At 38.5% G+C, this 70,183-nt stretch overlaps 7 protein-coding genes across 10 annotated transcripts in view; 4 read left to right on the plus strand and 3 right to left on the minus strand.

Moving 5' to 3' along the window:
• Positions 1-981: 981 nt before the first annotated feature.
• Positions 982-5,979, plus strand: LOC121641937 (ubiquitin carboxyl-terminal hydrolase 2-like). The gene is made up of 8 exons (XM_041988340.1): positions 982-1,728; positions 2,101-2,258; positions 3,029-3,244; positions 3,327-3,522; positions 3,619-3,834; positions 3,944-4,086; positions 5,148-5,283; positions 5,652-5,979. The coding sequence occupies exons 1-8, from the start codon at positions 982-984 to the stop codon at positions 5,838-5,840; spliced, it is 2,001 nt and encodes a 666-aa protein (XP_041844274.1). The 3' UTR covers positions 5,841-5,979.
• A 25-nt stretch (positions 5,980-6,004) lies between these two features.
• usp8 (ubiquitin specific peptidase 8) lies at positions 6,005-17,572 on the minus strand. Of its 4 annotated transcripts, none has more exons than XM_041982166.1 (20): positions 17,497-17,572; positions 16,902-16,952; positions 16,546-16,721; positions 15,851-15,995; positions 15,642-15,727; positions 15,392-15,533; positions 15,041-15,083; positions 14,762-14,933; positions 14,495-14,657; positions 14,269-14,410; positions 12,193-12,470; positions 11,574-12,086; positions 10,971-11,045; positions 10,544-10,842; positions 9,967-10,188; positions 9,665-9,875; positions 8,353-8,589; positions 8,030-8,172; positions 7,751-7,883; positions 6,005-7,556 (listed from the first exon to the last, which is right to left on the minus strand). In XM_041982166.1, exons 3-20 carry the CDS (start codon positions 16,647-16,649, stop codon positions 7,398-7,400), a joined length of 3,267 nt encoding a protein of 1,088 aa, XP_041838100.1. In that variant the 5' UTR covers positions 16,650-16,721; positions 16,902-16,952; positions 17,497-17,572; the 3' UTR covers positions 6,005-7,397. The 4 variants fall into 4 exon arrangements, with proteins under 4 accessions (XP_041838100.1, XP_041838074.1, XP_041838083.1 ...); XM_041982140.1 differs by having other exon boundaries at positions 9,662-9,875; XM_041982149.1 differs by having other exon boundaries at positions 9,662-9,875; positions 16,902-16,903; positions 17,497-17,564.
• A 5,545-nt stretch (positions 17,573-23,117) lies between these two features.
• Positions 23,118-28,725, plus strand: hdc (histidine decarboxylase). The gene is made up of 12 exons (XM_041982986.1): positions 23,118-23,884; positions 24,017-24,189; positions 24,318-24,431; positions 24,522-24,644; positions 24,745-24,882; positions 24,966-25,109; positions 26,393-26,459; positions 26,570-26,732; positions 26,823-26,913; positions 27,006-27,104; positions 27,191-27,292; positions 27,565-28,725. The coding sequence occupies exons 1-12, from the start codon at positions 23,665-23,667 to the stop codon at positions 28,261-28,263; spliced, it is 2,133 nt and encodes a 710-aa protein (XP_041838920.1). The 5' UTR covers positions 23,118-23,664; the 3' UTR covers positions 28,264-28,725.
• LOC121638023 (very long-chain acyl-CoA synthetase-like) lies at positions 28,662-37,678 on the minus strand. The gene is made up of 10 exons (XM_041982446.1): positions 37,121-37,678; positions 35,583-35,792; positions 35,283-35,441; positions 31,265-31,389; positions 30,959-31,153; positions 30,696-30,786; positions 30,417-30,615; positions 29,400-29,497; positions 29,010-29,140; positions 28,662-28,899 (listed from the first exon to the last, which is right to left on the minus strand). Exons 1-10 carry the CDS (start codon positions 37,584-37,586, stop codon positions 28,726-28,728), a joined length of 1,848 nt encoding a protein of 615 aa, XP_041838380.1. The 5' UTR covers positions 37,587-37,678; the 3' UTR covers positions 28,662-28,725.
• A 3,281-nt stretch (positions 37,679-40,959) lies between these two features.
• On the minus strand, positions 40,960-49,071 carry LOC121637994 (very long-chain acyl-CoA synthetase-like). The gene is made up of 10 exons (XM_041982409.1): positions 48,532-49,071; positions 48,123-48,332; positions 47,845-48,003; positions 46,608-46,732; positions 45,240-45,434; positions 42,637-42,727; positions 42,330-42,528; positions 41,652-41,749; positions 41,412-41,542; positions 40,960-41,260 (listed from the first exon to the last, which is right to left on the minus strand). Exons 1-10 carry the CDS (start codon positions 49,028-49,030, stop codon positions 41,084-41,086), a joined length of 1,884 nt encoding a protein of 627 aa, XP_041838343.1. The 5' UTR covers positions 49,031-49,071; the 3' UTR covers positions 40,960-41,083.
• Positions 49,072-52,252: 3,181 nt separating this feature from the next.
• Positions 52,253-56,504, plus strand: gatm (glycine amidinotransferase (L-arginine:glycine amidinotransferase)). The gene is made up of 9 exons (XM_041982660.1): positions 52,253-52,372; positions 53,146-53,364; positions 53,455-53,650; positions 53,776-53,966; positions 54,183-54,320; positions 54,557-54,721; positions 54,841-54,904; positions 54,986-55,102; positions 55,223-56,504. The coding sequence occupies exons 1-9, from the start codon at positions 52,304-52,306 to the stop codon at positions 55,333-55,335; spliced, it is 1,272 nt and encodes a 423-aa protein (XP_041838594.1). The 5' UTR covers positions 52,253-52,303; the 3' UTR covers positions 55,336-56,504.
• A 12,732-nt stretch (positions 56,505-69,236) lies between these two features.
• The window catches only part of pde8a (phosphodiesterase 8A), a 54,444-nt gene continuing 53,497 nt past the window's right edge, over positions 69,237-70,183 (plus strand). Inside the window, exon 1 of the mRNA XM_041982191.1 lies at positions 69,237-70,183. This exon is cut by the window's right edge and continues 552 nt beyond it. The gene's annotated coding sequence lies outside the window, so the exon portion shown is untranslated.

The raw sequence follows: 70,183 nt of genomic DNA on the forward strand, positions 1-70,183 counted from the left end.
TGTGTGCAAAATAAGGGCATCACACCTTTAGGGGCAAAGACAAAAGATTCCTCACCCTCTATAGCAGAAAACCAAGTAGATTACTGATTAATACAGTGCTATGGGTCATGTAGATTTCATCTATAATCGTGCAGTTCTGATTGTCCATGTGATGACCTTTCTGCATTTCTGTGTTCTGTGCAGAGAGCAACATTTGTGTCCACTCAGAATCTTTTTCATTTCTTTCATGAAAACATTTTTTGTTCTTGTTGCTTTACTAGTAATGTTTTCTGGCTGTTCACCATCATGGAGCACTGGAGGCCATTAGCTATGCTGAGCAGGGGGTCCCAGCCACCCACATTTGATAAACTAATGACAGGATTTCAGGAGAAATGCATCTGCGATCCAGAGCAAATGAGGGTGTGAAATAAAAGCAAAGTAGAATATGGAAATGCATAACTTTATGTTCCAATGCAGAATCTTTGACAGATTATTTAAAGCTCAAACAAAGACTAACAGTTGCACTACAAAGCAATGTAGATCCCCGGTGCTTCTTTATAGTTTGTTCAATGCCAAGATAAAAACTGAATGGCACACAATCGGGAAAAGACATGATGCTTCATGAAAGCTGCTCTACATTAAAAGTGTCATGTTTGCATGTTGCCAAGTCTGTTGTCTGGCTACTGTGAATCCTGTGTGGTTTACCTTACCAGCAGAATCTCTTGAGTGTGTCGATGTTTCACCTGAGAGCATTAAGCAGTCATATACACACAAATAGAGCATAGACACTTGGGCACCCGAGAGGAAAACAGAAACTCCCAACTGTGTTGTTCTGTGTCTGGTTACCTTCAGCTTTTGCCATCAAACTGAAGAGACAACTGGGCAGGACTTGACTCAACTCAATAGCTTCTATTCTTGTTTTGGTATGCTATGATGATTTAAGACCAGAGGACATCACAGTGAAAGGAATTCTCATGTTCTTCAAGTTCTTTTTTTCTTGTGATGGGCACAGAGGATAAAATGAAAGCCCAAGCTTTGTCAGTGAGGGAGTGTAACTGGACGTCAGATGAGTGCCACCTAGTGGATGGGCTGCATGGAGACACACAGAGGGACAGCCTTTGTTTGCCGAATATCTTCAAGTCCAAGAAAGTGAGGCTAATCTCAAAGACTCAGACAAGCTTTACTTATCAAGTTTACCATACAGCCAGAGAGCTTTTGCTGAAAGTGTTGGACAGAGAAAGTGTCTGGGAGCTGATTAGAAGAGCTCATGTTTTAAAGGCTAGAACTCACCGTCCGTCACACAACCAGAGAAGAGAGCAGAGGGCTAATCTTTCTGAAGAGGAGTACAATGAGGCATTAAAGTGGTTTTCTATAGTCCTGCAAAGTGGTTTGTCTGTAGGAGAGAACTGTAACTTTGGATCTGAGCTAAGCTTCAAACTGGACAGATGGCATGGTGTCCTGAAGAGAAACAGCATCCAGACCAACCTTGTGTCTCTGACCAAACTGGAGGATGGAGACAAGTTGGAAGTACTGTCTGCTTTCTGCACCCACTTATCCAGGCGCTACCAGGCCCTACACACACCAGGTTCCAACCTGGCTGTGAAGAAATACAGACTTTTTCATCAGCACAGTCTTTGCTCTCTCCATCTAGCCCTGCTCTGCGACATGAGCTCTGGATTTATCTGCAACATGTACCTGTTCTGTCCAGAGCAGCTTCAGAAGCTGAGCAGGAAGCCTGTAGTTGAGCAGGTTATCAAACACCTGCTAGGACCATTCTGCAGCCAAACACATGTGGTTCAGCTGGATAGCTCAGCCTGGATGGGGGGCAGACTCACAAACGTCCTCTCTGGATTAGGAATTAAAATTAATTTTGTCCCAGCTGTTAAAAGACCAGTTATGAGCCCAAGGTTGTCTTCCTCTCCAGCAGTCACCCCACCTCAGCACCATTCAACATTTGAAGACCCAATGTCAAAACTTGAGGTCCACCTCCAGGGCTGGTCCGGACCTGCTCTGTTTTCACTATCAGACCAGAAAGGATCAGCGTTAGATGTGTTTCTACCAGGCCTCTGGGTGACACTACACATAATCTACATCAACACATATGTGCTCCACTCTTTGCAGAGTCAGGGCTCAGGCAGGCATCTGACAGAGTTCACCAGAGCACTGGCCTCTGAGCTGGCCGCAGAGACCACTTATTGTGGCAGGACCGTACCAGTCCTACCACGACTGAACAGCTGTTCATACCAAAAAACAGGCCTAACAAACCTTTCTGAGCACAGGTAAGTCTTATCTGTCACAGCTCTTCGATTCTTGTTTAAAATAGCCTTCAAAATAACTGATGTGTAAAAGAACAAAGAAAAAGTCATCTGAAAACTTTCCATTTTTGGATCATTTCATCTAAAAATATTTGTGTCAGGTTAACAGTGGAGAGCTTACTGCAGCTTTAGCTGAATCCAGCTCACAATCACTGCAAGGACATAATATATGACTACATCTTAACATGAAAATAAGCTCCGAAGGTGTTTACTTAGCTCGCAATATTAGAGATTTAATAGTACCCTTTTAAATGTATTTGACATCGTATAGAAGCCAGACCAGTGTAAATACATATGCTTTATAAAGCTGCAGGGACTAATAGGTATTTCCATTAGTAAGTTATGTGATGTTTTGTTTGTTTTTTGAAATGAATGTATTTAGTTTGTGTATTTCAGACAAGAATGACAAGGCCCATCACAATTCCTAAAATCCAAAGACAGCATCTACCAATGTCTTGGTTTTGCAAATCTGAAATATAAACAATTTAATTTAAGCTGAGAAATCCCCACATTTGAAAAGTTGCCAGCAAATGTCTGACCTGCTTAATCAATGTATATTTTCAAATCTATTGTCAATTCATGTTCAGTTGATGAGGTAACTATTCAATTATTTTCTAGTCGACCAAACAAAAAATTTTTCTACAAATGTTTTTCTTGATTAAGAGATTAAACTAAAGAACAAAATGCTCTGACGGCACTGCAATAAAAAAAATGTTTTGTGTTTGCTGTTGCAGGAAAAATACTAGCAGCTGTGGTCAGGTGATGGAAAATGACAAAAATAGCTGCAGCTCTGCAGTAAAGTTAGAGACCAGGTGGAACAGGCCGGGAGTGTGTGGGTTAGACAACTCTGGCAACTCCTGCTACCTAAATGCAGTGTTGCAGTGTCTCTGTTCCACTGTGCCCCTCGTGGAGCACCTCCTTAATCAGGACACACGGAAAGAGCTCTCAAAGTAACACCACTCACCATCTCATCTTCTGACTCATTTAAATGTAGGTTTATTCTCCCAGTGGTTTACTACCCTGTTTGTGCAGGTCTAAGTGCAGGTTTGCTGAGGTCTTTGCCCTCCTGCTGGAGAAGATGTGGCTGGGAAGCAGCTCAAGCTGTGCTGCTATGGAAGCCAGGTCTATGGTGTGCTCCACCCTCCCTCAGTTTAACAACTACGCCCAGCAAGATGCCCAGGAACTGCTGATTTTTCTCCTGAATGCACTCCATGATGACTTCAAAAAGGTGCACCATCACCTACATTATTCATACCAATACTGAGCTCCTTACTCTTTATGATAAACTACACCTAGACAAAGACTTTGTTTTTTTCTTTTTAAGGTTGCAAAACACCAGATGCGCTCCTTATTACAGCAGTCGAAACAAGAACAGAAAAGGGACTTCGCCACAGAGTCCAACATAGTCTCACATCTGTTTGAGGGCCACTTGAGCTACATGAGCCTTTGCATGCACTGCGATAACCAGGCACACAACACCCAAACCTTCACTGTGCTGTCACTTCCAATTCCAAAAGACACCAACAAGTGCTCCATTCAGGTACCTTTTAATCGTCCAGCACCATCAGTACCCCACATGGTGATGTTGGCAGTCTTAACGTTGCTGTTTTGTGCTTCCTTACTTACACCCTGCACCTGTGTTTGGCCAGGATTGCTTGTCACTGTTCTTCGAGCAGACCATCCTCACTGAAGGAGAGCAGATGCTGTGTTCAGTGTGTGAACTGAGGAGAGAAACAGTGATCTTCACATGCTTAGAAAAACATCCTGAGATCCTCATTTTGCACCTCAAACGGTGGGTTACAATGTCACCTGTAAAGGAGACGCTTATAGGAAGGGTGCATGTTTAACTGATGGTTCTTTAGCTATTAATGAATATGTGAAATTTCAGATTTAATTGGTGAATCAGACCCATCTACTGATCCATTTAGCAACGGAGCTGGTACAGGGGTTTTAATCATTTTTACACACTTCTTATATTTGAGAGCAACTTTGTATTTTTGAAGTATTTTAGCTTTAAAGTTTTGTTTCCATATTAAATCTTAACCTTTATAATCAGTCATTGTTGTATATCAGTGTTTCTCAGTCCTGGTCCTCGGGGACCACTGCCCTGCATGTTTTGGAGGCGTCCATCTTTAACACACTGACTCAAATGAATGGCTTGTTAGCAGGCTTGCAAAGAACTTGACAAGCAGTTCAATTAATCTGAATCAGGTGTACTGGAGTTGGAAAGAACTAAATCATGCAGGGCAGTGGTCCCTGAGGACCAGGATTGAGAAACGCTGTTGTACATAAACTTTAATAGTTGTATGGTAATCATTGTATCAGCTTATGGTTTTGACTCAACCTCCTTTGATTAGCCACATCAGACACAAAGTTGAATTATTCTCCTCCTGCCTAGACAGACTTGTTTTGATCAGGGATAAATATTTTATCCTAAAATAACTTGCTTTTGGTCTTCATTCACACATTCACAAATGATGTTACAATCTACAGAAAACCTGATATAACTCTCAGGACAATATGCTACAAGTGGAAAACTATCTATAAACAACATCTTGTTAGTATCTATTAAAAATAAACAAGAATTTAGCTTTTCTTTTAAAGAAAGAAAATTACTTCATGGACATCTCTGTGTTGAGTTCAAGTTAACCCTCTTTAGATGAAAGTATATAAGATTAACAGCCCTTTCACTATAAGTTTGTATTCGGCATCATGTATAAATCATGCACATTAACGTGAGTTACGAGTTTTGTGAAGCGCTCCTATGTCCAAACTCCCGGCAGACAGGAAAGCTAATGTGAGTACTGTTGGCAGAGCATTTTTAAATCGATTTGATCGTTATTTCTGCTACAGGTTCGGCTGCAAGGGCAAAAATCAGGTGAAACTGAGGACTAATGTTATCTTCTCCATGAAGCTTGATCTCACCCCATTTCTATCCAGCTCAGCACAGAACATAACTTCTTCTTCATACCACCTTTATGCTGTTGTGGTAGGTAATCACACAGAAAAATAGCAGAAAGGTTGCAGCACTGTAATACAGGAAGAAAAGTCTTAATTGTAAACATTTCATTTCACCCTGTATTGTGAATGTTTGTTTTTTTTATGGCTTAAGTTTGTGGGTTTTGTAGGTTATGTGGGGCTTCATATATTCCATATAAATTAGAATGGCATTATACCAAATTATAACACACTGCAGAAGTAAAGGAATACTTGTGGTTTTTCCAAGTGGTGTTCTTTAAAATTCTAAGACAAAGGGTGATTTAGCTATCTTTTTTCTAAACCAATGCAAAATTGGAAAAAATTTAAAGTTTTGACCTTGTCTGTAACTTTATGTAAATGCACCCTTTCCTCCTCTAGAATCACTCCGGTAATCTGAACACTGGTCACTACACAGCTGTTTGCTACAACGCCCTGACCCAGAGGTGGCACTGCTTTGACGATGAAGTTTTCAGAGAAGTACAGGACAGCTTAGTCCAGTCTCCAAATGCTTACATGCTCCTCTACAGCCGTAAGCCTTTCCAGAAGCCAAAGATCCACGGACTCTGAGCAGAAGCTGCCAAAATTTAATTTATGCAGATTTAAATAACTGAATTCCTGCTTGTCGTCCCATTGTCTCTACACCTACCAGAAATAAAGAGCTAGCATTGACTGAAAAGTTGTTTATCCACTAGCACTAAGACAAATCTGATTTCCAAACACACACAAAGCTTAATTTGAAGCAGTTTTAATAAATAGTCATAAGAGTTGTTTGAGGTTAATATAATTGTTATATCTTAAACAATCTGTATGTAGAGCATTAAGAAATAAAAATCAACACGTACGAGTGAAAAGAAAAACAGATCTCGATCCCATGCTAGGCAATAAAACTGTACTAAGGAAGTAGTCACATCCTGCGACGTCGGATCGCTGGTCCGTTCAGAAATAATATTTCTCTACTTTGTGCATTCTCTCATCAGTCGGTCTGTCAGTCAGGCAGCAAATGTTGACACTGTTAAAGAAGTGAATATGGTCAATTTCTCATGTCTTTGTGTTTTCTGGCTCAGTACTTAACACATAATTAAAATAGTAAAATCAAAGTCCATACTCCTGCAAACAAAACCAGCATCTCTGGCATAAACCAAGAAAAATATCAAATTACCTCAGTATTGTTGTTTTTTTCCATTGATAGTGTTTGAATAAATGTACAAAGTTAAGCGTGTTTAACAGAGAATAAACAGAAGCAGGTAGGGTTTTCTGTCCCTGGCTGAACAGAGATAGATGAACAAGCTCTCAGCATCAGTACTGATTAAAAGCGTTCTGATTGTTAAGGTCGGCTGTTAAACAATGTGTTTTACATAAACAATTTAAAGTGATTGCATATAGTATAGGTGCAAGGATGTGATTAATATGAACAAGCAACAATCTAAATTCCCTCCTCCCCTTCAGAAGAATGAAAAAGTCACTCAGTCTTTTCAATTGCTCTTATCTCAAACACCAGAAGGCTATACAGTTTAACCCATCATGAATATGTTGATATTATAAATGCTGCTACTTTCAAAAGAAAAAAAAGAAAAAGTAATTTGGTCACTTAACAGATAAACACCTTGCCCTCAAGTATTTACACCAAAAAAGTTTGAATGTGCAACATCAGCATTAGTAAGAATCTACATGCCATCTAACTGTTAATCCTGTGTACACAGTACAAGAAAGCTGAAAATCAGTTCTGCAATACTGCCGTTCACGCTGAGTACCACAGAAATTAGAGTAAAGAGCATTTGAATCAGCTGTAAGCCCTAAAACACAACTATGGTATCAAAGTCAGATTAACATGAGCATCTGTTGAGTCTCTAGATGATCGGTAATGTGAACAGACGGCGTGTTTTAACACCTGTGGAGTTCTCTAGTAGCTGAAGCGTTGCACAGTGTGCCTGCACCCATTCTCCAACCTGGATCCCATAGCCACTTGCTTGAGTGTGTCCTCTCGTGCACGTTCATCACCATTTGCTCTGCGACTGTGCACCAGGTCCTCTGAGCTGAGATTTTAAAAAGAAAAAGAACAACCTCTAAGGCTTGAGAACTGCTGCTCTGGTGTAGTTTTTCCTCTCGTCAGGTCATTCCGCCCCATCACAGTGTGGAGTAAAACAGGATGTAGGCTGCAGAGGACTTGACAGAGGAGGTGGAGATTTCGGACACCTCGTGGTCATCGAACTTGTACCAGCGCTGTTTGTCGGCGTTCTTACAGTAGGCTGTATAGTGGCCACCATCTAAGCCCCCATAGTGATTCTGGTGGTGGAGAAGAAGAAACTTAAGCTTGTCTAAAGTCCTGGATAGAAGTATTTGTGACTTAAAGAATTCTTGTAGCTGCAGTTTTTTTGCGTAGTGTTAAAAAAAAAATTTCACTTTGATTTTGCATTTATTGCCAATTTTGTCTTGAGTGATCAAAAACAGAAATCAAAAACTCACTCATTCCTACTTACCGAAACTCCATAAAGGCTATATCTTTTCATGCTCTGTTTGGGTCCAATAACATACTGGGCAAGGTCCAGATTATCTAAAGGGAAGTCTACGGAAGTCTGCAGCTTTTGCTTCCATCTACCTTCATAGGAGAACCTGGGGAAATAACCATTAAAAGGGAGGAGAGCCAAAGAAAATATGATTAAGTTTAATATGTTTAGAGTTATGATATTTCCTAAATAGCAATAAGGAGTATCTCAAAGATATCCAAAGTAGTTTTACTGCTTCAGCAGACTACAGACCGTTTTAAGTGCACCAGGAGAATGGGTGGAACCTTCCAGATTTCCAGTTTCTTGGTGGAATCTCTGTGGGCTTTGCAGTGTCTGCAGAACACTTTGTTGTTGTCAGTCAGCTTCTCCTCTTTGGAGAATAACCTCAGACAATCCTGCAAAGAAATGCCAAATATTTCAAATTCTGTTCTGAAATCAAACTATTAATCTGACTACTGCAAGGAAACAGAAAATATAGAAAGTCTTTCTGACTAGTTTAAATCCTGTGAGAACCCTTTAGCAACAGTAATACTGCTGGCACAGGCATTGGTGGACATGTTTTCTATGTGACCAACCTGCAGGGAGCACTTGCTGGTTGAAGCAAGAGGCAGTGACAGGTACATAAAGGTCTCAAATGTCCTTGACTTGCAATGGCAGGTCAGACACTGCACTGTGGACTTGAACTGCCCCTGGAAAAGCGTCACAATAATAGACTCGTTGAGCAGCTTGTGCTTCCTCCATGCCACCTCAGCTGCAGACTGATCATCCAAATGATCATTTTCCTCTTCTTTGTACCGCTTCCTGTTGTCCGCCTGACAGAGATGGAAAAACAACATGGTAGAACTCAGGAACAACTGCAACATTAGCTCAGCAATACCTGCTTTCATGAGCCCACTAAAAACTCAGTGATGACAAATTCAAAACATATCAGCCATGGCTATATTATCCCAATTAAAAAAGGTGAATTCTAAGTGATGATTAGTGTATTCAAGTCCTATATAATAAATTTCAGCTTCATCAGCATGCAGATAAGCCAGGTCACTTGGAGTATGATCGGCAGGAAGATATGAGTGGCAGGTTAGTGCTTGCTAATTAATATTTCAATAGGGAGTATGACTGAAAAATCAATTATCCTGGGGAGACAAAGTGGACTGGGACTGAGCCAGCCTGATGGCAGACAGGTCTAAACATCACACAAAAGGAATGTGATGAGATGGAGTGTGAGAAATGCACATCACCAGCTGCTAGATTCTAATCAGAAACTTATCCTTTCATTCTTAAACATTTAATCTGTTGATAAATAAAACTGCTTCAATTGAGTCCCAGGTTGATACATTTGCCAAAGCAGTTTGACAGCTAAACAATGGCTTTCATTAGGAATCAGCAGCTCTTTAAAAAAAAACTTTTTCTGACCTTTTACCAAATTATCTAAACCTTTTCCCTATTTAAATGCACATGAAGCCAGTAAAAGAAAAATCATACAGGCAATGAGCATGTTTTGGGTCTACATGCACAGAGGTTCTGACAGAGCATCAGACCAGACAGATGCAGACACAGCACATTCACACTGCTGCAGGAAGATCAAGAACACACAGCTATTTACTTACTCTCTAATTTGCCATCAAAATGAAACCCAGTGAAAAAAATAGAAAGAAGGAAAATGATAAAAGACTAAGTTTTTAATTGTTAACAGGCAAATGTGCAACAACATACAGGTGTAGAAGAAGGCAAACCTTACATAGCCATGGTTCAAATGAACAAATGATCCTTTTAACAGCTAAGAGGGAGCACATATTAAAGTAAATATTCTATTTTTAATTAAACCTTTGGAAGACTTCATTTATACCACCCGGTTGGTTCAGTCCTGCCTAAAAGTGTGAGCACTACCTTGTTGAGGTCTTCATGGAGCCCATCCATGAGGAACAGCAGCAGCTCCTGGGAGTCTTGCTGGTCATAACCAGCAAACTGCTCATTAATCTTCCCAATGGTGATCTTGAAGTCTCGTGGACTGATGCACTTGTAAAGACCAGCCCATAAGGCTTTCATGATCACACCAAACTCCTCTGCAACCTCCCCTTTATGGCCAAGAATATTGTACCTGTCCCAGGATAAACAGAAATATGAATGTTATACATTTCCTTTACAAGTGATTCTTTATAGGAGGTAATTTCACTTATCCTAAACCTGACCTGTTGATGTCCTCAAGGTAGCAATTGTTATTAAAGTAATTAGCCATGGCAGGAGTGTTGCAAAGACACTGTAGGATGGAGTTCATATAGCATGTGTTGCCCAGGTTACGAAGCCCAGTCAGTGATGCACCCAAACCTCCAAACGTTGGATTCAGGTTGCGAATTTTGGCTGCAGATGGGCGCGCAATCTCCACTTTAGAATAAACCTTTGCACTCGGAGGTCTGGAGGAAAGAGGAGCAAGTAAACACAGTGGTAAAATGCAGTGTATCCAAAAAAAAAAAGAAAAGAAAAACCAGTGGATTTCAGTCTGAAAAATGTCCACTTATCGCAGCTACTTTAGCTAAATGGCTGCTTAATACAGTAAACATTAGTTCAATGAACGACTAAAATATGGCATTTTTTTCCTACTAATGAATGATTCTGAACCTAAAGTAGATATTAGGGTTGCTGAAAAATGTTCCTTTTACCACATTTTTGGCATAGCAGTATCCAAAGACTTTCTTTGACTGTTCAAGTGGAACACTCCAAAAACATTCATATTCGTGTGGTGAACCATAAAACATCAGTATGCCTTACTTGGTTTCCCTGTTGATAGTGGGTATGACAGCAGCGGTGGTTGGGGCAGGGGCCTTTTTCTGGGCCTCATCTCTCAGGTCCTGGCTGATGTCTGGGGAGGAGTAGGAGCGTTTCAGTTTAGACTGCTCCCGCTCTTGGTCACGGTTGCTGTCTGGCTCAGCTGGTCGCGGTGGCTTCTGTTTGACTGTTGGTGGTGTGGTAGGCGGGGTCTGGGGAACCGTGACCTCAGGGGGGTATAGGTGGACGCGATTGGTCGGGGAGTGGTAGTATCTATAAGTTCCTGTTACTGTGTCAAGGAACTAATTAAAAAACAAAACAGAAATGTAAGAATGAAAGTTTCTCTGTTAAAACATACAACACTACAACTTTTACCATTATTAACTCCATGTGAGTCAACATGTCTGACATATAAATTAATATTTAGTACCTTCATCCAACCATCTGGAAGGCCAGGCACACTCCTACCCATCTCTTCACTCCTTGCTCTGGTTAGAGGCTCCCTCTGTAAAACACACACACACTGGCTTCAGTGAATGCAGTCAACTCTATTTCTGGGTTTACAAGAGACCTGAACAATATGAGCATGAGACAGGAAGCATGCATAAAGAATAAAAACTTAAATGATGCTGCCATAATTGAATTCAATGTGAGGTTTATTAAATCATTTTGATAAAATGAATAGAAACGGCGCTGCAATAATATTGGTGTCAAATTTGCCATTGGAAGACTCACACTATACAAACTCCAGCTGTAGAAAAACGGTTATGCATTATATAATTATCTGTATTTATTTTTGTCCTAGATAATTAGATAGGATTAATGCACAGTGTTCATATGGACAAGCTTAGTGCTTTAGAATGCATTATAATGGCGATGAGTTTCACAAGTTCCTTTAAACAACATGTAAGCCATGAGGGCCTTTGTGCGAGTGCCTTTCATTTTGTTAAAAGTAGCTTCTCACTCATACAATGATAAAACAATTTCCTCTAAACTACAGCTGTGCTCAGCACTGACAGTAAATGGGACTCACCTTAATTTCACTAACAATATGGTTGGGAGCAGGTGAATCCAGAGACATGCTCTTCGAGGGAGCGTCAGAGTTTTGCTCCTTTCCCCTCCTCTCCTTGTCATCCCACACCCTGTTCTCTTTGTCTTCCTCTTCCTCTGCCTTTTGCCTCTCAAGCCTCTTTTTCTCCTGATGTCTTTTTTCCTCCTCTTCCCTTTTCTTCTTCTCACTTTCTTCCTTCTCAAGCCTCTCTCTCAACTCTCTCTCTTTCTGTTCCTTCTCCCGTCTCTCCTCTTCTAAACGCCGCTCCTGCATACGTTTTTCCTGCTCTTGCCTTGCCTTTTCCATCACTGCCAGTGCTTCAGAGTGTATCTGGCTCTGCTCTTCTTTAGACAGAGCAGAGCTGAGAATGAGTGGTGGTTTGGCTGAGCGGTCAGGGATGACTGGGCCATTCTGGGTGGAATCTTTCGCAGACCCATTCTGGCCTGACTTGGGTTCATCCGACACACGTACAGAGGGTTTCTTGCTACGGTCAAACTGTGAGAGAAGAACAGGTAGATAAAAGAAAACATGAGCCACATTTAGACACAGCTAGAATCCTTTACCTTTAGGACTCTCCAAGTTTTCAGGGTAGGTACAATACCTGGGGGAATCTCTTAGTTGTTGAAGGTGACTGACTGGATGCAGGATCCTTCTTAATAAGGGCTTGCCCAGAATTTGTTGTGCCTATGACAGGGAAATCAACAGAGTCTGGCAGCTTATCAGCAACCATGGAGGTTTTGGATGTTGGTGGCTCTGCAGGTACAACACCATTAACCAGCACAGGAGCTGATGGCTCCTGAAGCTCAGGTGAAACCTCAGGCTCAGGCTGGGGTGGCACTGGAGGCTTTGGTTCCTCTAAGGATGGGTAGCTGAAATTTACTGTTAAACATGACAGAACATTAATACATTTAACAGAAAAATAAATGATGCAGGATTTAGCTTGTTCAAAATATAAGTTTTTTTTTTTTTTTTACATCCTGCTGATGTACAATATTTTTAACCCATAAAACTAATAAAAATGTACCTATTTTTGTTTTTTTGTTTGGTTTTTTTAATGTAAAATTGCATGTAGAAACCATAGACTGTATATAAAAGATGGACGGAGCCTCCGTGATGTCACCCGTAGGTTTCTGAGGAGCAAAAGTGAAGCTCGCTGGGCGTTCCCACCGTTCGTCCCAGGAAATCCAAAAATGGGCAAAGAGGTCAAGCTGAGAGGGGGACTGTGAAGGTGGGAAGTGGATGAATGACAACCATCAAACGCCGAGCTGCCTGTACCTAAATGCTAACCGAGCTAACCCGGAGCTAACAGTAGCTAACCAGCTAATGTAGATAGGTGGGCTAAAGCTAGGGCGCGCTGTTAGCCAGCTAAAAACCACGTTTGTGCTGCACTCTCCCTTCTTGCCGCAGATACTGGATACCTGTCATTAACATCCAAATGGATGAGTTAGAAAAAAATTCACCCCCCTCACAGTTGTCATGAAGGTAAACTTGACCTATTAATCCTAAAATGGATTTTTGTACCAGACTTTAAACATGTTTATTTCTGCTATGAAGTTGGTCTTTTTAACATGGGAGTTTTGGGGGATTTGCTCTGTTTTGGAGCCAGCCCCTAGCGGATGAGGGGTAAACTGCAATTTTTTGCACTTCAGCATAGGCTTCACATTTTACCGGCCGAGGTTGCCACTTGGTAGAAACTCAATCCTTTTAAGCACAATTAACATACAGATAACTTTTTTTCAAGGACAGCCCCAGATGTCATATTAGGAGTGCTAGAATTGTGTAAAATTAATGTATCAATAAATATAGCACCATAGAAGCTGCACAAAGATACAAACTAGAATTTATTACTAATGGTACTTTGTAGAATTAACATAGATCAACAGTGACCAACACTTTTCTCATATTATTCCCTCAAGTTTTGGCTTTCAAGAGAAAAACAAAATTGCCATTGAAACAAAAAAAACTAACTTTTTTACATATTTAACACTTTTTCTTCAAGGCAATTTGCCATTTACAGTTATTTACGCTACTATGTACCTACTATCCTCATAAAACCAACTCCTAACACAGCTTCTAAAATATCTTCTTGGCTTCATTCCAGCCATAGAGGACCATTAATTTTGCTTTTTCAGACAGATATATGACTTTCTTGTCATCTGTTGATATTTGGCTTCTCCTAATTGGACAAAAACATTACTTTCAGCTATCTAATTGGTGAAATGTTTGACAGAAAGTGGCTTCATCATAATTTCATCTTAAATTCCAGGTCAAAATAGTCTCTTTGTAACATAGATAATTGTGTTTTAATACATCACTTATTGTGGATTTACCAAATCCACAATAAGTGATAATATCAAGTAATTCCAGAATTCAATCTCCAAATAAACACTACTTTTTGCAGTTGGATTATTAACCTCCTGAACAGGATATAAATGGCTTGAGAACTTCTGTAGATCACCTAAATGGTAAGCTATTGATCACAATTTACCGTGCAAGGTACACACTACCACTCCTGAGGAATTGTGGATGATACACAATCGTGGATGTATCGTTTGTTTACTTTAATTCAAATCACAAATCTGCTTTTTATAATTTTTACAAAAAATGTATCAAAACTCAGAACCCAATAAACACAAAGAGCCAGAACTGAGTTTTATCCTGTGCAGGTGATACTCACACTGAGGGAGGGTGTTGAAAATAGTCTGTCTAGGAGGTCGAACTTTAGCGTTGGTTGTGTACATGGGGTAAAATAACAACCAGTTCTCGTAGCCCCCTTCCAGCACCAGTGGCTCACTACGCAGAATGGTGAGACTGTCCCACTGTGGAGTGTGTAAACACATAGTTTATAGCATAAAGACTCAATTTTTATTCATGCATAACCCAAACAGCAGCCACACTCAAACCTTAAAGAGGGCATCTTTGAGGCTTTGCAAGGTAGTTCCCAGTTTAAGGTCAGTGACAGAACTGAACCAGTCCAGCAAAACTATGTAGTCCACAAATCCTCGCCGCCGCCAGTGATCCCTGGACACTTCAGGCAGCTTTGCCTCAATCTGACTCACAGTGATTCTGAAAAGTCATGACATTTGAGTTGAGGAGGTGAAACTTTTTCTGTTTTTTCCCCCATTTACACAAAAATCATGAGGACAAAAGAAGATTAACTTGTCTCGCACCCTGGACTAATGGCCTCCTCAGGCACGCTGACGCAGGTCTGGGCTGGAACTTGAATGTGAGACTCCTCAAAGTCACCATGGCTGCGGGCATCCATGACAATTATAGATATTGTCTGGTCCTTCATGATGTGGAAAAGTTTCTCAGCTGTGATTCCACCAGTTGGCTGTGCAGCTATTGTACAAAGTTGTTAAATTAATAAAAACTATTAGATCTGTTTCAGAAAAAGACTTTACAGAACAAAACATGGACAGCTGCAAGTCTCTCACTCTTAATGTTACCTTTTGTGATTACACTCTTCAGCTCATTCTGCTCTCCTTTCACCTGACATACACACACAATAACAAAATTAGTTTTAATGGATTTGATTTGAAATAAAATAACTACACATACACCAACCATTAGTTAAACCGCTGGTTTTTGTGTATTTTCTGAACTGAGCTTTACATTTTAATGTCAACAGAAATAAAACTGCCTTTAAGGATCATGAATTCATGTACAAACCTCCGTGTTTATTCATTTTGTAATATTCAGTTATTACAGACAAAAGATATAGTGAAATGAAGATGTAAATGTTTTTAAGGCCAGTTGGATATGGCACTGCAGCAGTATGCTAAATATTTTATAGCTACCTTTTTGCTGTCCTTCTTGTTTGCGGCAGCCAGTTTTGGAGAGCCCCGGCCCCCATCTTTCTCTGATATTTCCTCCCTTTTCTTCTTCTCCTCTAATCTCTCCTTCTCCTCAAGTTTTTTTCTAACCTCAAACTCCTCATACCTGTTTGAAATAGAAATGTTTGTTAGTAAAACAGAACGAGAGGCACTCGTATACATGATGTTCTGCATGCATTAAATATTTGTGCAAGATCTGTAATAAGCTTCTAACCTGAGTTTAAGGCTATCAGACAGCTTCTCAGCTTCTTCAAGGGCTTTTTTGAAGCTGGTGGGCCCAAGCATTGTCATGTAATAATCCTAAACAAATTTGTATAAAATACAGTTACTTAGGGAAAAAAAACAATTCTTCAAGTATTTATTCCTTCACATTGTAATTGTCAATTAGTAATAAAAAAGGTAATTAACAATGCTCTATCATACCAATTGCTGCTTGAAGTCTGGCCTTTTCTTGATGATGTCATAAACTGTTAAATACTTCATGTACAGCACATAAGCTTTCTCCTCATCTCTGTCAAGGCGACACTCCTCAGCTGCCTTGAAAAGTTTGCAGGCACTCTGAACATAGCTGCAGCACAACAAAAACATATATGAAAAAAATCACAATGTCAACATGACTGCAATGCCCTTAATTAAAGAGTCACTTTGACCCTCTTTTGCATATTATTTCATCTCTCCATTCTCACTCCAGCTATGGTTCTTGAGCCTGTTCTGTTCAGGATCCACTATCATCGCCTGTGTTTTTAAGCAAAACAATGGTTGGTAATAATACATTATCAGCAGAAGACATTATATATTTTCTTTTCAACCTGAAGATTATGACACACCCACTAATGTTGGCTCACTCTCACACCCTGCAATTCTTTCATTTCGGCCGGAAAGCAACTTTTTTTGGTTGGAAACAAATGCATGTTTAACACAAGTGCTGCAAATTGTGTCTATCAAATTGCACTAAACTTTATGTATTTGAGAACATGTTGATCAAGTAGTAGTAGCAGACAAAAAAACTACAGCTCTTCTGTGTCATGGGTCTTTTGGGGAACCTCTGGATAAATACGTGTAACATAATTGTTTTATAACCCGCTGGGCTGCTACTGGTAAACAAAACAAAACCTTACCTTCTGGTGCTAGTCTTATCAGGCTTTATTTCAGCTTTTTTGTTAAGGTCACCCAGAGACGTGGATAAATACAGCTCTTTGACCCCTGTAGATACCGCAGGCATCTTGGCGGATGTGTTTGGTCAGAACTCACAAACAGGCTGCCCGTCAGTGCTGTACACAAGCTCTGGACATCTCTAACAAAATGTGACAACAATATGAGGAGAATGCGCGATCTGTGTGGCACATAAAGTTATTAATTGGTTTCTGCTGGTCTAATCGGAAACGTTAGCTTATACTTAAGGCATAGTTCAATTTCAACGATATCAGCTACATTTTAACGACATAGCATTTAAAGGGATACTAGTTTCACTTACCGCTAGTTGTCATGCAGCGTTTGTAAATGTCCAAAATGAGGACAGGTTCAGCTACATGAAAGAAAGAAAGCAAGCAAGCAAGCAAGAAAGAAAGAAATCAATTGTAATTCAGCCTTAATGATCATACAGTGTTGTGCTCACTGGTAACACCTTAGCCAGCATTTGTTACCCTGTGGCTGCAGTTAGCTTGCGCAGGGTTTACCAACATTGACGACAACAACATTCAGTACTTTTCTGGCTGACGTTAGCCGTGACAATCTGCCTTAACTGGATCCTTGCTGACCACCTGATGGACAGCTCGATGGACGCTTTTTCCATAAAAAGCGTAAACCTACTACTGAGATAATAAAAACACATCTAGGGAAATTGAATGTGAACTTGGCTTTATTGCCTTCCTAGTTAGCTAGCTAGCTAGCTACGTTAGCATGTTGCGCTTTGAGATCACGCAGTTTCGCGTCCATGAGCTAGTTAACTACTGCACCGGCAGACAGGGTTACAACTATATTCAGCATTAAATATATATCTTCTAGTAACAATACCAACTAATCTATAGTGGTGGATGTTTTCTTAAGTAAAAATCAATTATAAAAATTACCCTTTCTGGTCGTTGCTTACACTTAAGCTACTTTTTTGACAGCTGATTTCTGATTTCTTGTTCCGCTTCCCCTTTCTTTTCCTCTATTGCGTTTAGTTGCGTTTAACAAACAAGCTTCGAGGTACATTAGCCCCACCAGCTGGACTGGAGTGTGTGTAGGTCACTTTGGTGAGCGCTCTTTTTGTTTTGATTAGTTGTTTCGTCTTCAGACCCCTGATTACCACCTGACCGCCACATGGTGCTGTGATACTGAGAGGTAGCCTAAATTAGTTTAAGTAAAGTTTGGACAGTGTTCAAACTTTTGACTGGTAGTGTACTTCATTTTCATCTTCATTTACTGTTGTTGATAATGTTTCCATTTTGAGATTTTTTGGGATTTTTTCTGTGTTAAATGTGTAGGTATTCTTCATCACCTCGCCTCTGAAACTGATCACAGCCACACTTGTTACTGACATTGTTGGGCAAACCCTTTTAGTGTGGCAACCCCACTGGACTTTCATCCAAGGAATCCCCAAGTTCAGACTCCAGACATTGCTAAGACTTTGCCAGTAGACTCAGCAATTGTCTCTGAGGAAAACGGGCAGTTTCTCTTTCACACTTGCAAATTATCTGTTGTTTGAAGGTAAAACAAACATCCATTTATAATGAAGCCTATCTCAGTTGCTATCAGACAAGAAGTTGCCTGTCCACCACAGGACCAACGGGACAAATAACTCAGCACACTAAGGTGAATTTAGAAAAATCACACACAAATCACACAATTTCTTCCAGTCATTTCTAATAAATGTACAGAAGCCTGGGCCTTCCTCAGGCACTGGGACAGGTATTTGTATCCATCAACACTTTATCAACACTATATTTATATATATATATATATATATATATATATATATATATATATATATATGTGTATATATATATATATCCCATTTATCAGTCGTTAGTCCTTTTATGTATCATGTATACTATTGTTTTTTCTCTGTGTGTAAGAGTGGCACTGACTATAAAGGCCCTCTTCAGGCTGCAGAGACCAAGCAAGTAGTTGACAAATGCTTAAAAAAAATACTGCAGGTCTTGTTTCTATGTTAGGCGGCAGTGGCTCAGGCGGTAGCGTGGGTGGTCCAATAACCGTAGGGTTGGCAGGTCAATTCCCACTCCGCCCAGTCATCTGTTGTTGTGTCCTTGGGCAAGACGCTTCAACTTACTTGCCTCCAGTGTTGGCATCGCTGGGGAATGAATGTGGATGCATGTTCAGTGATGGTTGGAGAGGTTGTAGGCGCGGATTGGCAGCCACGTTTCCGTCAGTCTGCTCCAGGGCAGCTGTGGCTACACACGTAGCTTATCATCACCAGGTATGAGTGAGGAGTGAATGAATAATGGACACAATGTAAAGTGCTTTCGGTGCAATGAAAAGTGCTATATAAAAATCTAATCCATTATTATGTTATTTTCTTTAAAAAGTCTTGCAAACATTACAAATAAACAAATAAATAAATAAACTGAAGAAACTAAAAGTTCTAAATAAATCTAGAGCAGTCAAATACTAGTGTGCTCTCTGGACTCCACAGCAATGATTGACAGTAAAAAGAAACTTAAGTTTCAAGATTGGCTTGTTAAGCCAGAACTAATCAGAGGCTGGAGCTCAGAGCAGACTTGATTGTCCTCTGTTAAGCTTGTTAAAGTCAAATACTGTCTTAAAGTTAACTAAATCAATATTTTACCAACAATAACTTTCATCCAACCAGGCATCCATCAGCATCTTTGTATTAATTTTTTTGCAGCTTGTCAGAGACCAGGTCATTTTTGGTTTGCCCTGAGTCTTTGGTTTTGAACCACTTATCATATCTAACTACTGGTTTTTAGTAAAATTTATTATAGTATTTGTTACTAAACCTTAATATCGCAACACTAGTTACTGAGTGTATGGGACACGATTAATGAAGACTTCAGCTTCAAAACTGGTTAACACTGCTTTCATGGCATTTTAATGCAATGATACAATTTACTATGGGCTGTACAGCTGTTTTCAATTAATTTGTGCTTTGAATTATATTTTAATTAATGTGTGCAACCACATATTTATCTTTTTCCACCTTCATTTACATTTCTAGTCAGTTTTTTTCTGTCTATATTCATATCGAACTTAGTGGCCATATCCTCTCTCTGTGAACTGCTTTTGGCTTTTTGATTGTATGATAAAGCCTATATGGAAGTTTTTTTTTGATAGGCTGATATCATATTGATTTTTTCTAGCTTATTTGAATAAAAGCACCAGAATAAGACTCCACATGAAACACTTTCTCTTTGATGTCACAAAGCAGCAACCAAACCGCAATCGTGCAATTATGAATAAATCTGCTTTCATCAGGTCTGGACTTTCAGACGTAAAGCCACAATAGTCACACTGTGCTCGACATCACATAACATTTATTAGTGTATATACGTGCTACTATTAGTCATTGCATGCTACTGGGTGTCCTGCCTTCACTGGGATCAAAAAGTCTTTGTCACAACTTTTACTCAGAGTTTAAGAACTTGTTTGGTTTGGTTAAAATCAAACTTTTACTTTTCCTCTGTCGGAGTTTGAAATTTTGTCAAATGAGTGCTATTTATTTATTTATTTATTAAATAAATTGTAAATTGTAAATTCACCATATTTGGTACCATGGTATCATTTACCATATTTTTTACTTGTCCAGCATTGTAGCAAACAGAATGATGGTCTGGTTGCTGTGTTGTGCCAAAAACATTTGCTTTGGCATGGGGAGCTTGATGAGTATAATGTTCCTCTTGATAATCAGGGGCACATATTCCTAAAGATTCTTAGTGCAAAAAATTGCTCCTAGTGGCCAAACTCTAAGAATTTTCCCCTAAAAGTGAAGAGTAGATCTAGCAAAGAAAAAAGCGGTTCCTAAAGAATCTTAGCTCTTAAGAGAGTTCCTAAGGTGAGATCTGTTAAGAGCAGCAAAGAGGACCTTTAAGCAACCTAGGAGTTCCCTAAGCAGATGACAAAATGGCAGACAGAAGAGGCAGGAGAGGTATTCTCCAAACACTGGATGACAGTGAATTAATTAAACGTTACAGATTGAATTGTGCAGGAATCATATTTATGATTTATGAAATATACCTCAAAAAACACTTTTATGTTCATTGACCAAATGAGCCAGGAGCAAAAACTGTTTTCTTCTCCATTGCTGTTCACTGGTTTGTGGTAGATTTGAATGCCAACCAACACTGCTTCTTATAGGCCGGTCATCAATCACAGACATTAATGAAAGCTGAGCCATTTTACCCTCATTAATACAAAATGGAGTTGAAATGTTCAAAGCTGAAAGCACGACAATTACCAGCATAAATGTAAGCAAATAAATAGAGCTATCAGCATGTGAATACTGTGCAAATGGGTCTGAGTTTCTACATTTTCTGTAGGATAAATTTAAAGTATAGCTTACTATTTATATAACAGATTTTCTTTTTATGTAAAATATTATTTATAATTACACAGTTTTCATATAGATTAGATTCTATGATTAAGTTTATTGATTTGACGGTCCATTCTATGCCCATTTTCACCAAAGGTGTATCTAGATTTTAGGATCAACCAATCACAGCTTTTGAAATGATGGGAGGGGGGATTTTTTTTTAAATTTCTTTATTTATGAGTGCAATTTATTTAAAAGACATGGTCTTTTTGCAAAAATAGGTTGATTTAATACAGATGAAATGTACTAAAATAAGTGATATGAAAAAGGGAATTCTTGTAAATGCTGGGCAGAAAGGTATCAGTAAAAGTGAGTGACAGATTTCCTGCATCACCCGTCTTTCTAACAGAATCCTGAAGAGGATGTCATACTTTATGCTTTATATATCTGTAGTTTATGTAATGACAAAAAAGGGGAAACAGGTTTCAAGTGGCATATATATATAATTCTTTTTAGCCCCAGTGAATTGTTTGCTTCTCATCACATGCTTTCTAGCATAACATTTGGATCACATGAGCCATTGCATGTCAAGCATAATGCCCAGTTAACAGCAGTGTGTGAACAATCCAGGTGCTGCACAAGCTTTTGTCATAGTTTAAAAAGCAGCATTGTAATACAGATGGGTTTGGCATTATTATCTTTTCATCTTTTACTGTGTGTTTATTTTTCGCTCAGTTTTTTTTTTTCATAATGTCCCCTGTAGTTACCATTTAATGATTTGTGACGCGTCATCATCCTGTACATATATGGTTTAGCATCTTCAGAACTGCGATTAAGCATAATGATTGGAGGAAATAGCCGTGATTTTGAACTGTATCAGTTTTATGACAGTATAATATTTATATAATCTTTACATGTAGACTGTATACAGATGTAAAATAGCCAAAACCTGTCCATCAAAGCATTCAAGGTATTCTTATTACCTGATAAATTCATTGTTTTAGAGGGAACAATGTGGCCATTTTTCCTGGCTGGGACAGACAAGCAAATTGATCTTAATTGGTTACCTATGGAACAGATAAAAAAATTTGTCCTGAAGTAAAAAAGGCAAATTACTGGTTTACAGTTGAGCAAAATTAATGGCTTACAACATAGGGGGGTAGGTCAACCTTTGTCAGAGCCAGGCCAGCTGTTCTTTCTTTTCCCAGTCTGCTAAACTGAGACATATGGCTTTTCACTATAGCTGCATACTTGCTATGCACTATGAAATAAACAAGGAGTGAAAACGTTCCAACATTTTACTGTTATTTTTAAGTATAAATAAATAAATAAATAAATATATATATATATATATATATATATATATATATATATATATATATATATATATATATATATATAGTCTTATATTTCAACATTGAAATACTTAAGCCCTTTGCAATGTTTCAGTATTGCCCAGCCTATTACTGTTTATTAAGAAAGGACAGTTAAAAGAAGCAAATTAAAAACAAGACAAGGACAGATTTATTGGAGACTTACAGTATGATTAACTGCATTTTCAAACCCACGAACTCCATTAATAGAAGCTACATTTATGCACAAACAACAAACACTGTTTGCATTAAGCTGGCAGGGGTGAGGGTGAGTCTGACCCTCTACTAAAGATCAAGATTTAAACTTCATTAACATGTTCACAAGATTCCTTTTTAATGTGTTACAAGACAGAACAGGGACAAAATTAGGTATCAGAGCTGCGGCTGGGGATTTTCATTTTGAATCTGCAGAGAGCTGCCTAACGTCTCAAAAAGGACAGGTCTAAGAGGCCATATGTTATGGTGCTTTTCCATTGCACTTCTTTAGTTTTTCATTGTAGGTAATATCATGGAACGGAAACTACTCTATTTGTTTTTGATCTATCTCAGCTGTAGTTCCAAGTGTGCTAAGCCAATATCATATGTTGATGCTGAAACACAGAAAAACATTCATTTGGATGTGGATGTGGAGTTTCAACACCACAACAAATTTGAATTAAAATATACATGTTTTAAATGGTAATGGTGAATGGACTTGTACTTATATAGTACTTATATAGTCAGTTTGACCCCTCAAAGCGCTTTACACTACATATGACATTCACCAGTTCAAACACACTCATGCCCTGATAGGCACATCGGGAGGCAACGTGGGGTTAAGTGTCTTGCCCAAGGACACTTCAACATGTATTTTAAGGGAAATAACTGCTGGAGTGGGTCTTTAACATGAAGGTAAAAGTAACTTTAGCAGCTAAACTGTGAACTGTTTAGGGATTTTAAACTAAACTTAACCAGTCATTTTCAATCATTTTCATTAACAAATGTTGGTTTCAAACATTAGAACCCACCAAAAATGTAGGGATCATTTTTATGCTATGGGAGGTCAAAAGTTATATTTCACAAAAAGCAAAAAGCAAAAATTTAACGGTGGCAAATCAGAATTTGATTGTTTTCCCTTCTCTTATACCATCTACACAATTTACATCCTCTCTGATTGATTGATCTTTACACTTAACCTTTAGGATGGAAACATATTTATATAATCTGTAGCCTACATAATTTGGCATTACACATAATAAAATATCTTGCACCTGAAATGACTTAACTATCAATTTCACTGTGCATAACTATTTATTTAAAAGTAATATTATCACTTCACAGATGCATGAATAGATAGTTCATTAACCTAAGAGGAAAGTAAATATTCTGTACAAATGTGGAATCAATGGATGATGGATAGAGCACATGGAGGGCTTTTGTCCTGTGGTTTCAGTGCGTCACTAAGGGCGTGCTCTGTACAGCAAGGTCTATATAGTTCTGTGATCTCTGCTGCTGAACACATAAAGCATCTCTGCAGCCACTTGTTACACACAACAGATTTACCTGAAGAGGTCTTGTCTTGGAAAATGCAGGCTGAGGAATACAACCGCAGAGGTAATCTTTTACCACACAAATTCATATTCACTGTGTTGATGTTATATTTCCATGCAAATAAAGTAGCAAACAGTAAGTGAGGAAAATATATGTAAATTGGAGTATCACTCACATTACAGTGTCACTGATCAGGTAAGGAGATGGTGGACTACATCACACAGTACCTGGGCTCCGTCAGGGAGAGGAGGGTCATTCCGGATGTGAAACCAGGTTACATGCGTGAGCTTCTTCCTGATTCTGCGCCTACAGAACCGGAGGACTGGGAGAATATTTTCAACGACATTGAGAAAGTCATCATGCCAGGAGTGAGTTTTTACTGTCATATTAGCAAATTCAATTTTTTTTTTTTAATCTAGTTCATTTTCTAAGTCTACTGAAATGATTTAGAATCAAATGTATGGGGATGCAGGAGTTTTCTTATTTTCTTGCCCAGGTGGTCCATTGGCAGAGCCCTCACATGCATGCCTACTACCCCAGTCTGACTTCATGGCCCTCTATGCTCGGAGACATGCTGGCTGATGCCATCAACTGTGTTGGGTTCACTTGGGTAAGTGGAGAGAATCTTACACAACAGCAACAGCAATGTGTTACATTAATAAAGAACTATGCTGATGGATTTTGTTGTGGCTTTTCACAGGCCTCCAGCCCAGCCTGTACAGAGCTGGAAATGAATATGATGGACTGGTTATGTAAAGCACTGGGACTTCCTTTCTTCTTCCTGCATCACCATCCTGACAGCAGAGGTGGAGGCATCCTGCAGGTTTGCAACACCATTTGCTGTTCAGCCCTTAAACAGTACATTTGTCTCTCACGTAAATAAGAACTGATTATCTTTCTCTCCACACTGAATCTCCTCTCAGAGCACAGTGAGTGAGAGCACACTGGTGGCTTTGTTGGCAGCTAGGAAAGACAAAATTCTGCAACTGCGGGCTGAACTGGAGCAGGACGTGGATGACTCAATTCTGAATTCAAGGCTGGTAGCCTATGCTGCAGATCAGGTCAGTGTCACCACCTTTTGTTCAATGCCCTCTCATTGGTCTGAAGAAATAAGCTGAGATTTTATTTGTAATCATTTTCACAGGCTCATTCTTCAGTTGAGAAGGCAGGTCTGATCTCCCTGGTGAAGATCAGGTTTCTGCCCACTGATGAGCACTTATCTCTGAGAGGAGACACTTTGAAACAAGCCATTCAGGAAGACAGGAGGAGGGGACTTGTCCCTTTCATGGTACGTGTTTGAGGCTTACAAATGGGTGAACAAACATAGCTGACAAGCTGACATCATTCACTGCACCAAGATTTTTTTATATATATATTTTCACTGCTTTCAGAGGCATATGCATGATACCATAATAAACTTTCTCTAGGCCACGGATTATAGTGGGCAATTATTTACCTTTCTTGAAGCTATATTACTGCCTGATGGCAATGGAAACACATGCAGTCTTGTTGATGCACTCAAAGAGAAATTAGAGATTTAAAAGTCTGGTCTCTGGGTCTTAGTTCAGTGCTGGAGATGAAAAAATTAACATGACTTTTTCTTGACATTCCTGCTGGTTGTAGAGCTTCTCAATAAATCTACGTTATGCAAACCTTTTCACCTGCTTACCTTTAAACCTTTAGATGTTTTGATGTTAAGGAGTTTTATGCTACTCCTGCTTCAAACATTAACAGATTAAAAGCCTGTTGCACAGCGTGAATCATTTTATATCCTCAACTCCTATACTTTGTACGTGAAGTGTTTCAGTTCCACATTATACTCATCTTATCTAGATACAGATATCATTTTATATTATCTCACAAAAGTGAAAACACACACACACAATCTGATAAAGCAACATCCTATTAAAATGTTTTATTACGATTAACCCAGTAGAAGTTTAAGTGTTAATCTGCTGGGTTAATCATAATAAAACACTTTTTTATGATTATCCCAGCAGATTAACACTTAAACTGCTGCTGGGCAGTCATAATATAACACTTTATTATGATTAACCCAGCAGCAATTTAAGTGTATTTATGACTGGTAACTGGGATTCTTTGAATGTTAGATTTTTCTTCATATTTCTCAAAACATCAAAGAAGGTAAAAGTAAAAACTAAAAAAGGGGAAATGCAGCTTTATTTATCAATATGAGGAATGATGAGTAACAATAAAAACTCATGGAGCACCTAAAGAATCACTAATGAAGGAAAAGTAAGGAATTAATTGTGAAGCATCCAATGCTCTATTTAGCTGATTTTAAAGTGATCCAAAATATCACTAACATTTAATGCATTTTTTTAATCCCTACACCAAAATGTATGATATTTAGTATGAGTGTTTTGCATTATAAAGCTAACAGACGGAAAAAAAATTAACACACACACATAAATTATCACATATATTCACTGACATGACTAATGATGAAAGATAAAAAAAAATAAAAAATACAAAGAAAATTTTTTTAAAGACCATTAAAAATTCTTATTATTATTATCATTATTATTATTTTTTTTCTCTCTTGTCCAGCTATGTTCAACTTTGGGAACTACAGGAGTGTGTGCCTTTGACAAGCTGTCCGAACTGGGACCAGTCTGTGTGTATCCAAATTATTCTTTACACATATTTCTACTTTTATAAAGCCAAACATATTGCTGTTAATGAATGAGCAATGTGTACAGGAAGAAGTAAAACAGGATTTTACAGGTAAAGAAGAGGCACTCTGGCTTCATGTTGATGCTGCATATGCTGGCTCAGCTTACTTCTGTCCTGAACTTCGCTGGTCTCTGGATGGCATTGAATTTGCACACTCCTTTGTTTTTAACCCTTCCAAGTGGATGATGGTTCATTTTGACTGCACAGCTTTCTGGTGAGTCACCTTGTACTTAAACTCAGGTAGGAAAAGAATATGAGACAAAAAGCTTCATGGCTGGTAATTTGATTCCGCCTCTTTTCTCAGGGTAAAGGATAAATATAAGCTGCAACAGACCTTCAGTGTTGATCCTGTTTACCTCAGACATGAAAATTCCCAGGCAGCCACAGACTTTATGGTATCATTTTATCATGTCTTCACTAAATTAACCCTTTAACCATAGCAGAGACTCGTCATATATCAGTACTACTTTTTTTCTCTGTCACCAAGCACTGGCAAATTCCTCTCAGCCGACGTTTCCGATCACTCAAGCTCTGGTTTGTCATGCGCTCCTTTGGTCTGAAAAACCTCCAGGCTCATATCAGACATGTAAGGAACTTTTAGCTGCATTCTTGCTGTATTCTTTTACAAACAACTCACTGAAGTTTCAGAATGATTTGCTTCTGTTGTTTTAGGGTATTGAGATGGCAAAACTCTTGGAGTCTCACATAAGGAGTGATCCGAATTTTGATGTTCCTGCTCAGAGGCATCTTGGCTTGGTGGTTTTCTGCCTGAAAGTATGACTTTTAACTAGGCTGTAAACTATAAAAACACACTGAATGAAGTTTTGCCTTTTGTATGAAGCAACACACCTCTTACTAGCTAATCATTACTGAGATGTCCTGTCACACCTTGTTCAAAGGTGAGTTAGATGAATATTGTTTTATCAAGCAAAAATGTGGGATAACTAGTAAACATTTAAGAGCTAAACCTTGTCTGGTTGGTGAAAACACTTATTGCTTATTGCCCTGCAACCATTTGACATAATATTTCTTATCTTTCTTTATAGGCAGGAAATACTTTGACCCAGGAGCTTTTGAGGAGACTAACTCGTTCTGGCACCATGTACCTCATCCCTGCAGAAATTCACAGCAAACGCATCATCCGGTTTACAGTTACCTCACAGTTCACTACTGAAGATGACATCCTAAAGGACTGGGGTATTATTTCCAAAACTGCTTCCACTCTTCTGGCAGAGGCGCAGGCTTTGAATAATACTGACCAGCCAAGATCAGGGGAGGATGAGGTGATAGGTGTTGGAGAGGACCACAATCCTAACTCAGATGCTACTTCTGCTGAGAAAGAAGATGCAGTCACTCAGCTAGAAAAAGCTCAGGTGGAGTTGTGGATTGACAAGGCTTGGAATCGACCTAGAAGAACTATGCGTTCTCTTAGCTGCAACAGCGAGCCTCTTCCTTACACTTACAATGGGCCACTATCTGCTTACGACTATGAAATGAGGTCTGACCAAAAGGATGCTGCAGGAGGAATCCCCATCCCATCACCAACAGGATCTGGTCCTATGTATAAGATTAATGAAATACCTTCAAATGATCTTGGCAGACAGGTCCTAAAAAAGCTGACAAAGTTCTATAGCGTGCCCAGTTTCTGCAACCAATGGGTCCAGTGTGGTCGGCACCAGCTGTGCTGCCCCCTAAAGGTTTCACAGGCACCACAAAAACACCTGTCCCCTACCTGCGAAGAATAAACTGCACTCCTGTATTTCCTGTGGCCAACACAGCTCCCTCTACAACAACAGTGGACACTGCTGCTGCATCTAAACTCCTGTAATGATCCTCAAAGCAATGAACATTAGTTCACACCCACACATTAATCCTGCTTCTGATAATCAAGCAATTCTTCTGTATTTTTATTGGCTGCTGAGTCATAAAGCCGTTGGCAAACTGATGATTACTAATTAACAAATTCAAAAATATGAGAATGCTTTGCTTATTTAAAATCATGTTTTTTTTTTAATTAATTAAAAGTAATTCCTGTTAAATAGCCATATACGAAATGTTACCTCTCACATGGTAAAGTAGCTCATAATATCTGCTGTGTATAAATGCTCAATGTACAGGTCATTTGTCATTATTTTGCATCATGTATCACTAAAAGCTTAAAAATTAAATGCATCATTTGTCAGTCCAATAAAAAAGACTAAACTCTTTCAGAGTCTGAGTTCTCCCTCTGTGATGGAGTTGAAAATCTCCTGAGTCATGGGTATGTAGCCCTTATTGTCGTCCAGGAAGAGTAATGGGTCCTTGATGACGGTGGGGTTGAAGCCCTCCTCGGCCAGCTTCACTTTCAGTTGCTTAAAAGTACCAGTTACTGCCAGTGCATCCTGCACAAGAAAAATATATTAGTTATCTATAATTACCTGTAACATTTTCACACATTTTTTATTCACTAAATTTTTCATGTTAAATGCCAATTCAGTATATCTTTGGTCACCTGTATGCGAATGAAACGTGGCCTGGCATAGCTGGGCAGAAGGTTTTTGACATGCTGATACATAGTGTTCTCGTCAAAGTTCATGTTTTCTTTCAGCTTCAGTGCTGCCATCCCAATTCTTCCCTCATGTCCTGATCAATCAGTCAACATAAAAAGAGGATTCGTCTTAGCACATGAACACATTAACTTTTTAAAATGATTACAGCTGTAATCATTACATATATCCAAGAAGTCAAACTTTCCATATTAAAACCCAAAATTGTTTCCAACAAAATAAAAGTCATATGAAATGTTTTTAACATTTAAAATAAAAGACTCTTTATAATGATTCCTATTTCACGAGAATGTGCTCAATAAGTCTTATTACATGGCAAAATAAGTCATTATCACCTGGCACTTTCACACCATAGACATTAGCCTCCTCCACAAAGTCAACTGTAAGCAAATTATCAGCTACTTCAGTGGTTGCCACGTTTTCTCCTTTCCACCTGCATGAGATACAATATAGAGAACATGCATATCTCATTTGCAATGTTTCCTAGTAAAGTATAATTTAGCACCTTCAATTAAAATAACTTTTTATTGTGTTTGCAAAAACTGTCACTGAGCTGTGACAGTAATACATGAAACAGACAAATGACTTGTAATGCTTTTAATCCACCGTGACAAGAGCTATAAAGGGGGTCACCAAAGGTAAATATGTTCATATGGTCACTAAAATAAAATAAAATAAAATAAAATAAAGTCTTACCTTTTACAGCCTACATTTAGTCTCTTAAAAACAAGTGAAAATTTTAAAGTGAACCTGTAAATGGACTGGAAGTTATTGTAGGAGATGCCTGCACAGGTGTGATGTGAGAAGACAATTTCTGTTCTGTTAAAACGCAACCTGCTTCACTTTGTGCAGAGGAATACAATTATCTAATCCAGAGGTAATGAAGGCACTAACTTCTTTCTCAAAGTCAGGTGAAGGAAGGAAGGCCTTCATCTTCACCAGGAGCCATAATCTGTTCATTAAATGTAAAAGCGGAAACAGCAAAAATATAAAAGGCAAAGGGCAATGCTGCAACCATTTAATAGGTAGGAGTGTCCCAATAAAATAAATTCTGTTTTGTTTTTGTTCAGGGTGAGGACATTTCACTCCATCTATACAGTTGTCATGGTTACAAGCATGCACATACATAACAGCCTCATCTGCAGGGTGAAGTTTAAGTAGGCGGTTTTTAGAGGCAGGGTTGTGGCACAGCAGATAAGGAGGATAAAGGAAGTGAACATTTTGCTTTAATAATAGGGACAATTAGCTATCATTTAGATATATGCACTTTTTCTTTGCAAAAATTGATGGGCTAATAAATAACTTTAAATCACTTGAAAAAAATATCTGTTCAAGTAGTCTCATCCACAGACCTGAAAGTGTCTCCAATGCGGTCCTGGAAGTAGACAAAGCCCTCATTGTCTATCTTTAAAAGATCGCCACTGTTAAAGTAGAGGTCTCCCTTCACAAACACATCTCTCAGCATCTTCTTCTTTGTCTGCTGCTCATTCTTGGCATAGCCGGTGAAAGGTGTCCTCAGTCCAATCTTTCCCACCAACAAACCAGTCTCTCCTGCAGGTGGAAGCAACAGTCAAAATATGTCTAAGAAGAACACTAAAACATAAAGGGAAAATTAGCTGTAGGTGGTTCACCTTTTGGGACTTCAACACAAAATCCTCTGGAGTCTCTGAATGGCTCCTCTATCTCTGTGTCATACCTTATGAGGGCATAGGGATGTGACATCTTAAGAGTAAAAAATAAAACAAAGGAAACATCAGTGAGTAATATGTGTATACTATTATAAATTAACCTGAAAAATTCTGGTTCCAGTCCACCATAAAGCAAGTTAATGGTGGTAACTCTGACCCTGCATCAAAATACTGAACAAATAAGCAGTATTTCTCCCACTTCTCACTTTGTGTAGAAAATGTTCTCTTCCAATAGCTCCAACTTTTCCAACGTAGTTGACAAAGCCAATGTTTCCCTCAGTTGCTCCGTAGCATTCACAGATATGAATGTTGCCGAATCGCTCCAGGAACTCGTCCCAGGTGTCTCCCCTTATTCCATTCCCCAAAGCCACTCGTACTTTATGAATTTTGTCATTATCTTTCTAAGAGGAAGGTGAAGTAAATAGTGAATGCAAATCGCAAACTAGATATTTAAAATACTGATTAAATTTAGCACAACATCCTTATCAATAAATTTGCAATATTAATGTTACCTTTGGTGTGTTGCAAAGATAGCGTAGGACTTCTCCTATGTACTGAATAACAGTCACGTTGTACTTTCTACAGTCATTCCAGAAGTTGGAGGCAGAAAATTTCCGCCTTAAAACAACAGTCATGCCTGGACAGGAAGAGACATACATTTCAGCAGATAAACAATTTCATACTGAACGTTTACACTATAAAAAAAAAAAAAAAAAAAAAGTTGAGCAAACTTAATAGAGTAAGGGAACCACCAGCAAAGTAAAGTCAGCTTCTGATGTTCTGTCATCCTAAATTAAGAGGGTACCTCAAAGTATTACCTTAAATTTAACAAATTTAAATATTCATGTCTGCTCACGTCTTTGGGCTGAAACAACTCATATTATGAAATTTAAAATGTCTGAAAACATAACACACATAATTGTTTTAGTAAGTTTATATAACAGTCCCAAAGACAGAAACAGTAATTCATGCTTCCACATGTAACATGCACTCTCCACAGACAGGCTGAGGTTCGAACGAGGGACCTTGTTGCTGTGAAGCAACAGTGCTAACCACCACACCACCTTGCAGTGTAAAAAAAGGCAAATACTCCTTCAAAATCATCTTACATTTTTAGGAACAATTAAAAATTTCCATAGCAACATCATTGCAGGCTATTTCAAATCCAAAATCATTATATGGTTTAATAAACTGTTCTTTAAGGCTTGAACTCTCAATGAGATCATTAACACCCTTAAACTACCTCAAAAGTGTACTTCAAGTCCTTTTAATATTTCAGGTTTAGAGCATATGTAAGGCAACCCTGTAACCAAAGGGGCATTGGAATTCTTTAATACAGACGTCCTGGGCTACATGGTGGTGTGGTGGTTAGCACTCTTGTTTCACAGTGAGAAGGTTTGAACCTCGGCATTTCTGTGTAAACCATATGTGTCAAACTCAAGGCCCGCGGGCCACATCCGACCCATGAATGAATTATCTTTGGCCCACATGATCATATCTAATCACTATTAGAGCTGGCCTGCCGATAGAGTACACGCACCACCATAAGTTCTACAATGCACTGCCAGTGCTGCTCACAGAACGCGCTTCTGTGATATCAGCATTTGTTACCCCGGATTGTTTCTTAGAATATACAGTCATGCCGTTTGGATTATGTAATGCCCTGTGCTGGAAAAAATCTTCGTGGGGAGAATCAAAAATGATGCCGAGTCAAACTGTCTTTTACAAGTTTATTATAGCAAAGAGAAATATAAAAAAATCATGCAGTCAAGCATGCAGAGAGATCTCTCTGAATAAACAAGGAAGTGTCACAAAGTTATATAGATTTCTGATCACGCCTTTACCAACTCATCATCATCATCATGACCTAATGGAGATATCTATCAATAGCTGTTGCTAGGGGCAACGTAGAGAGAGTTCTTCGTAAAGCGGTACTATTTGGAGAGAGTTTTACAGAAAATGAATCCAGACAAACTTTGAGACAGTTCATAATCCTTGCTTTTTACTTCACCCTGCTAGTAGATAGAAAAAGGGGAAGCTACATGAGAATCTGGCCAGCTTCTCTAAGTTTTGTTTTTAGTGTGAAGAGGCCACATGATGATGAAAAGCCACATGATCATCATATCCTAAGCATTACAATTATGTTTTCAAATTATGACAGCTCTAATAAAATTTAGGCCAAGCTCACACAATAATTTCCATCACAGCCCCTGCCACCTTTCAGCGCTTAGTGAACACTGTGTTCTCAGATTTACCGAACTGCACGGCATACCTGGACGACGTTGTTGTGTACACTAAGACGTGGGAGGAACACATGACCGTTCTGGACGCCGTGTTTTCCCGTTTGGCTGACGAGTCACTGACGCTGAACCCGGCAAAATGTGAATTTGGCCGGGCGACTGTTACGTATTTAGGCCGACAGGTGGGACAAGGGGAAGTGCGTCTTTTAGAGGCTAAAGTGGAAGCCATCACTCATTTTCCAGTCCCCGAGAACCGCAAGGCACTGCGGCAATTTTTGGGCATGGTGGGTTACTATCGAAACTTTTGTAGGAACTTTGCCACGGTTGTTAACCCCTTAACTACCCTGATGAGTCCTAAACAGGCTTTCCAGTGGACCCCAGACTGCCAGCACGCTTTCGACAGTGTGAAAGCCCTACTCAGACATGCGCCAGTGTTAGCTGCACCCGATATGACAAAACCTTTCAAGCTGGAGATAGATGCCAGCATGATCGGGGCCGGCGCGGTGCTTCTACAGACCGGAGCAGATGGAACTGATCACCCCATCTGTTACTTCTCTAGGAAGTTCAGCCGACACCAAGTGCACTCCACCATCGAGAAGGAAACTCTGTTGCTTCTGTTGGCACTTCAGCACTTTGATGTGTATGTAGGATCCTTGCCTGTACCCGTTTTAGTCTACACGGGCCACAATCCATTGACGTTCCTAGCCAGGATGTATAATAGCAACCAGAGACTGATGCGGTGGGCACTCATAGTCCAGGAATATAAGCTTAAAATACAGCATAAGAAGGGGGTGGACAACCTGATTGCGGATGCCTTATCCCGTGTTTGAAAAATAAGAGAAAAAAAAATAGAAAGAAAAAAAAGGGAGTTTTAGTAGACACTGTGTGAAATGTGTGTGTGTGTGTGTGAACTGATGGTGTAATGTACATGTTTTGTTTACTTCCTGAAAGAAGGGTTTTGACTTGGACGATGGAGTCCAAGGGGGTTAAGGCAGTTAACCTGAAAAAGGACACTTTATGTTATTTTGTAACCGGACATGGTATGTTTTGTTTATAGGAATTCATTCTTTGTTTGTTGAACCCGGTCTTTGTATTTTGTTTATAGGAATTTGTATTTATTTATTAAATACTTTTATTTATACCATTTTGACGACGTCCGGTCCGTTTTGTTATTGACCCTTATCCCCTAGATGAAAAGGGGGTCATGACAGCTCTGTTAGTTCCAGATTCAGTATGTGCAATAAGGTCATTTTAATAAGTTTTTAATAAAAACTGACCCAGTCCGGCCCTGGATGGATGGAATATAGGCTTCCCAAACTACAGACTGAAGCTGGATTTATACTGGCACTGCATAAAGTTGGTTATGGCGTCACCGCTGTATGCTCCGCATAGGTCTACAGAGGCTTGATGCGCACCTCTTCCAGACTTGACGTGCACCCCTGCTTGCAGTGAGGTTACGCGGAAGTACTCCCTTGTGATTGGTCAGTTCGTGATTACATGTTTCTGGATTTGTGGAGCTTCTCGCTGAATTTGTGCAGGAAGCGCAGCAATTGCAACACGACGTCCCAACCCCATGCTTGAATGTGAGAGCACATTTCACCAGCATCAGCTACGTCGGCCCTGCAGTACGAAGATGCCGCGTGAGTATAAATCCAGCTTGAGCGGTTGAGAGAACTTGAAAAATGAAGACAATCGTAAAGGATTTCTGAGTAAACTCAACAAAACACTAAATCTTGTATCAACCAACAATAAGAGTGTAAATCAAAATCAAAATATTAAGGTAGACAAACTTGAGATTACTATTCAAATTTCCTCATGTAATTATGGAAATTTGTGAATTTGTATTACCTTACATTTTTCAGAAATATTTTTTTTAAACATTAATTGTTTCAGCTAAAAGACATGAGTAGATCTGAATATCTGTTCTTTGTTAAATTTCAGATTCTACTTTGAATTCACCCATAATTTAGCTCCACACAACACCCAAAGTTGAGTTTACTCCCCTTTACACCCCAAAGTTGAGTTTACTTAAAAAAGCTTTGCAGCAGGTTGCCTTACATTTTTTTAAGTTCATTCATCACCTTTTTTTTTACAGCACAGTAAGTGTTTGGAACTTTGTAAACTGAACTTTAGGACTTTGAAAGACAAACATTAAGAATCAGAGCAAGGTTGCCTGTTGTTTGAGGTCATATGCCTGTTGGTTTAACCTACAATAAACTTGGTTATTACAGGTTGCAGGATAGAATTCTGTATTTGCAGTTTTACTTGATATACATATATAATACATTACCTTTGTCTATGGCGCCACAAAGTCCCATAAGAAAAGCAGCAGTATGGTAGAGAGGCAGGTATATGTAGATGGTATCATTTGAGCGCACACCAGCAATAGATTGAAGAAAAGATACTGTCCATACTCTCTCATGGTTAATTACAGCTGCCTTGGGAAGTCCTATGAGATAATACTGCCATTAGAAGCAGATAATAGTGTACATTATTACCGTCCTACATCTATTACTCAAGGCCACTACAAACAAGAAACACTAGATGAGAACAGATTACAGGTCAAGATCAAATAAGGCTGTCAGATTACCTGTGGTCCCTGACGTGTAGATGTATAGCGCAGGGCTCTTAAGGTTAATGTTGGCCCTCAGCTGTGGTGACAGTGGCTGATCAGAGGCCTGCTGAATCTTGTCAGAGATGCTGTCAATGCCTCCCACATCACAGCGCTCACTGAGGATAAACACACGGATACCCTGCTCCTTTAAGGTGGGCAACACCTCCTCTACGGCTCCTTTCAGATCTGAGAAAGACAATATACAGGAATTTTGTGAGGCCTTCATAGTGGTCAGTGCAGTGAAAATGGGAAAAATAGACACCAGAGATGTGCAAAAGGATGGGAATGGAGCCACTCTTTTTAGTAGTGTTACTACACCCCCTACTTTTTGCATAACTCCATCAACTACTAAATGTGGAAAAATGCCAGAAACTGCAAGGGCTGGGGTGTGAGGTGTGGGGGTGATCAGGGGGCGGAGAGTGGGAGGGTCATAAATGCACGGGCAGAAATTATTGAATGACAGTGAGGAGCTCTGCAGCCACTAGCAAGATGGAAAGATACAGATTCACTAAGCACCTACACTACAGAGGGGTCTTTGAGGTGGAACACACACAACACAGTGGTGGAAGAACAAGGTGGTCCTGAACTGTATCAGTCTGAGCCGTTAATGCTGTTGTGTTGGCCTGTGGCAACAGCTCCAGCAGCTCTGGCAAGCTGTGGCAACTCATGGCAGGTTATGGCAGCTGCTCCCATGATCTGAACTTACTGTTCAGTGTTACTTTTACACCCTCAAAAGCACAAATCCGCCCCATTGCAGCGATATTGTCTCAAATCGTCTGTAAAAGTCGACAAGTCTGAAACTAGTGAATCTAACAAGTTCACATCCGTACATGTGTGTTGGTGGATGTGGTTTGTATGCCTGCAAGGCAAAGATTAGCCTTTTGTTGCATCTGAAGGTAGGGGTTTTGTTAAAATTTCTCGTGACGTAGAGGAGCACCAAGTTTACCTCCAAGTTTACCGTGTTTTAACCTGTAGACCCACAAAATCCTGTTTTTGAAAGAAATTTTAAAATGACTAATTTTAACAGTTTAGGTGGTTTTCCTCACAATTAAGTAACACTATGTTGTTTACGCCCCCAAAAAATGACATTTCAGGGTGCACTACCCTTTTAAGTTTAACAGCCAATACTTGACCTTACAGATTACAGGTTTATTATGTTAAGAAAAAAAAGTTAAGTATTGAGTAAAATGAAATTGCAGTACAAAACTCTTCAACCATATTTGTGATGTGTCTCCATCTATCAATATTGTTTGTTAATGTTGTGTTTTTTATTAAAAGAAAGAAAAAAAATCTAGCAAGAAAAAAACTTTTTAACTCAAAATAGTCCAAATCAGAATTCAGACTCATAAAATAAATTGAGGTAACATATCTAAAGTAAATTATTTCTGCATAAACAACAAAAAGTTACGAAATTTCATGTGTACCCAAATAGGCAACATGAGGCAAGAAATCTGCAAACAATTGCTATAACTGTAGCAGGCCTATTTGGCTCAGTTGGATTTTTCAGAGCTTACCAGCACCAGCGATGAGGACCTTGGCATCAGAGCAGGAGAAGCAGTGCAGCAGAGATTTGGATCTGATGTTGTAGTTGAGGAGAGCCGCTACGCATCCTAGCTTGGCCACCGCGAGCCAGAGCCACACGTAAAGAGGCTCGTTGCCCAGGAAAAGAGCCACCGTGTCTCCTTCTTTCAGGTGGGCAATTGTCTGCAGAGCCCTGGCCACTTTGTTGCTCTCTTTGTCGGCTTGACTGTAAGTGTAGGAGATTTCCTCGAAAACTAAAAAAGTCTTGTGTGGATGCTTAGCCGCTTTGTCCAGGAAAGCGTCCAAAATACTATAAAACTTTTTCTTGAGTTTGCTTCGGCGGATACCGATCTGAAGTGCAGTAACTGTGTACTTTAAATCCCCCACAAAATAGGGGTTTCGTAAGTAAAGAAATAATGGCAAAATTGCCAAAACGGTGAACAATATATACGCAATCATAATTAACAGGTGAAAAGCGTCTGTCCTTCTGCCGCGAGAGTAATGAAACTTTAGACTCTCTTAAAATAATAGCAAATTGCTATTCGGTTACGCCTCCTGAACTTTGTTCGATTTTCTTCTCTGTGGGTGTAACAAGAGGCGTAGATGAGTTGTTCAGAGCAGTTAAAATGCTGACAACTGAAACCCAGTGTTCCCAGAGTCCTGCAGAATGAGGCGGTACAGAAAAGTGGGAGTAACATGCAGTTCAAAAACAGCGGCCTTATTGACCTACTGTCTGTAAATTTTATTTATTTATTTATCTATCTTAAATCTATTTAATGTTGAGCTTGTAGTTTGAGTTACTGAGTTATTGTAGAAATCTTACACATAATTTATTATACATATTAATATTATTTCTGTCTGTCTGTCTGTCTGTCTGTCACTAAATGTTCTGGTTCAATGACAAACTTGTATTTTAACAGTCATCTGCATCATGCTGTTCAACACATGTACATTCTTACTTCCATACACATTCACTCTAACGCTACTGTTGCTTGTTTGGTTTGAATAAATTGTTTGAAATGGAGTATACATACACAATTTTCAGCATTTGGAGTATAAGTTCCTCATTTTTCAAGCATCCATCTAGAGTCTGGTTCTGCTATCTGTAAAACTATTTAAAGTCTGTCTTAGTCCATTCTAAATGCAGACTGTGGTTTTTAAATGTAATTTAATATATTCTGTTTTCAATCTCTAGATTCAGTTGATTCATCCAACTGAGTCATTGGGATTATAATAGATTTTTTGGGACTTCTGATGAGGTCAAAGATGACATTGAGCAACCTATGAGCTTAATGTAAATTTTATAGTGATTTTCTCAACATTTTAATGCTGTCTGTCTTTCATATGGACACCAGTATGTACTTACACAGTAAATTAACCCTCTCACTCATTTTACAATACGTTGGGCTTGTAGCTGCAAAGGGAGATGTAGAAAGAGACACAGAGAATCAAACCACTCATGGGAAGGAGGAGAATTTAGAAACATCAAATAACAAAACACACATGTTTTTGGACAGTGCGAAGAAGCTGGAGCCCCTGCAGATAACCCATGCATTCATGATGAGAGCTTGTTAACTACACATAAGAAAGGTCCCAGGTGAGGTTCAAACCAGGAGCCTTCTTGTTATGGGATGTGTCGGTGCCAACCACCTCACCAAAGATCAGCCCATATTCAACCTCATTACTAAAACAGTTTTGATTAAACAGGTAAACGAGTCACAGGGTTATGTTGATACAATCTACCCACATGCATGCATAAGAACTCCTCAAAAACTGGGTACAATCTATCTGATATTGTTATTCCAGTTTAACATAGATGGCTTCTATCTTCTTTGTCCAAAATCTGGCCTTTATCTTTGAGATGCAAGTAGACAGCTGAATGGTATGATAACCCTCTTTGAAAATCTTTACTGAGAGGCGGCTAAGAGCTCCCCGACCAGTGTGAACTCAGACCCCCTGAACTTCCTCCCACAAGGTCCCGAAGTAGGAGGACATCTAGGTGCCAGGAGTGGAGGCCCCCATAAGCATAACCTCAAGTGAACAATTGGGAAGACTCCTTTGGTTGGACACAGAGCCAGAGCCGCTGGCTTATCAGAAGCAGTCATCTTTCCAGAGAACCGGGCTGGCTTGTAGGACATCTCCACCCAGATGGCCCAGCTGGCATGCCTCTGTATGGACTTATTTAGGAGCCACCAAGGGAGGCCACTTTGACGCCTCTCTTTAAGTGCTGTCGAACAAGCTCCCCACCCAGATCAAGCTGGCCCCTACTCTGGAAACTTAAATTACGTCTTAAAACACATTTTTACTCGGCTTTTAACACAGCATGAGAATTGTGTCTGTTGGTCTTTTAAGGTATTTTAGCCTTTTAGTTTTTTATGTCTAAGTCTTTTAAAGTCTTTTAAACTTTTTAATTGCTTTTAGTGGGTTTTAACTTTTATTTATTTAGCCTTCTAGCCTTGTTAAAGTCTTAGAACCTTGTTGTCTTCAGAAGTGCAGACATCGTGGCTGTGTGAATGTCATTATCTTTTAATCTGCCTAAATGATTAAATAAAACATTACAAATGTTTCTAAATGTCACTTAAGCTGTCTGCTATATACCCACTTGCTAACATAAATTGAGGGGTAAATAAAAACCTACTTAAATGTCTAAATGACCTGCAGCCTATGTGCTTTTGAGTCAAACAGCATTACCGAAAGCAAGTCTGTTACCATTTACAGACATCAAATCAAAGATTAACTTCCAAGGCTGCGTCTTTCCCCCTCAAAGCAGCAAAGTGATCATAAACGAATAAGAGTCTATATTACCAGAAACACAATGTGCTCCACTATGGTTTGTTTTCTCAAATGGCAGGGACCAAGGAAAATCATTCAATGCTCTTGTTTTGTGTCTTCAGATAATATTTTCCTATGCTTCAGTGATTTATTGGAATGAACTGAAAGGACATCTGAAATTTAAGAACTCTAAATAAATAGAACTATTTAATCTTCACAGCAGTATACAGATCATGCCCAAAGAAGGTTACTAAAGTTTTTTTGTTCAAAGTTTTCATGAAAGCTGATTAGGTAAGCAGTCCATGCCAAATTTAATAAATAAAGAATAAGCTTGACGGGCTTCGGCACATACGAAGTTTAACCTGGGGGACTGAATGGGTCAGTGTTGAACTTCACTTTTTGCTCTTGCTTGTGAATGTAAGCAAAACCCCATAGTGAGGTCTCACAATCATGTGGAAAACGTTACTAGAAATGTGTGGTGAGGTGGTTACTTTTAGAACAAGCACATATGGTATACATCCAACCAGCTATACTGGGAACAGAGCCTCTGGCAGTGAATATTTGGCTCCACCTTGTGCTTTTTTCCCCCCATGTCTGTAAAGTTAGACTTTAATTTTCTTTTTTTTTGTTTGTAATGTTACAGCTATTATGAGAAAAATCATAAAGTTGATAGAGTACACACAAAAACTGCTTCCGTTTCACAAAAAAGAATCACTTTAATTTCTTAGAAAAGTCATTTAAGTTTAAAGATACCAGCATATAATATAAAATTCATCTCATGCTCTTAAGTGAATGATCAAACTATGTCTGCAAGAAGTCCAATGACTGTGAACGTCTCATTAAACACATCTTAACCCAAATATCGTACTGAGAAAACAGTCAAGACAGTAATACTCATACTTGATTGAAGTTTTCATGCTACTCAATAGTTAACTATTTATTTAATCTCTTGCCAGTAAATATAGTTTATAAAAACAAGTCAACTCCAGACTTTAACATGAATACAGACATACACACTGATCAATATGTATGATTCTTTTTAAAAAAAAAAAAAAAGAAAAAGAAGGGGAGGTAAGGATTTTTAAAAAGACCATTGTGCCCCTGAGCTGAAAGTTCATTATATAAAAACTTCAGAACAGCTAAACGGAAAAAGTCTGCACAGTTTGTGTGGCCCGGGAATCTGCTCATAGTTTGATGCTTCCTGATATAATGGAGGCATAGAACTGAGCAGTCAGGGGTATGTAGCTCTTAACATGATCATCTAGGATGTAAAGAGGGTCCTGAATACATCCTGGATCAAAACCCTGCTCCACCAGCTTCCCCTTCATCTGCTTAAAAGTTCCTGTCAACTCCACAGCATTCTGGACAAGAGAGGAAAGTACATGTGAAGGGAATAAACATCGATCAACCTTCTTTTAAGAATAGCAAAATTATTTTTTATAAGTGTAAAATATGTCCTGTATTAGTTTCAAGGGAAAAAAAGCATTAAAGCTTGTATGTATCTAATATTACCTGTATCCTCACAAAGCGAGGTCGTGCATATGAGGGCAGGTAGCTGACAACATGGTTATACATGGCACTTCCATCAAACTGTGCATCTTTCTTCACAGTGACAGCTGCCATCCCTATCCGCCCCTCATGTCCTAATTCCAAAAACATTAAATAATCAGTTCCCAAATCAATGCTTTGCTGCAATGTTCTGCTATTGAGAAGTCATACTATTATAGAGCTCTCAGAGGGAATGACCATCACCTGGGACTTGTACTCCATAAACGTTTGCTTCTTGGAGACAACCAGTGATCGTCAGGATGTCAGACACCTCAGTAGTGGCAACATTCTCACCTTTCCATCTGTAGGCTCAAACAAGTTACAGCTTTGTATGAACTTTATTAGCAGCAATAAGATTCACTCTGTGCTACAGCTGTCTGGTACTTTGTAAACAGAAACAGATAAAACATAAAAAAAAACATTTTGGTCTAAAATAACTTCCTATTTCAATGCAGTATTAATAATAGAAAAACTATTGTACAACTACAACAATAAGTCCTTCACAGGGTTATAAAAAAATGCAGCCTCTAATGCAGGGGTACCCAGCTGCGGTCCTCAAGGGCCACAATCCTGCAGGTTTTTGATGTGTCCCTGCTCCAAAATCACCTGACTCAAATTGATGAGTCATAGTGCAAAACCTAATAGGCAGTTGGATCTATTTCATTTGAGTCAGATGTGTTGAAGCCGGAAACACTGAAAAATCTGCAGGACAGTGGCCCTCGAGGACCAACTTTGGGCACCCCTGCTCTAATGTTTTATTTCTTTTATGTTTGCTGCTCTTGTAAGTCATGGATGTGTTTAACCCCGAATGGAAACAAGACTGATTTGTAGTAAAATAATCAATTCTGACATCAAGACTCAGACCATAGTACACAGGAGTACCTGAATGTGTCACCAACACGATCCTGGAAGTAAATAAAGTTGTCCTCATCGATCCTCATCAGGTCTCCAGTGTTGAAGTAAAGATCCCCCTTTTTGAGAACATTACGAAGTTTTTTCCTCTCCGTTTGATCTTTGTTTTTGGCGTAGCCAACAAAAGGAGCAATGTCTGTAATCTTTGACACCAGCAGACCCGTTTCTCCTAAAGAAAAAAGAAAATCATGATAACAACAATATTAAATACCAAACTACAAACATGAACTTCTCAGAGACACGATTCAAAGTAAAACTGTCTCGTCTTATTTCCCACCTTTGGGTGACTCAATGCAGAGGCCGTTTGCATCTCGCATCGGTTCATCTCGCTCAGTGTCGTACTTCACAAGAGTGTAGGGAAACAGCTTCTACCAAAGGTATAAATGTTTGGTAATTACTCACCTAAACATTTTCATGTCCTAAAAATTAAACAGTTTTTAAAACCCTTCTTTTGGACCCACTCACAAAATATACCCAGAAGCCAACTAATGAAAAATACTATACTTAGTACTGTAAAATACTACACTCAGTTCAGTTCTATTAATCTTTTTTGTCATTATACAAGTAAAATGAAATTCTCTGTGCATCCTGAATAATAACAGTTAAAACAGTTTTATATTTAGAGAAAGGACTGCTTTCAAAAATCAGAGTCTCATCTGTGAAACAAAGTGATGGTTACGTCTCATGGTTTGAGACTGTTCTACTTCATCTAGGCCAGGGGTGGCCAGCTCCGGTCCTCAAGGGCCACAATCCTGCAGGTTTTTGATGTGTCCCTGCTCCAGAACCACCTGACTCAAATTGATGAGTCATTGTGCAAAACCTAATAGGCTGTTGGATCTATTTCATTTGAGTCCGATTGTCAAGGTTGAAGCTAGGACCCAAGGAAGAGAGATCTCGGTAGGAATTCAGTGAGTAGTTTATTGAGACAAGTGGTGACAGGTCGGATGGGTTCCTTGTAGGTCGAGGCGGAGAGCGGGCAGACAGTGTCCTTATGAGTCAGCTGCAGTTTCCATGCAGGGTGCTTGGGAGAGAAACACAGGCAGGTCAGAACACAGGTAAAGAGACTTCAGACTCGGAAGTGAAATTGGCTGGTTATCACTAGTAGTAGGAACGATCCAGCGAAGACTGAAGATCAGCCAGGAATCTTTATGCAGGTGACATGATGAGCCCGATTCTCCTCAGCTGCGCAGCCTTAATCATAGGATCCGCCTCTCATCCATATTAGGGAAAAGGGGCGGAGGAAGCCCCAATGTGGAAACCCATGACATCGATGTGCTGAAGCAGGAAACATTGGAAAATCTGCAGAACAGCGGCCCTCGAGGACCACCTTTGGGCATCCCTGATCTAGGCTCTGACGGGTTGCCATTAATAACAGAAATAGCAAATTCTTTGAATTACTCTTTTGAAAAACAGTGAGGTATCTGGTGACCTCAAAAATAGAATTAGTTAGGGCTTTACCATACGCTGCCAATTGGGCTTCCGTAGTTCATAGCAGGATCAGCCATCTCCTTGCCCAAATTAAACAGAAATACATGCACGCAGGAAGAACTTATTCCCAAAAAAGCACAGTGTCATCAGTTATTTAGAACTGGTCTGGTTTCTGAAGATCTCAGAAATACCATGTTGCTAAATTAGTTTAAATGCTGTTTCTATCAAAGGTGGCAGAACATTTATTCATTTCAACATGTCAAACAGAGGCGTACTGTCCAGTGCGAGAAATACTGCTCTCTTCAAGATGCACGAGACAGAGCAGCCAACAAAGTCCCACCAAAAGTCAGCCCACACCCGGTGCATCATTTTCACAGTACATCCTGTACGGTGAAAAAAAAAAAAAGAAAGTAAGAAAGTGGAGAAAGATCACCGAATGCAGTCGCATTGCATATCGCTTACCTCTCGAGTTGCCCATTTAAAGTGTGACTTTATTCATGTTATTCACAATTTTTATGTATATGACACATTTATATACAAAAACATGAAGTATAATGAAACCTTTGTTTGCATTATACCAGCCCCAATGGCTAAAGTTATATTTCTAATGGCATGCAATGTTTAATTTAAGCTTTTAAAAGTATTTTGTAAAAATACTCTAAAAAGGGAAACTTTGTATCCTAAGAGAAAGCATTTTTATTCATTTATTTATTTTTTATGTTTGTTTGAAGTTGCACATTGTGAGGTAAACGATATTCTAACATTTATTCTTAGAAACTAGCTTCCTGATAGTTGGGATATCATTTGCAGTTCTAAGTTATAGATACACATTTTGTGGCATCTTTATTGACAATAACAGGACTCTGCAGTTTGCTTTACAAGCATGTTTCAAACTTTATGTTTACTTGCACTCCAAGTTTAGGTAAGCTCCCAGAGGGAATGAAAACAAAACTTTTTTTTTAGTCATTTCTGTCATTTTTGGTATGTTTATAAGAAAAAAAAAAACAAAACAAAACTTGAAACTCAGTTTGGTGTGAAAAAAAATAATAGATTCAATTTCTTTTCAGCTATATTGCCCAGTTGTACAAAACAATAATTAAAGAGCAGGTAAGTTCATGTTTTTTAACGGCCAAGTGAAATTCTAGACCAGTGATCCCACAGGAATGTTGCAAAGGGCCTAAAGTGAGCAGTCCATATGAGGAAAACCACCAACTTTCCAGGACTGAAGAAGTCACATACATCTACAGTAAAATTTCTCTATGCGGTACACGACTGATCAAGTTACTGCAAAGAGTTGTTACAAGAGTAGTGGGTCCCAGCAGATACTAAAGCAAAGGTGTGCACATGAATATAAAAGTTTTTAGTATGAAAAATAGTAAGAAACCAAAAACTATAGGTCACAGTATAAAAAAAAGTTTTAAGAGGGCTGAAAATGAATGTTTTTATTCTTACCTGGTGCAAAAAGCTGACTCGTCCAACAGCTCCTATTTTCCCTGCATAGTTGACGAATCCCACATTTCCCTCAGTGGAGGCATAAAACTCTAGAATCTTAATGTTGCCAAAACGACTGAGGAACTCTCTCCAAACCTCTGCTCTGATACCGTTGCCAATGGCCAGTCTTACTTTATGGTCCTTGTCGTTGTCTCTCTGTATTTCGATACAAAAATATAGATAGCAAGATTACACATTTTAAGATCATCAAAAATAACAACAGTCACATTTAGAAACCTTTAAAGAAGTACAACAAATGGATCCAGACCATTGTTTGGACAAGTCACCATTTCATTCAAGAGTTGGGCTAAAATAACTCATGAGACTTTTCATGGGGGGAAAAATGTAGTAATGTGAAAAAACAACAACAAAACAACAAAACTTTTCTAAGTATTACAACAAACTTTACAATCAAGTGTTTCTGAAGAGTACAAATAAATGGCTTTAAGCACATGCATGTTAATATATTTGCTTTGTAATAGACATCTTATAACTCTTATAATCTTATAACTCTTTTAACCAAAATTAAGCACATTATTGATCCAGTTCATGTAGTTCTTGATATGTTAATCTTACATTAACATTTAAACAAGAAATTACTCAACTCTTAGCATACTGTGACCCGTAAGTTTTACTGTATACAAGTACAAGAAGATTTGGTTGCCAAGTTACTTGATATGGTACTCCAGAGTAAAGGCCAGCATCTATTCCTAGAGGTGACCAGATAAAGACAAACCACCTCAGGGTCACGCAGTAAATCGAGACCACACTTCATGTGATGCAATTAGATACTCTGAATGGCATATGAGTAAAAGAATGTTTACAGTGCTCCTAAATACAAATTGATCTTTAAAAGGTTGCTAAAACCTGATGCTCTAATAACATCTGATGGATTTATTGATCCTGAAAAACGCCACTGATATTGACGCAAAAGGTTGGAACCGGATAGTTGAGATTTAACGATTTCTATTTTGGAGAGCCAGCTGTGCTGTGCGTTAGAAATGTACAGATTTGGAAAGTTATCTCTGACTAGATCTGTCAGTGGCAGCTTACAGCAGCCGGTTCACAACACCCCGCCTCTCAGCTGTCTCAGCTGTAAAACCACATTTTACTAAGACAGCCAAGCAGAGGTGTGGTGCGCCCAGGGGTTCCTGCCAAAGATCCTGTCTTAACCTGTTTAATTTCCAGTTAATTCACAGGTTACAAAAGAAAAATGGTTAACAACCATTAATAGATAGATCATTATATATGAGAGACTTATCAACATGTTAGAATAAAGATGAAGCATTGGCTACAACAGAGTGTCTTTCACAACAATACAAATATTACCTTTGGTGTACTACAAAGGTAGCGCATCACTTCTCCTATGTACTGGACAACAGTCACATTGTATTTCCTGCAGTCATCCCAAAACTGAGAGGCAGAAAACTTCCTCTTCAGAATTATAGTTGAACCTTTTAAAGTAACACAACAAATAGGAAAAAGATTATTTTTTCAGAACAATTTTCTTCCTTCAACAAACAGATTTCATGACAGATTTCATGCTTAAAAAAGATTTGCAATCAACTGCACAATGTTTAACTTTACTACTTTTGTTTTTCTACACACAGAAGTTCTTAATATATTCAGATGTTTACCCACAATATTAAACTCTGTGGCAGTGAACTGTGCACAACAGCAGCATTGAATCTCTCCTAATAAGTGTGTAACTGAGTGCTTACACAGATATACAGTATGTGAACTTTAGCCTATTTCGGAGAAAACTGTAAAAAGGATCTGTTCAGATTACTGGCTCGTGGTGACAAAACACTCTTTCACTCAGACTGGACCACGGCAGGATAACAAGAGGGGGAGGAATAGCAGGGGGATAACTTTTGTTCAGGGCACAGTGAAAACAAGTTAAATGTTTATTTGGCAGTCATCCAGCAGTAACCTTAAATTGGGGCATTTGCAGGTCCTGTAACATGAATCTGGATGATTGTCAGAAGCCTGAGGCTTAGGAATCATTTTGTTTGTTGTTGGCAGGAGGCATGCATCCTGCATATTCTGCAGTCAATAATTTCCCCCCAAAATCAATGTTTTTGTATTTTTTTAAACAAATAAAATATCACTTGGCATAATATAGACCAAGGCTCTCCAACTCCGGTCTTCATGAGTTACTATCCTTACTACTACTTTTTGAACATGTAAACAAAAGTATGTATTACATTTCTTTTGGGACTGGGCTGCTAAGTCAATAACATGTAATAAACTGAGCCTGGATCTGCCAGAGTTTTCCTTCCCACCTGCAATTAAATAAAAAGAGACAAGCATTGCACACTAGTCGCGTTCTAATCCTAACCTGAAACCTAACCCTATCGGTTTTGCCATAACATCATCACTATTAATATCTAACAGAATCTTTGTGACCGTGTTTTCAGCTTTTAGTACATTTTTTAATTTTTTATTTGGCTTGAAATAAAAGAATGGATTCATCAATCTGGGATAATTCTAACACATCCCATACAAAGACTTCTTTTTAGTAACATATATTACATCCTGCCAAGCTACATCTACATCATCTCACCTGTTTCAATAGGCCCAATGAAGCCAACAACAAACCCTGCTGTGTGATACAGAGGCAGGTTGAGGTAAATAGTATCTTTTGGTGTTACACCATTAGAGGATAAAACAGCCAGAGCGGTTAAAAGGCGGTTCTGGTTCACCACAGCTGCCTTAGGGAGACCTGAAATACAATCAGACACAAACCTGAAAGCAGATGCTTTATATTTTATGCACTGTATATGTACACTTTTAGATTTTGTGTCCTGCAAAACAAAAGCACAGATGCAGCCTCTCCATTACCAGTAGTTCCAGAGGTGTAAATGTAGACCGCAGGGCTTTTAAATGTGACGTGTGATCTCAGGGATCGAGGGATCAGGGCGTCTGATGCCTCTTCCACTTGATCAGAGAAGCTTTCAATTCCTGGTGTTTCACAATGTTTGGTCATCAGAAGGATGGTGACATCTTGCTCTAACAGTGAAGGCAGCACTTCCTCCACTGCCTCCTTCAGCTCTGCAAAGGGACAATAATATATTTTCATACAAGTTTATTAACGACTAATAGTAGCCAACAAAAACCTTGCAATTCCCATTTTTACAGCTACATTTACCCTTATCTAAAGAGTAAAATCAAAGGTAATTTCCATTTAACTAAACCTGAAGGGATCAGCCTCTTTAAGACGAGGTCTAACTATCACAAAATCAATCCCTACCTGAAGCTGCTATCAAAACGCTGGCCTGACAGCAGTTAAAGCAGTGCAGCAGTGATTTGGTCCGGATGTTATGATTTAGAAAAGCGACAGGAGAGCCGAGTTTTGCCAAAGCCAGCCAGGTAAACATGAAGGCGGGTTCATTCCCCATGAAAAGTGCGACGGTGTCTCCAGCTTTGTACCCGGGGTGAGCCTGGAGCGCGTTGGCGATTTGGTTACTCTTTTTGTCTGCGTCGGTGTACGTGTAGCTCTCATCTCCAAACACTATGAACAGCTTCTCTGGATACGAGGCGGTTTGCTCCAAGAATCGGTCCACAACAAAGAAGAGAGGTCTCCTTCTTCGCCTCGAAACAAACTTGACTAAAATCCGAATTAGATCCCCGAAATAAATAAAATCCTTCCAAACATAAGGAGAAAATATATTGAGAGCGAAAGGTATGATGATGATGATGCTTGCTAGAAAGATTGAAACTAAAAACAACTCCATTGTCAAAGCTCTCATAAAAGCCTGTAAACAAAAAAACAAACAAAAAAAAAAAAAAAAAAAAAAAATAGGGGGGGTGAAGGGGGGGGAGAGAAGTGCAGCCCCAGCTGCAAAACGTGGAATGTTAGGGCCCCGGGCAGGGGGCTTTTGCTCCGTGGGGCGGAGCGATGGTTCTCCAACAGTTTGTTGTCAAATTCTGCACAAGCTTCACAACGACCCATTATTTGAGTAAAGTGTTTTGCAGCAGGGAAACATAGAAAACCTCCAGGACACTGGTTCAAGAGGTCCTGAGTTGAGGATTCCTGCTCTAAACAGTGTTTGTGGTGACAGCAGAACTGTAAAACAAACAAAAACTCAATCTGATTTTTACAACTCCTGCAGGTGGCACTCTTTTCTGTTTGTACTCTTTTATCCATTAACACCAAACAGTAGTTCTTACTGAAGCCCTTCAAATGACAAAAACCGACATCCTGTTTAAAACTGTACAACATAACTGGCTTGAGAAAAAACAATGAGCACCTATAGGCTATATATTTAACTGAAATCCTAAACCATGTTAAACATTATTGCAAGTCCCCCCATTAGTGTTTTCAACTCATCTCAATTTGATGGAGTGTGAGGGCTGGTCATTTACTTGTCTCAATTTGCAAAGCTCAAATGTCACTTATAGCACTCAGGTTTTCAGCACACTGCAATTTAATTTGTTAAGTTGAATTTGATACACTCTCTCATATATATATATATATATATATATATCCCAGATCTACTCTGCACCACTGGGATATAATGGGACAAACAAAATGATGTTGGGGTGAACTTGGGACGCTTGGATTCACTGCTGAACCGTATGAAGGTGTTCTGATGTCTTGTGGAAAACGCTGAGGAAGGAGGGTGCATTTGATAATACAGAGGATGTCATCACTCACCTGACCATAGCCACACAGTCCTTCTCCATCAATCCCTAGGTCCAGACCATCTCACAGTCTGAGCTGTGCCTCAGGTATGTAACATGGGATATAACAACCACAACAGAACAACAGAACAGCGAAAATACAAAAAAGCATGTAATAATTTATTTATTTATTTTGTACACTACAATTGCCTCTGAAAAAAACATTAGAATCAGAGCCTTTGAATCTAAAGCTGCATTTACTGATATATGCTGGGAGTTCGGATTTTTCAGACTCAGATTGGAGTCTGTTAAGACACAATGGGATTCCTGAGAATTTGCTATTAGTAAAGCAACAAAGCACATCTGGAGGCAGCCATGTTGTGTGATGTAAGTGATCTGAAATTGGTTTATAACATTCTGTTTCATGATATACCAAATAGAGCATGAGATCCAAATTTTTCAGAACTTTATAAACTTTATAATATTATAGTGTAATTTGCACATGATGAATTTGACTATTCTTTTTTATTTCCATGTAAGAGAGGTCTGGACTCTAAAGTCTTCCCCTGAAACCATTAACATTACAGGAGTACAAATATTTAGGCATTACTATTGACTCCAAATTTACATTTAAATCACTGGTAAAAAAAAAATTCAGTTAAATTCAACCCAGCAACCTTTATACTAATTCAAAATAATTTAGCAACTGAGGCTGCAAAGAAACGTTATGATTTTCTTACACATTTACAACTGTTTGACTAGTTGGACAGAAACATGTAAAACAACTTTACAACCACTTAATCAATGTTATAAACCAACTCTCAAAGCTCTGGACAGAAAAATAAACTCCTACCACCACTGTCATCTTATCTTAAAATATAACTTTCATCATATTTTAAAAAATAATTTTCTCAGTTGGGAGAATATGATCTGGTTTTCCTCCTAAAACAGGGGAGACTGTGACGTTCCTTTCAGGAAAAGCAGTTTTGGGCATTTGTCCTTTTCTGTCAGAGCATCAAACACATGGAACATTGTCCCTACAGAACTCAGAAACATTTTTTAAATAAAAGCTTTTTCCAAATCAGCCAAAAGGTGGCTCATTTAAGCATGCAAGCATACTAAGGCAGGACAATTAGACCTTTAAGTTAAATGCATTGGGATTTGCAGACATTATATTGTAGATACCCATACCTAATCACGGAACTAGTGGAGCTGTGAATAATCAGATATGCATGCATAAGGTTGAACATTGCCTCACACATTCTACCTGATGCCAGCATTTACACCACGTAGACCACATGGATGCACTCATCGACCTGCAAAGCAGTCTTTAACACCTGCATATAACTCACTGTGATGCTTACATAAGCTATGTGTTTATCTGGTTTTTAGAAGTTTTTTTTCCCCCTCAGAGTGACACTGAGTTAATTAAATACAGTTCAAAACATGTAAAGGCACAGCTATGTTCTCTTAGTAGTAGCAGATGATGCTGTAGGGACCTTGAAGGCATATTCAGTACATATCCTTTGAACCTTGGACACCAGCCAAAGACTTTTCTTTTAGAGGGCAAGGAAATATCAGCAGTCACTGAGGTCTGTGGGTTATGAAACCCTTGTGAGCACAGTCCAGTAAAGCATGTGGTGTCACAGCCTTCACAAGGCTCTCTATCTCTTTGATTATATCAAGTCCCTGCTCAGCGTGTTCCAAGCTGTTCCCCAAAAGACTGATTATCTTGTAATCATTATTAATTTGCCTATTGAATTCAAAACAGATGTCAAAACAAGCAAAAACATACACAAATAGGTTTTTTAAAATGCTCTGGAAGTTGCTGTTGAGCATCTTAAATGTAAAATTTAAGAAAAGAAAAATAAAGTAGTCTTTTTTTAACAACACAATATCAATAGGAAGTTTAATAATTAAAAAAAACAAAGATTAATATTTGATTTGCTTCCCCTTATGAATGACTTATTAAATAAATCGAACCACAAGTTGCATATTTATGTCATTTTCAGCTTTTTGAATGCACATGCACTTAAATGATTTATTGCGTCGTTACATTAGTGTAAACTTATCGATGCAAAATGTCTTTAGGCTTAGCTACAGGCTACTAATAAAAAGTAATTAAAACAATTTTAAAAACATATTTCAAATACCGTCCTTGAAAACGTTTGACGGTAGTAGCCCCAGTTGATAAGAATTTGCTGGCGTAAGGGATTGTGTTTCAGAAAAGCCTTTTCTCAAGTCACGTTGCCTCCCAACATGCAAGTGACCAATGGTTTAAGAGGCACGTAGCCCCGCCACTATAAAGTTGGCTGTGGGTAGAGGCGCCTTCCTTCACAAGCACATTGAGAGGTGGATCCTGCGCTGCTGTGTGATTTCACTCATTATTCCTTTGGACAATGCTGCGAGTAAGATGTCTGAGAGGAGGTAGCAGGGGGGCCGAAGCTGCCCATCTGATCGGAGCCATGGTTGGTATTGTGATGGTTTCATGATTTACTTGTTTATTTTATCCACATGATTTATTTTGATTTAATTTCTTTTTGTTAAAAAAAAGCACACGTCAGTCAACGTGAATAAAGACATTTTGTTCGACTTTTTCTTTACTAGGCTACATCTGAGCTGATGAGGTCGAGATCAGCTTAATTGGTTTGTTCATTGTTTCATTGATTAGAACAACGAAAAAATCTATTAAATAAATCTTATTCACACCGATCACCTCAAAGGACGTTCATTCGAAGGACTGATCTGATTTTTTTTTTATCTACACATTTTTGTTCCTGCTCTTGATCCCTGAGTGACAACTAGCAGCTGTTAGGCGCAGATGCGCTCTCAAACTCAGTGACATTGGAGCTGGTCCTGAGCCAGCAAAGGCCTCACTGTAAGAGTTATCTGTGGAGATAAGGCTTCTTAACACGTGTACTTTGGCACCAAACCATCTACCTCAATGAAGGCATTTTTGTTTGAAGTCTGAGGACAGTGTGTGTGTGTGTGTGTCTTATCTTTTCCCACTTCTTACTTATTTTCTTTTGTATGTCAGCTTCAAACCATGTGATCTCATTTAAAATGTTTTTTTTTCTTGTACTAGAATAGAAACAGCAGCTTTTGTTAAACGTGTGTGTTCTCCATTCTTGATTAAAAATGTCTACTAAATCAGAAGAGTTGGCTTGTTTTACACAAAAGATTTTCTCTGATATTTTACTCTATTCACAGCACAAAACTGATCCATTTCCTCCCTCCTCAGCTTGGCCGGTCACTCACTGGCTGGGTGCAGAGAGCCTTTGTGAGCACTTCCAGTGCAGCAGCTGCACAGCCACAGCGTGCAGCTGAAGAGGAACACGTTACTGAGCCTGTTCAGCAGGAATGTCCTGTCTGCAGCTACAATGAATGGGACCCCCTTGAAGAGGTGATTGTGGGTCGAGCCGAAAATGCCCATGTGCCTCCCTTCACTGTGGAAGTGAAAGTAAGCTTGTCAGGTTGATTCATCTGAAGCTAAATGTTTATATGGTGGAGAGTTTAAGAGCATGATGTCATGTTACAAACAACTCAACAGGCAAACACATATGAGAAGTATTGGCCCTTCTACCAGAAGCATGGGGGCCAGTCTTTTCCTGCGGACCACTTAAAAAAAGCTGTTGCTGAGATTGAAGAAATGTGCAATATTCTGCGTCATGAAGGTGTCATTGTGAGCAGGCCAGAGCCCATTGACTGGTCCTTGGAGTACAAAACTCCAGATTTCAACTCAACAGGTAAACAGGCAGGGTGGAACATTTGTAGACAACGCAGTAGCCCCCCCCCATCCATTTTTTAAAAAAAATTTTGCTAACATATTTCTTTTTTGTAAACTGAGTTTGTATTCCTGAATCTGTTCTAGGAATGTATGCTGCCATGCCTAGAGACATCCTCCTAGTTGTGGGAAATGAAATCATTGAGGCTCCGATGGCCTGGAGGGCTCGTTTCTTTGAGTATCGTGCCTACAGGCCTTTGATCAAGGAGTACTTCAGAAAAGGTGCCAAATGGACCACTGCTCCTAAACCCACCATGGCTGATGAGCTGTATGATCAGGTGAGGCTTTCCTACAGTCTGCTGATAAATGTCTATAGTCTTATGTCTACAAAGACTTGTTGTGTTTTTTGTAATCTAAAACTGGAATTTAAACACCTCATTTAGTTTATTCATTTCACCCCTGAACTTTTTGATCATTACTGTTCATTATTCTTCAATGTGAATGGCATTATTGCTTGAGTGAAATTCTTTTTTTTACCTTCTTGTATCATTCAGGACTACCCCATCCGTACAGTGGAGGACAGGCATAAGCTGGCTGCCCAGGGGAAGTTTGTGACCACAGAACATGAGCCCTGCTTCGATGCTGCTGACTTTATTCGAGCTGGGAGGGATCTTTTTGTCCAGAGGAGTCAGGTATGATGCAAGTATCTTATGTAGTTTAGAGAATGATATATATTGACAAAACACTGATCACATGCAGAGCAAGAACACTGATTAGATTAAATATTTGTGTATTCACTACACTAATCGATAGAAATAAACAAATACATAAATAAATAAAGTTGCCCTTCAGAGATTAAGGATTTGCATCTGAACATTCAATCTGGACAAGTGCCTCAGATTTCTTACTGTACACTGTTCTGTTTCAGGTTACAAATTACATGGGAATTGAGTGGATGCGACGTCATCTGGCTCCAGATTACAAGGTCCACATAATCTCATTCAAGGACCCGAATCCCATGCACATCGATGCCACATTTAACATAATCGGTCCAGGGCTGGTGCTATCAAACCCTGATCGCCCATGTCGCCAGGTACTGTCAAACAGAGATCCTCTTATCTGTCAGTGAGCTGTGCTGCCCTCTTGTGGAGTTAAGTGAACACCACAAGACAGCACCCCAGCTTCACCTCGGCTATTTGTCTTGTACTCCAGGTTGACATGTTCAAGAAGGCTGGTTGGACTGTTGTGAAACCTCCAACACCTCTGATTCCTGATGGTGGGTATTTACATTAAAGCTTATTTTATATTAAAATGGATATTTGAATTTTTTACTTAAATGAAGGCACTTTCTGCACAGACCACCCACTGTGGATGTCCTCTAAATGGCTGTCCATGAATGTCCTGATGTTGGATGAAAAACGTGTTATGGTTGACGCCAATGAAGCTACCATTCAGAAAATGTTTGAGAACCTCGGTGGGTGAAAATTTACAAGTCATTCCAGCTTTTTGTATGTCAGCTTTAGATATTATGATCATCACGTTAATCTACAAAGAATCTGCTGTTTTATTTTATGTACATTTGACTGTTATACAGGTATCAAGACCATAAAGGTGAATATTCGTCATGCCAACTCCCTGGGTGGTGGCTTCCATTGCTGGACAACTGATGTGCGCCGCCGTGGTACCCTGCAGTCCTACTTCCAATAACCTTGCCAGAAATAGGCAGTTTTTATTGAGCTTTAAAAACTAGAGCCACAGTCCGGAATCTTTAATGTTAATCACTGAATAATGTGGAGACACAAGAAGGGTTAAAAAAAGAAAAAGAAAAAAAAAGAAGTCTGCTGTGTTGCAATTTCAAAGCCTTTCTACGGAAATATGATTATTTCAAATGTGTGACTCTTCAAATCTGTGTGGGTACTTTACGTAGGGCCTTTTCCGGACTGTGCCTTCGTGTCTTAAATGAAGATTTTTGAATGATTTTGATTTGACATCGTTGTAGACAGCTTTATTCAGAGTTAAATGGTACATACATGCTCGATTATCAACATGTGCTCGTCACCTTGCGCCTGTCAGTATTCTCAATATTAACTGCATTTCTGGCCTGGCTTATTGTGAAGCTAAAGTGTTTATGGCTAATGCATCTAAAAGCCAAAGCTTTGAGGACAAGGTACAATTTGGTATGTGGGTGTCATTAACTATAGGGCACAGGAGGTGTGAAGCTACCTCCTCAGGGGGCTTTTCACTATACTGACTTCTGCCTCCTTGCATCCTTTTTCCTCTCCTGTGATCTGGAGGCTTCGCCTTCTACAATATCATGGAATTCCTTGCAGTCTTGTAAATGCAGTTTTTAAGTTTAGAAGAGCTGGGGGAGGAGAGAAGTATCCTTCCTTTCCAACTGTAAGAGAAATACACATGTAGGAAGTGAGAAAGCATGTTAATATAATGAAAAGCTCCCTTCAAAACCACAATTCTATCTTTTTCCAAATAAAAAACAAAATCTTTTATATAAGGGTATGTTTTAAGTGTTTATGTAGGTCATGGAACAATTTCAACTTATTATCTCTTTATTATTTTGTTAAGATTTCAATTGATTTAAGAGAAAAAGCTGTGCTTTTGCTTTTTACATCTCTTTATTGGATTTCCCAGCAATTACTGTTTTTATATATTTACTTAATACGAGGTCCATATCAGATGTTGTATACCTTTAGCCTCTGCTGTTTTCCTGTTGCAAATCTGGGCCAGTTACTTGCTACCAGTCACACACTTGAGTGGAAAGCTAAAAAAAAAAAAAAAGAAAAAGAAAAAAAGGCTTTATGAATGAAAGATGCTTTGATGTGCAGATGTTGTGTTTTATAATTCCTTTGCTGCCTGTAGAGTGGGATGTCAGATGTAACTGCCTTGATTTATTTTTGAAACAATGAATTCAAGGAAAGTTGTGGGTCAACAGAGGAATGCATGAGATGTTTTATATGCAATGCCATTAAATGTAATTAAAAAGATTTGTGATTATATCTTTTTTTGGGGGGGCGGGGTGTTTACTCTTTGGTTTTAATATATTTGTAGCACGGTGGTATGGTGGTTAGCACTGTCCACCCCAAAAAGTTTGCTGGTTTGAAACCTCAGCTTAAGTCTTTCTGTGTGGAGTTTGCATGTTCTCTCTGTGCATGTGGTGGTTCTCTCCAGGTCTCTCCCCCCACATTCCAAAAACATGCATGTTAGGTTAACTGGTGTTTCCAAATTCTCCTTAGGTATGAGTGGTTGTTTGTCTTTATGTGTTGGCCCTGAAATGGACTGCCACCTTGTACAGAGGCTGTACTTACCCAGCCCCTCAGTCCTCCTGTGACCCTGCATTGGCATGAGCAGGTATAGTGGATGGATGGAATATCTATACTTTTATTTCACAACAGTGGTGATAACAGAGAAATTAAAATGTTGTACATGAGTATAGGTCTTAATGTTACTGCAAGTAAAAGTTTTGCCAGTGTGAATGTGTGTCTGAATAGGTGAATGTGATCGCCATTGTAAAAATACTTTTAGTGGTCAGCAAAATTGGAGAAGTAAACTATAAATAGAACCCTTTTGCCATTGTGATTATATGTTTTGTTTGGGTAAAGTTAAACTGGTACCTGGAGAAAAAATTTTATCATTTATGTTGTGAGCAATCTTCAACTCATTACATTTACAAGTATTTTAGAACCAGAGCTGTATATTTTGGGTCAAACAACTGTTCTGAAGAGTGTAGTTATAACTAATAACTGTCCATCCATCCATTTTCTGTATCACTTAATCCAGTTCAGGGATGCAAGGGGGCTTGAGCCAATCCCAGGAGCTTCAACTAAATGCAATCAATTTCAAAGTACAAAAACATCAAAACAAAAAGAAAGTAAACCTGGCAGTTCAGGGGCTATAGTTGTGTATCAGTATAAAGTGAATTCACTTGATAAACGGAAAGCAAAAGTTTTTGGAAAACTCTGAAAACAAACCCCTTTAGATAGATGAGACCAAAGTGGAGATATTTAACTGTAGTGCATAGCACCGCATTTAGTAAAAACCAAACACAGCAAACAAATTAGGCTTTGTTTTTCTCAAATATAAAATCACAGAGCGGAATATGCCATGTGCTGTTGTTCATCTGAGGTTTCAGTTACTTGATGATAAAACTTGAGGATTGAAAGAGTATTTCTTCTTTTTTACAAGACTGTATTTCTATTTTAAATTAAGTATATGAAAGCATAAAAGTTCTTGAGTGCAGCAATGGAGTCCATGCACTTACTCACACCCCACTGCTAATGTAACATGGTCAGGTGAATAAAGTAGGCCATTGTGGATAACGCTAACCTGTGAACGAGGGCCCCATTCACCTGTGCCACTGTTTGAACTCAATGTGATACCACATTTACTGTAGCACTGTAAACATTAACCAGGATGATGTGTCAAAAGAAGAAATGTTGTATCATTTATAATCATGGAAACCTTGCTAAAAAAATAGAAATGGTGACATAATGAAGATGCAACCTGCTTTACGCCCTAAAGTTCAATTTGAAGATACTATTATTAAAAGTCTGCAACTTCTGCACCCAAGGGGCGATACTATCTTTTTCACCCATGAGCATCAGAGAAATTCTAGTGGATCTGTGGAGACTAAAGTTCAAACTTTCTCCATCGTTTGACACGTGTGGTCTCTTCAGAGAATGCATAATGGTAATATTTTGAATTTCTGTTTGGACACTGTGTACAGGGAAACAAGTTTTGTTTACACCACAACAAGCATGGGGATCCAAGATTACAGTTTTTGTGATGACATTCTTATCAGCTATATTTGTCCATATCCACAATATTGACAAAGCAACATAGGTCACATATCAGCATATACACGTATGAGGCAGAAACTCTTATCAGCACACAATGCAAAAGTGGATTAATATAATAATATAATATAAATGTTTTGAATAAATATAAAATGAGTATTACTTACAAATTAGCTATCAGTTCTGATTACCCTTGTGCACCACAAAATATGATGGATTCAGTCAGTGTTTTATTCATTTATTTATTTTTTAGCTTTTGCATAGATGTTGCTGTATGCAAATGTTAGATAAGATCTTCTTAAACATATTTTTTTGCTGTTGTATTCACACATAAATGTATGTACATTTACTTTTTCTATCATTGCTTCTTACTTGGTATTGTAACTGGCTGAGCAATCAAAGCAACAAAGTCTGAACAATTTTAGGACTGTTTTTCATTTATGCAACAGAGTTCATGTCGTATATTTGCATAATTCCTGACTAATGGCAGGTTGGTAAATTTCAAAGAATGAGAAACTAGTTTACATTTATCATTACTCACCAACAAAGCAAAATTATTGTATTTTAAAACATGAAAGTAAAATAATAAACAGAAAACTACTTGATGGATTAAATAAATGTGCTCTAAAAGTTGCTTTTTGACATCAGAGCTTGCATAAAACTTTTCCCTCAATTAATTGATTGACTTTTCTCAGAATCTGCAGTGACGGCATTTAATTCAGAAGTACCAAAGCAGCTTGCCTCCAGTTTACTCGTCCTGACTATTTACACCTCTTTGACATGTCATTTGGCAAGCATGCTGCCTACTTGACTGCTTCCCTTTGTCACACTAGCGCTCTGCAGCATGACCTGGCTACAGATGTTACAGGGCCTGTAGCTGCTTATTGCAGCAATAGCAGCCAGTACCACACTATGGACTAAAGGTGCTTGCAATGTATCATAACAGGATTTACTAGAAACCAAGTTGCTTCTGTTTACAGCTGTTCAGCTGTGTACCATTTATGTGTATGTAGTCTTTTTGTGTGGATGGATTGCTGTTTGTACAGCTGCCTAATTGTGCAACTGCAGCTGCCTCAGCAACTGTCTTTAAACAGAAGAATTGATCATAATCTGGTAATGATCAGGCTTCAGTGCAAGCAGGACTACAGTTGTCAACTCCTCCGTTCCTCTTCATGTTTAGAGACATTATGGCTCAAATTAAGGCCAGAATTAGAAGTCAGAGTAGCAACAACAACAAAACAGAATAAGACAACCAAAACCATAAATCAGAATCATCCAATATTAGCCAGGTCAAGACAAGAGGGGAGAGAAGACACATGCAAATCCACCTAAGCCAGAGGTGAATGTGTCCTGCAAACAGTTAAGTTTCCATTTACGCTGCGCTATGTGAGGGCTTCCTTTGTTAAATGTACAAACTATGGTTCTGACTTACAGAGTAAAGTTAAACTTACTTAAAACAGCAGATTAACCCAACTAGGAAAAGGCTGGAGACTTCCCTGTTTTCCTTTTCACTTGAATGTAAAGGTAAGAATCACTGACATCTAGTGGTACAGATGGGCAAAGAAATTGTTTTAAAGGCTTGTGAATCGACAGTGGCCATCAGTGGCCAAAATTCTTCCAGATATAAACATGTTTTTTTCCGCAAGTGGATCTGAGGCCTGTACGACGATAGGTGCTGTGACGAAGCTGGTTATCAACTCGGTAATTGAACACAGGGATTTCCAATCTCGATCGGTGCAAGCTCACGTAAATGAGGTGGTGTTTGCAGCATCTGACCAATTGCAGACATGGATAAAACACTGCAGAGCAGCCTACTTTACCACGGAGAAGCAATTATTCTTCAAAAATATGAAAAATTCAAACACATCATCCAGGCCAAAAGCAACACTGCTTACAGCAACAGCCAGGGAGGAATGCTGGCAGAAATTTGTGAGATCATACTATATTAATTCATGGGACGATATAAACACAGCACTCTGATCACTCAATTTCACATTATTACACGCCAGACATTTCAGACAGAGCGTTCCTTCAGTGTCCTTCCTTTCCTTTATACATTTTCCATTCAGTTCTTTTGAGGCTCAGCACTCTGTGTGAGCGCGTTTTGTGTTGTAATAATAATTCATCACCATGACAGCACGAGTAGCTGTGCAATCCATAAATTCATGATCCTGCAGTTCTGCCATGTGTGACCCTTATTATTAACCTCATTATTTCAGATGCAACCCTAGTGGACCTAACCGGATTGGTTGCAAGAACAAATACAAAAAACTTTCTTCAAAGTGCTCAGTGACAAGGCTTTATTTCGTCATCAAAAGAATGCATCTATCTCTAAAAACACTTCCTCTCCTCTCTTGAACAACCACCAACATGGACAGGATTTTTTTAAGAATGGGCGGCCACTCTCCAAGAGATCTGATTGGTCAGGAGGTGGTGCTTTTATACTAGTTGCTCTCTTATCCAGAACATAACCTGCTCTGGAGCAGGTTGGTTGTTCAACATAAGTTACTATTGTGATGGGCCCCAGTAAGAATTAAACCAGCTTTGTAGTACAGAAAACCCAGTGTTAACCCTGAGATTACCTAGATAAGAGAAATTCCAGCTTTGTTATACAGGCTTCTGGTGACCTCAGCTGCAGCGATGACCCCACCACAGAGTTGTTTGTCCATTCAGAGACACTGTAGTAAAAATGGAAGCACAAATATGGCAGCTTCCATGTGTGTAGACCCACAGTGAGTGGGTCATTCTAAGAGATGACTGGGCGATACTGAAATTTTGGTATTGATACCAAATAAATCAAGGGCAAGTATTGATACTTTTTGCTTGAAATCATGTAATGATTTTGCCCTTAATTATTGATCATCATTATTAGAATCAAATACAGCATAACAATTATTACAGTTTTTGTTAACAAACTTAATGGCAGAACTGAAAATTTTAAATTTAAGCTTTTTTTTTTTTTTTTTTTTTTTTTTAAATAGTTGTTCTAAATCTTAATGTGTTTATTTGGCTTAATTTTTATGTATTTGTAAACTGTATTTGGCTGCTACCTTGGCCAAGTCTCTCTTGTAAAAGAGATTCTGAATCTTAATGGGACTTCCTGGTTTAATAAAGGTTAAATAAAAAAAATTGTAAACAATATAAAATAACATCAACAATATAACATAATAATAAAATAACTGTCTTTTTCCTTTGGCAATTGTTTGAGAAAAGTAAAGTCAATTTTGCAAATTAGCCAAACAAAAGCAAAACCTAATATTGGCTGGCTCTTATTCTTTGGCTTTTTGCCCCCAAAGCACTGTAAGAAACATATCAATCTCATCACGCTGGTATTGTTAGTGATACTAGCCGTGGTAAAGCAATTGTTGATAACTGGATCAATCCGCCCAGCCCTACTAAGAGAATTAAAACATAAAAATTATTTCAGTAAACTGATATGAACAGAGACAGTTTTTAAAGATATATTAAATTTTTCTGTCATTGACCTTTGATTTAGTTACACATTCCTGCACCTGTTAATGTCACAATGTCTCATTGTAATGATGCGTAGAGTTTAAAAATGTGACTGCATTTGTCTTGACAGGAACATACAGATGTTTGCAAAACGAACCTGAAGAAGAACTTGTTAATGTGCAGATTTTCATTGAAAAGCATTGTTGACAGATTAGAAAAAGAAAGACAACCACTCAGTAATAGTCCATGACAGAGGCATTGTATAAATACAGTTCCCTAACAAAACTATTATCACCATACAATATCTAACCCACTGTAATCTTACAATAATAGCCTTTTTTGTTAGAAAATCAAGTTCCTTTAACATGATGATGTGGACTTGTATAAGGATGCCATCTATTTTTAGTTTGGTTGAAGGGAAGTTGCTTCAAATTAACTTAAACTACAATTCATGGCTAAAGAAAAAGCATAAATTCAGTTCTAAGTGTCATCAACCCAAAACAGAAGATTTTCAATAGTTTCAACTGTGTCAGCTGGAAATTGTGCACATGCTCTGATTGAATGCTTTAAGCAAGGTCTCTGTTGTTTAATGTCAACTAAATTACCAGTTTTGTGTTGGATCATGTCCGGGAACCACACACTGAATCAAGATACTGTTAGCACAATCTGTGCAGACAATACATGATACAGCAGTATGGCCAAAGTTCAGAAAGAAAATCTGTTTAGGTTTTCTTCCGTGTTGTGTCTGGACATACTGTGGGACACAGCCCAAGTACAGTTCAAAAACCTCAACTATACAACTAGAGCTGCAACAGTGTTTATATATACAGTATACTATATATATATATATATATATATATATATATATATATATATATATATATATATATGTAGAAGCATCAACAAATTTGGTAAGATGAATTTGCAAACTGCAATAATATGGTACACAACTGAACAGCTGTACACAGTTGTGTTATATTTCCATGAAAGTGGAGATAATTAGAACAACTTTTCCTTCATATATATGCATATAAATTATTTTTTCCCAGATCATCAACATTATATGATAGCAGGTGTAAAGAGTTTCTATCATTTTATCATACTTACTGTTTATGTTCAGTTCAGAAAGAGGCTGAAGTTTTATGTCCAGGTTAGTGGAAGGTTTACTCTTCTGGCGCCCCCTGGTGGACCTAACAGATAAAACACTACGTCAGCGTGCTTTTCTCACAAAATATTCAGGTACTTTTTACAAACTTTGGTAAAAATATTGTTTAAATCAACCAATAAATAAATAAAAAATAAATAAACTGGACATATTTTAATATAAATAAAGCATTTATCAATGTCACAATTTTTCACTACATTGAAGAACCCTGTGATTGAATCACATTGAATCACAATATTTACAATATTATTAATATTAATGTATTTTAATTGTTGATATCAAACACTCTGAAAACAAGTCTAAAAGTCCTTGAGAACAACAAGAAATCTGTTGAGATAATATTGTATTTATCTTATAGAGGCAATTATATTTTTGCTGTATATTTTATTGAGTATAAATGTATGAATAAATAAATTTGGCAAACTGTTGGAAAGCTATAAGTGTAGCAGAGAGAAAGACATGGTTGAAATCTTCTGAGATGATAATGTATGTGCTGGGAAGTTATGTTTGTAACTTGGCAACATCAGAGCTAATGACGTCAAATCCACCATCAACAGGTAACACAGGTGAACTCTCTCAGTAGAAAACATGGACTGAAACTCATAGCTAACAGCTCAACAGATGGCGTAGAAAAAGACAGAATAAGACATAAACTCTTCCAGCCCCGTCTGCAGTCTGTGTGTGCCCGTCTAATCTGAGTCTAGCGCTCCTACAGCCATGTCTCTATAAAATACTGCATTCCTGATGTTCCCACTGTGTCTTTGCTATCGCTTCAAGCTCATCCACTTTGTTTGCTCGTGATAGCACACTCCTCATGACGATCCAGGGAGGAAAAAGTTTGAACTTCCTCCTTCGTTCTTTTCACTTTGTTTCTGCCCTCATCATCATCAAGCTCAACATCTCCCATTCAGCTTGATCAAAGTGTGTGTGTGTGTGTGTGTGGGCGTGTTAGTCAGGACTTTGCTTGGACTTTTGGAAAGCTCCCACATGTAAACAACTTTCCTGTTGGCATGGTAACTCATCACAACAGACGATAAAAAAAAAGCCAAAATTATCAGGAAAAATCCCAAAAGCAGCAGGGCATCCAAATCTGCATATATATATATATATATATGTAAAACATGCTAAAACTGAAAAATAGTTCTCAGGAAGATAGGAAGAAAAACACAATATGACCATACGGCAACAAGCTGCCACAAGAACCACATATATGACTGAATAAGTAAAGTTTGTAACATGTAACATTTTTTCTGTTATTTCTGTTATCTATATAATTATACATTTACACATGATTATTTTATAAATTTATTGATACTGAATGCAGCTGAGAAAATTACAAATAACAATAATAATAATAATAATAAAATTACACTTAAATTTATTTAGGGTCTTAGTTTCAAGGAACAAGAAATTATACATCATACTATTGCATTCAAGACTTTATAAATAAAGTATGACATTGTCTTACTTAAATGAAGCTCATTGCATTGTACATGGGGAGTGTTGTACCAGCCATCAGCCACTTCATTCTGATGAAGTGGAGTCTGATATAATAACTCTGAAAATGTTCATTAAAAAAAATCTGTGGTGGAATTTTTATAAACGAAAGCGCAGAAACTTCACACTTTCACTGTAAACCCAACAACTTCTATGCGTAAAAAAAAGAACTTTGTTTGCATTTCCTGGAAACTTTGAACCATAGCACTGACACAATGAATTTTTGCATACTATGTAGATATCACACGGCATCGGACAGTAAAGTAAACATAAACAAATGAGTTTCCTACAGAGGCCCTGCTGAAGAATGCAGCAGCACAAAGTACAATGACGATAACTGATAGCTAAACACACATATATGATAAACGAGAAGGCAACAGTAAACATGTCACCCCCACCCCACCCCCTTAAGTACTGTAGCCAGCGTCACTGTTAGCAAACAAAAAAATAAAAAGAACTGCGTGTGATCTGCCAGTGGAATCATTTATGTGCCATCATCTGTCAAATCTCTAGCATGGATGTATTTACACACATACTGTTTGTTTAAAACTGCCGTTCTTTTGTTTTATTGAAGCAGTAAAGCATTAGAGCATGTGATTTACGGGGATTTTGAAGTCCTTGTTTGAGAGTCGGGTTTGGTTTTCAGGGCTTCCCTATAGGAACGAAAAGCATGTGAGATGCTGCTTTGAGCTGCAAAAAGTAACTTACTGATACAAACACTAAATGTTTTCATGCTTTACACACACTACTAAGAAAAACAGCCTCTTCTGCAGCTCTAGGAAGCTTTTAGCCTCCTGAAGCTTCCAAAGCTTGGCACATAAAGGTCAGTTTATGTCATTGGGAGTACTTCTCTGCCTGTTAGGCCCTTTGTTAAGAGAAAACATGTTATGATGGTTAATCCCAGTTTGACTGTGAACACAACAGAAGAAAAGGTTTCATTATACATATAAAGCCAAGGCTTTTAGTTTAAAAGATGGGGAATAAGACTTCTAAGGAAAATATGTTACTGGCTTTATAAATTGTAGAATATCTTTTCCTTTTTTTCCTTTATCTGCATATTTCCAGTCTACCAGGTTTATGGAGGTGCATAAATAAAGTGCTGGAATGCTCCCTAAATGATCCCATGCCTTTTTCTTCAGTCTAAACCTTCTTATCAGCAACATCTTTCTGCACATCTCTGCCAGATGCATGTCAGTTTGTTGGAATACACCACAACCCTTCTTCTTAGTCCCGTCACACTACCAAACTCCATAAAAAAACAAGTAGAGAAAAAAAATGTTTCTTCAATACAAACATCCCATCTCTTGACTTTTTGTATTGCACACCCTCCTTCTGTATTCCAAGAAAAGCATCAAATGACAAGCAGGCAGGCATAACAAACTTTGTCAGTTGTTCCTTTTTTCTAATACTGCTGAGGACATGTTTGCGAACAAAAGACTTCAAATCATGGCTGGTGTCAAAGAAACACTTTACAACACATACGTCTTAAATCTGTTTTTATACTGTTAATAAATTATTGTAATTTAGTTTGATAAATGTTGTAGATATTTGCTGCAGCTGGAAGTGACTAGCATCCAGAATTTTACAACATGAGAGACTCATATAGTTAGAGACACATAATTCAACTTTTTATATTAAACTATTTGTTGAGCCAGGAGTAACAGTCTAATCCTAATTAAAGCCTGTAAATGCCTAAATGATCAAACATCATACGTGCAGATAAGAACAATAACAGTCTAAGACTGTTGACCTCTGCCAAGCCTGACAAAATCCAGATTCAGATCCACATTGATATCCAAAGCTTCTGAAATGGGCCATGCCCCAAGTCCAGAGAAATTGCTAACTAATCTATTCATAACTTTCTGAGGAATTCTGCCAACAAATAGTCATACAAATTGTACAAACCACATAAGCTGTTTGGCAGAGGTAATAAGAGTTGCTGATGTTTTACGCCACTATTCCCAACACTACTGGAAATCTAATCATCTGACAGATTAAATACGAATCTCCACAAACGTCATTGACAGGCTGAAATCTCTTCTTAGTGAAAACAAACAAAAAGACACAAATAAACACAGATGGTAAAATAGTAAATGACGAATAATGTCAAAATCTGATCCAAGATATTTAAAAAAGTAGAAGCTGGGGTTTGAAATAAATAAAAAAGGGTTCAATGATAACTATGACAATGGAAAATAGATCTTTCAGTTTTATTGTCTTTGGATGATAAAATGTAAACGTTACTGCCAGATATGCATAAGATGAGCAGGAAGATTTCCACCACAATGATAATCATTCAACATGTAATGCTCAATGAATTAAAGCATGATTGTCCTTTAATGTTAAAGCAAAGTAAGTCTGAACTTCTGATCTCAGAGGTCAGACGTGGCTAACATGCATATTAGTAATTCAGGTTGTTTATAGGAAAATGTTCAGTGTTCATTAAAAAACAGACTGGGCCACAGCCATAGAGACAGAGCTACGTATTAAATTAAACTGAAACATGTGCACAGTGTGCTATCTGGCATGATCTTATGTGCAGGAAAAAGTTAGCTCTGTTTTGCTTGCATGATAGCATGTAGCTAACTTTCATTGCTGATTTGTGGCTTAGTAAAAAGAAAAAAAAAAAAAAATCTGCTAAGAAGGTATGTTGGAAAAAATGTCCCTTGATGTTGCCGTACGTCCTTGGCATGTAAAACATATTTTTATTGAATTGGCACTTTTGATTAAATATGATAATAATTCATCATGTCTACGGTAGTTCTGCACAACAGCTGACTAAACTGATCAGGCAGAAAAGATTTTATTCCCTAAAATAGCTAGCTAGCTGTTGGTTTCATTTAGCTATGACAAACTGCAATTTTAATATTCTGAAGGGATGTTTAAACACCTTTTCTGTGCTTGTGACTATCTTGAGTTCTGAAGTCACTTCTAACTCAAAAACTAAAAAAAATCATAACCCTGTCATTTGTGTTTGAAAATATCTCATCCACCTCAGAGGACAAATATCCAGCCTCATCATCTTCATCCAACTTAAACTTCAAGAAAAGGAATGTTTATTTTCTTTTGCTCTTGCTTTTTGTTTTGGTATAAACAGCAAGTTCTTATCCACAGTTGTATAGTTTAACTTAAGAAAGACATGTGATAATAATACTATACCAGCTTTATTATTTAATGTTTTATAAAACAAATAAAACTAAACTTTTTTGTCTTTCCCCATTAGGAATTTGGAAATCCTAATTTCTATTAGTCAATAAATGGAGCATCATACTGTAATCTGTCAGTACACAATTAAACTTGCAGCACTGCTAAACTTAGTCCATATAAGCCTTTGCGCTCAACATCTGCCTCTAAAAGTAAAACATGGAGTAAAGGACTGACAACATAGCCACAGTTTATTTGGCCGGTTTATGATGGAGGAATTACCAAGTGATTTTTGACTCGTGTCAAACTGCAGATAAGGGATGTAAATACTTCAGACTTAAACTGCCAATCAAGTGTTTCCCTACCAGATCAGTGTGTGTTAGTCTGAGCTTGGTTTCCTGTGTGTGCTACTTTGAGCTTTGAGCTTTGAAGCTTTTTACTTGTAGGGTACATTCACACTAGCCCTTCTTAATCAAACGCTTGTTTGTTTGGTTGGAAAGTCTGGTTATTTGGGGGGATGTGAATGTGCAAGAGATCTCCAATGTGCATTAAAGAATAAATTCTGCTCTGCCTAAAAATGTACATTTTGGTGAACCATATGCAGCAAGTGGATAACAATTTAAGTGGCGCAAACAGAGGTTGCCTCAAATTAACCATTAAATTAGCAAGTTTTTATTTTGTTCACTGTTTGTCTTCTCTAATCCTTCAATAATTCTTGATAAAGGGGGTGAATACATTATTCAAATGGTTTGATTTATTCAACAAAGTGCATTGTGAAAGCAAACTCAGGCCAGGTAAAATATTGCAACCCCTAGTTGTAGCAAATCTAGTGGACTATTGGGTTTAAAAATTACTTTAAATTTTAATAATATAAGCTACCTAAAGGGTTTTAATGCCAATCTCAAAAGAGGCTGATCCTTTCTTGAGCTTTTAAACAGTCTCTCTCTGGCGTTTAAACAAAAATAACTTCATTAAGGCCTCAAAAAATTATGAAAACAAAATAGTATATCTCATTAAATGACAAATTTGGGGTAAAAACGTTATTTGAAGGCAGTATATTGGAATTTTTTATATTTACTGCAGACCAACCATAAATCAAATGATAGAATATAAACTATTAAATCAATGTTTTAACCGATAACAGTTTACCCAACTCAAAACAATCAGTCACATTAACTAGTAATCACAATAATCTAATATAAATAAACATTTTCTGCATTAGTTAATGATTTTATAAACATTTCGTATGTAAAATAATTTTATAATTACATGTTTTGCTAAATGCTCCTGCATCCCAACAGCTTTCGTCTGTCACAGTCAATTATTTATTTAACAGAAGGTAAAACATTTTTTAAAAATCTCACCAAAATCCCATTGCACCCAGTTAGGATATGCAGCCCACAGACAGAACGGCTCAGACAGCCTACCTGCAGCCAGCTCGGAGCTGCTGTGTGAGAGCTCTCTCTCTGTTTTCAAAGTTCCCACGGAAAGCGGAGGACCACCCAGCGGCGCCGAGCGCGACTCCCATTAGCTGCGCGCAGCTCATTTGCATTAACGTCAGTAAAGGCTGTAGGTCAATCCTTGCGGGTGCTTTTATTGGATGTGCCGCTGTCAAGCAGTGCTGAAGAATTGGAAGGGCAAACGCCAGAAAAGGCAGAGAAAAGACAAACATTAAATCAGCATTATGTAGCTCGATTCTGCCTTACCTCCGTCCGCGTCAGCCTAAAATAATCCGTCCCCGCTTTCAGATCTGAAACTTGTGGACACGGAGCGGTCTTTTTTTTCTTTCTTTTTTTAAAGATTTTTTTTCCTCCTCCGTGTGTCTCTTTCAAGCGAGTGCATTCTCCAGAGGAGGTACCTCCACACATCACAATTTGACAGCCTCTACATCCTTTTTTTTTTTTTTTTTTTTTAACCTCCAGAATGAGAGAAAATCGCGGAGCCTGGTAACACCGTAGCCAATTGCACCCGGGTTTTGGACCTCTTATATCAGGCGGAACATCCTCAACCGGGCAGCGGATGCCTGAATGAAGACTGCGAACCATCCACGAAGATTTCTCTGCTTTCTAAACATGTGAATTTTGGGCTGGTAATTGGAGTGGTCTGTCGGGCTACATGGCATTATGTTTTATAAAGGGTGTTTGACATGGGAGCGACCGACCAGAATAACACTCTGCAGTGTGAATATTTCAGCCTGTTGATGATGAGCCGCTCAGGACTGGAGCAAAGTGTCGTGAGAATCGGTTTATGGCCCGTGTCTTGAGCTGAAGAGGGCAATCAGATTGTTGAAGAGAGAGCTAAAAAGAAAAAAAAAGAAAAAAAAAGCATCATCTTTTGATGGCTCCGATGTGGGAGAAAACGTTTGCACATAAAAGCTTGGACACAAAAAATGGATAAAACTAATGCATGAAGCTGACGGGGGGACTGCATGGTGTGTTTTGGGCCTATTTGATAACAGTGAAGTTGAGGAAAATGAGAAAATTGTGAT

Source organism: Melanotaenia boesemani, chromosome 1 (assembly GCF_017639745.1).
Source record: "Melanotaenia boesemani isolate fMelBoe1 chromosome 1, fMelBoe1.pri, whole genome shotgun sequence".
NCBI lineage: Eukaryota > Metazoa > Chordata > Actinopteri > Atheriniformes > Melanotaeniidae > Melanotaenia > Melanotaenia boesemani.

Coding starts and splice junctions, on each gene's coding strand:
- LOC121637994 (XM_041982409.1), bottom strand. CDS start 49,030: ATGAGAGCTTTGACAATGGAGTTGTTTTTAGTTTCAATCTTTCTAGCA. Junction 46,733..47,844: donor CATTGGGCCTATTGAAACAG/GTGAGATGATGT, acceptor TTACTTTAAAAG/GTTCAACTATAATTCTGAAG. Junction 41,261..41,411: donor CTCGCTTTGTGAGGATACAG/GTAATATTAGAT, acceptor TCTCTTGTCCAG/AATGCTGTGGAGTTGACAGG.
- LOC121638023 (XM_041982446.1), bottom strand. CDS start 37,586: ATGATTGCGTATATATTGTTCACCGTTTTGGCAATTTTGCCATTATTT. Junction 29,141..29,399: donor CTATGGTGTGAAAGTGCCAG/GTGATAATGACT, acceptor CTGATTGATCAG/GACATGAGGGAAGAATTGGG. Junction 28,900..29,009: donor CACGTTTCATTCGCATACAG/GTGACCAAAGAT, acceptor TTTCTTGTGCAG/GATGCACTGGCAGTAACTGG.
- gatm (XM_041982660.1), top strand. CDS start 52,304: ATGCTGCGAGTAAGATGTCTGAGAGGAGGTAGCAGGGGGGCCGAAGCT. Junction 54,722..54,840: donor CTGATCGCCCATGTCGCCAG/GTACTGTCAAAC, acceptor CTTGTACTCCAG/GTTGACATGTTCAAGAAGGC. Junction 54,905..54,985: donor AACACCTCTGATTCCTGATG/GTGGGTATTTAC, acceptor CTTTCTGCACAG/ACCACCCACTGTGGATGTCC.
- LOC121641937 (XM_041988340.1), top strand. CDS start 982: ATGGGCACAGAGGATAAAATGAAAGCCCAAGCTTTGTCAGTGAGGGAG. Junction 4,087..5,147: donor CTCATTTTGCACCTCAAACG/GTGGGTTACAAT, acceptor TTTCTGCTACAG/GTTCGGCTGCAAGGGCAAAA. Junction 5,284..5,651: donor ACCACCTTTATGCTGTTGTG/GTAGGTAATCAC, acceptor TTCCTCCTCTAG/AATCACTCCGGTAATCTGAA.
- hdc (XM_041982986.1), top strand. CDS start 23,665: ATGTGGAATCAATGGATGATGGATAGAGCACATGGAGGGCTTTTGTCC. Junction 26,460..26,569: donor GTCCGAACTGGGACCAGTCT/GTGTGTATCCAA, acceptor AGGATTTTACAG/GTAAAGAAGAGGCACTCTGG. Junction 26,914..27,005: donor AGGCAGCCACAGACTTTATG/GTATCATTTTAT, acceptor TCTGTCACCAAG/CACTGGCAAATTCCTCTCAG.
- usp8 (XM_041982140.1), bottom strand. CDS start 16,649: ATGCCTGCGGTATCTACAGGGGTCAAAGAGCTGTATTTATCCACGTCT. Junction 14,934..15,040: donor GAAGAGTGTAATCACAAAAG/GTAACATTAAGA, acceptor TTTGTACAATAG/CTGCACAGCCAACTGGTGGA. Junction 14,411..14,494: donor TCAAAGATGCCCTCTTTAAG/GTTTGAGTGTGG, acceptor CACACTCCACAG/TGGGACAGTCTCACCATTCT.